The 55,134-nt window shown below is 53.5% G+C and overlaps 1 long non-coding RNA gene across 1 annotated transcript; it reads left to right on the top strand.

The window, feature by feature from the left end:
• Positions 1–3,361: 3,361 nt before the first annotated feature.
• On the top strand, positions 3,362–31,440 carry LOC123479472 (uncharacterized). Its single transcript, XR_006655100.3, has 3 exons — positions 3,362–3,506; positions 4,799–4,924; positions 31,150–31,440. It is a non-coding gene; the product is annotated as an uncharacterized lncRNA (long non-coding RNA).
• The last annotated feature ends 23,694 nt before the right edge of the window (positions 31,441–55,134 follow it).

The following is a 55,134-nucleotide window of genomic DNA, read 5'->3' as shown; positions in this document are numbered from 1 at the left end:
AGCCTGCACCCTCTCAGCCGATTCCTTTCAGGAAGCTGGAGACCAGCCCCTGACCTCAGGGAGCTCACAGTCTGACCAGGCGAGGGGCCACCCTGACTCAGGCAGAGTGAGCGCCAACCACGGGGCTCACTCCAGGGCTGGATCTACCCTGGCTCTGCAGTCGTCAAAGGCCTCAGTCCCCACGTCTGTATGGTGGGTTGATATCTCAAGGCACAGTAGCCATGGTGATGCCCAACTCTCAGGGCGAGGTGGGGAGGCACGCTCTGACCCTGCCTGGAGGTGGGGTTATCAGTGGAACAAGGAGGGCCCAGGAGGGCCCTTTGCCTCCACTGTGGTCACACCAGCACTGGTGCTGCATGTCCCTGTGGTTCATGTCCCTGAAAGGAGTGTGGGAGCTACGGAGGAGACAGGGTGTGTTGAGAGAGACATCTGGGGAGAGCCCAGCTCCTGATGTGGACAGGTGATTAAGGATTGGGGCAGGGACTCCCAGGCCTGTCCAGACCATTTCCTGCTTCCTTCACTACCAGATGTATCTGCTCCAGGGTGGGGCTGCACCCTCTTGGTGACCCATTGGGGCAGGAGGTCTCCCTGTCCTCTAATCCCAGGGCGGGGCTAGGGTGCAGGGTAAGCATGAATTGATAGGGTTTGGCACCCATTTCTTGTGCTGATTTGGACTCAGGGAAGCAAGAGCCCACTTAGCTTGGCCTCCCTGGGCCACAGGGGCCCAGGCTCATCTGCCTGTTCCCGTGCTCAACGGCGGATCTAGGAGGCACTGGACCTGCAGACCCCTCCAGTTGAGGGTGGCCGAATGTGAGAGACCGATACCAGCAATGCCACCTCTCTCTGCTAGATCCCCACCCCACCGGGCCCTGGCAGGCCCTGCACACTAATCTTGTGGGTCCATCCTGCCTGGTAGATGATTTAGCTAGCACGAGAGATTGGGCTAGACTGTGGGACGGACCACCCAGAGGGGTGAGTGGGTGAACTGAGTGGGTTGATGAACGGTTGGGGGGGTGCCCCTGTCAGTGTGTGTAATTGTCCTTTCCCTGGATGGGGTTTTACTGAAGAAGTTGATTCCTCCCGACTCAAATCAGTCTGAAAACCCCGAATGATGGAGATGGTGGATGAACCACCTGTTTTAGACCTAAAGGAAATTCAGTTCAGATCCATTTTGATGGGAAAGACACAGCCCCTGTCCTCATAAAAATCCCAGTATGAGGGGCGACCCAGCCCTGCCCTCAGGGAGCCCCAACTTGATGGGGAAATGCCATGTGCTCCCCATTTCCTCCCTCCCTGGAATGTTGTTTTCGCTCCCCAGCCCCATCCTCAGCTCTGCTGGAGGTTTCCTTCCCTGGGAAGGATTGGGTGGGGGGCATCAGGCCTCCTGGCTGGTCTGCCGCTCCCTCCCTGCTGACTCCACGCCTGCTCACCGTGTTTGCATGAAGCCGTGGGAGCCTGAGTGTGGGGGCTCCAGCAGGGGAGACTGAGTCATGGTGACTCAAGGGTCGACTGGACCCCTCCTCCCTACGGCTGTGGCTGTGTGAGAGGCAACACTAGGGCCCGGGGCAGGAAAAGAAGGGGCGCTCATCGACTCCCCGTCCTGGCTGCGCTCTCTTGTGCAGTGGGGCCGTGTATGCGTGTGGGAGACCATGGGCTGCTCCAAGCACGTCCTCGCACAGAGTGAATCACGGAGCAAGAAGTGGACGTCTGGAAGCCAGATGTGGCCCAGCTGTCCGGGGCAGCGAGCCCAGCCACCCACAGAACAGATGTGACGGCACTTCTGTCTCCCTCTCCCCTCTCTGTCTTACGGCCTCTCAGAAAGCACTTCTGGGGGGTTCTCTTTCCTTACAGTGAGGAGTCCTCTCCCTCCAGGAGGGTGGTTCTGAGGGAGTGAGGACAGGGCCCCCCCACATTTACATGTTCCCACCCTTGCTTAAGCCTGCATGCTCCTGCGTACACTGGCCTCAGAAAAAGAGCTGTGGCTACTTCTCCCCATTAGACTGGAGGGTCTGAGGAAGACAGGAAAGGTGACAGCACCCAAGTGCACAGTGTCACTCAGGCTGGGGCTCCCTCGGACGCGGGCACCCCAAGCTGGGACTCTCTGAGTGCAGAGGCTGAGCAAGCCATGTGTCCCAGCTGGGCTAACGGGCCGGCAAGGGTGCAACGTCAGGCCCTGCTTCCAGCCCCGTCCCGCTCCCCAGGAGCTAGCAGTTCCCTCAACCTCAGCCTGCGGGGTTTGAATCCTGACTCTGCCTCTACAAGCTCTGTGAGCGTGGCCCCAATTCCCTCACCTATCCATCCGATGGAGAGCACGCTCCCAATCTGCGCCCTAGGCTTGTGAAGATGAAATGAAGCCACATGTGCGGCCCACCCCCCATGATCTATGCTAGGGGTTAGGATGGGGGGTGGGGGGCAGGCAGGCGGGGAACCGGCCTGACCAGAAAGACACGGGGAGAGGGGCAGAGAAGAAGGAAAGCAGAGGTGTCCGCTGACCAGGTGGGGGAGAAAGGCTGAGGGGCCGAGTCGCCAGCCAGCACGTCCGAGATGCCGGGAATCTGCTGCCTCCCTGACCACTGAAAGTGAAGTGACCACCGGAGGCGCCACAGGAGACACAGGGACGCCTCAGAGAATGGGGAGGTGGCCGAACAGGACAAGCGAGGGACCGTGGCAGACTTCAGCTCCCAGGACTCTGGAGGAAGCAGCCCTGACCTCAGGGACACCCCTGCCTGACAGGGAGAGGAAGGAGGTCTGCCCTCGGGGACGCCAATCTGGCCTGGAAGTCGTATTGACATCCATCTGAGGGAAGGCCCAGTGTGATGGCAGACTCAGCCTCTGCTCTCAGGGAGCCCCAGCTCGAGTGACACTGTGCACTTGGGTGCTGTCACCTTCCCTGTCTTCCTCAGACCCTCCAGTCCGATGGGGAGACAAGGCCTCTGCCCTCAGACCGTCCTCCCAGCTCCACTGTAAGCCCCGGTGGTCTTCCTGGGGAGACGACAGGGAGCACCCAGGGTTAAATGAGAGTGCTTGAGCCAGCAAGCCACCAAGGCTACCGGCTAAGCATGCTGGCGGCCTGCAGCGGAGCCCGAGGGCCAGGGAGTGGAGCCGCCCTGTGGGTTTGGCCCAGGGCAGTGGAGGCTGGGGTGGTGGATTCAACTGGCCAGACAGAGAACATTCCAACCACTCAATGGAAGGAAACTTTGAGCTCTGCCAGGTGAAGGGCAGTAGCACCTTCCTGCTACTGTACTTCCTGATGACATCACTGTGCCCACCTTACAGACAAGGAATCATTGGCCCAGAGAAGGACCTCACTTGGCTAAGAGCAAGAAGTTACCAGTTGAGCCCACGTGGGTCAGACCGCACAGCTATTGTTCCTGAGGGCTAGCAGGCGAGTGTTGCCCAGTCCCACCCCCGCTCCTGCTGCGCTCCGTGGGGCAGTGGTTTGGTTCTGGACCCAGCCTGCCTGGATCCGAATCCTGGCTCTGTCTCTACCAGCTGTGTGATTGTGGGTAAGTTATACAACCTCTCTGTGCCTCTGTTCCTCTGTGTATTAAATGGCTACAATGAATAGTATTTATTATATTGAAATATAATTGGTATTTGTGAGCTGGTGACTCAGAGTAAGCATAAAGCCTCTTCCTTTTCTCCCACTCCAAGCCCCTCAGTCTAAGAGGAGAGTAGTTGAGAGACAGCACTTGGTAAGATGGGGCTAAGGTCTCTTTGGGGATGGAGTATCCCCCAAAAGGTACACAGGGCCTGCTCGGGGCCCCTCTCTGGGAGTTGGGGAGGAGCGGGCAGCCTTCCTCCCCACTGGTGCCATCCATCACAGGCCTCTAGTTCCCTCCCCACCGCAGACTGTGAGTGTGTGGGCTCCTGGCACATACCAGGTGATAAGGGCTGCCCAGCAGGCAGGACGTGGACTACGTGAGAGGCCAGCGGAGGCGGCTGCTTGGGCCAGCAGCTGCCTGCTCAGCTCAAGGGGCCAAGGCCGAGAGGCTAGGCTGTGGGGTCCATTGTCTGCTTGCTGCCCGTGCCCCTCCCTCTGGCAAACACAGACTCAGCAGCAGCCGGCAACAGGCTCTTGGCAGAAGCTCGGTCCTGCTCCCCCCACGCAGGCACGCCCTGGCCTGCACGTCCTCGCCTGGGCCTCTAGCCACCATGGCGCTACCCACTGCACTGGCCCTTGCTGCTGGCCCCCAGGGGCACTGCTTGGGCCCCTGGGAAGTCCTTGGAGGGTGAGCCAGGGCCTGGGGTCTCATCTTGGGCTTGTCATGGGCTCGGTCCACCAGGTGGGACAGACTGAGAAGAGGGCAGAGGAGCTGGGGCAAAGTGACCTCCTCGATGTGGCCTTGAGAGTTATTGGAAAGTCCATGCTGGATTTGGGGTCAGGAGGTGGACAATAGAACAGGGAGCTGGCGCTGACCAGTGGTATAACCTTGAGCTTCCTCTCTTAAGACTCAGTTTCCTTAGCTGTACCATGCAGGGACTGGAGAAGACCCATCTCCAAGTTCACTATTCAATAATTCATGGCACTGTTGCCCTTCGGGGCTGAGTGCTTAACCCCAGTTGGGACCAATGGACAAGATGGGGCGTGTCCTGATCTGTGCCTCCCTCTCTCCTTCTCCATCAGAGTGGTGTGGGGGCCGGCGTCCCTGCAACCCAATGCCCTTGGGAGTCACTGAGGAGAGGCTGACCGCTCACTTACCCCTCAGAGACCCCAGCCCCAGGCCACCCAGGGCCAGAGCTGTGGCCTCTGATCAACAGGTTAAAAATAACCCCATGGGCTCTTTTCCCTCCACAGGAATGGTATTTGTGTTGGCATCTGTGGCCCCTCCAGCCCTGCCAACTTCCACAGCATGTGACATTGTCAGGGGACTGTAGGTGTGAGAACATCAGCCGAGGGGCTCGTGCTGCTCTCTGACTCCAGGTGAGGAGCATGATGCAGGGGTCAGGGATGGCTGGCAGGGCCACCTGTGGCCACGGGGCTGCCACGGGGCTGGGGGTACGTGATGGGCAGGGTGAAGCCCAGGGCTGTCAGGTGCTGGGCCGGGGCTGCGTGGGGCAGAGCTCAGCTGAGCGGTCGTCTCCAGTCCTCAGGTCCCCAAGTCAGACTTGGAGAATCACAGTGTTGTGGAATCAAGGAATTCTAGACTTAAAAAGAACTCAGAGACACGGGCAGTCCAATCCCTGCCCAGACAGGAGGCAAAGAGCAGCTCACTAGACAATATTTATGGAGCCTGTCCTGGATGCCAGGCTCTTAGCTGGCAGCCACTGAATCAATCTTCCCAGGGGCCCTCCGAGCCCAGCTCTGGTTTTCTCTTCTTTAAACAGAAGAAACAAAGACTCAGAGCAATTAGGTAATTTTGTCCAAGGTAGCTTAAACTCACCCCTGCATGAGTCCCCGACCCAGGCCCAGAATCGGGACTTTGCCCCGGTCTGATTCTGCGGAGCTGGGAGCAGAGTCTCAGAGGGATCACTGCTGGTTGGAGGCCATGCTTAGAGCTTAGAGTTGCAGGCCGTTTTGCTCCTGACTCTGTCGCAGCTCCCTCCACATCAGAGCTCATCCTGTGGGCAGCTGGATCTCCCTCCCAGCGCCTGGAGTCGTGGCAACTTTAATGTAAACTCATTTTTTTCTTGTTTGCTGTCCCCAAGGAGACATGGCAGCCCCCAGTTCCCCGCATGAAGTCCCTTCTCACCCTTCACAGCGGTCCGGCTCCTAACATAACCACCTGCTTTTTCGGAGGAGTTTTAGGAAGGACGCCCCTGTGCATTAGCTCATCTAACCACCGGCAATAGCACTGCGGTCAACCCCGAGTCTTCCCCTGCCTTCCCCAGGCAGGGCAGGCCTTTCCCCTTTCCCCCTGCCTCTCAGGCCTGTGTTTGCCCTCCACGTGACCTCCGCTGCCCTATCTGACCTCTTGCCAGCCTCTTGTGACCAAATGTGCACCTGCCAGAGGCCTGGCCTGGCTACAGTGGGACAGCAGGCTATGCCCTGGCCACTCCCACCCACCAGGTCTCCCTACAGAGCTCATCCCCTGCCTGTGCCCTCAGGGGCCTGATAGGGTGGAAGGTGTGGCTCTCCCAGGGCGTTTTTGTTACTTGACCTTTAGCGTCTCCAAGGACCGGGGCTGCTGTTCTGGGGTGAGGAGCCCAGAGCTCTTTCCCTCAACTCGCACCAGCCGGCGGCAGCATCTGGTTCCTTACATGCAGGGCAGGGTTTCAACATCAGCAACAATGCACAGGGGTGTCTCCTGAGCGCTGGCCCGGGGCCACTCCCTGGGAGAAGCGTGTCACAAGGCTGGTCTCCCTGAGTTCTCGTGACAACTGGTGAGATGGTTTCCATTGTTATCCATTCCTCCCTCTCAGGTGAGGCGTCTCAAGCACAGAGAGGCTGGGGGAGGTATTGGTATAGCGCCATGCTGTTGTTGTTGGTTTTTAAAATTACTTTACATTTGCCTAGAGTAGTGAGTTAGTAAAGGCCCATTACCGAAGCGCAGACAGGAAAACCAAGAGTCAGACGTGGACAGTGGGTCAGGTCAGCCGTCCTGCTCTCTCCACCCTCCGCAGCCTGGCTGGCTGTCACCTGAAGCATTTTCCCAGGGTGTTTTCTTCCTTCCGGATATCTCTCATCTCACACACTTACCTCATTCTTCCCTCTCTTCCTCCCTCCCTGCCCTTTTTCTTTCCTTTTTCATCCATCCCCAGCTCCTCCTGGAGCTTAGTCTTTCCAACAGGGCCCCTCCTAGCCTTGCAGGGCATGCGGAAGGAAGGCTTCTCCAGGGGATGTCTTCTCGTCCAGGCACCCTCTATGTCCCATTGGGCCCCACCCAACCACATATGGGATTTGAGGGCTTATATCAGAGTTAAATTTGGTTTACACAAGATAGACATGTGTTTTTTGCCCATGTACTTGAAGTCTGGAGGTAAATCCCTGGGCTGGTTTGACAGCTACATGCTGTCAGGGACCCAGTCTCCTTCTTTCTTATTGATCTGCTGGGTGTAGTTTTCATTTCCAAGGCCGCGTCATTGCTCAAGTTGGCTGCTGGAGCTCCAGCCAGCAGGAAAGAGGAAAAAGAGCTAAAGAAGGACATGCTCCTTCCTTTTAAGGAAACTTCCTGGAAATTACACACATTGCTTATATCCCATTGGTGAATGCAGTCAGCCTGCCACACTTAGCTGCAAGGGAAGCTGGGCAAGAGTCTTTCTGTGATGGCATCTGACTGCAAACGGGGAAGAAGGGACAATGGATGTTGGGAGATCATGTCTACCACAAGGTCCTTGTGCCCTTTAGTTTGCAGTTGGCATAGCATAGATGGGGCCTTTCCAACTTCTTTCTTCAAGCACCTTGGTTCTGTCCCTTCCCTGAAGCCTCCGTTCTTCCCTGATACTGATCTGTTAATGGCAGCAGCACAATGCCAAGAAGGGCTGCCATTGGCTGTTATCTGCCCACTGCAGCTCTAGGCCACTGCACTCATTCATTCTCACGGCAGCACACAGGGCAGCTAGTCTTGGTCTCATTTTATGGTTGAGGAGATTGAGGCCCAGAGAAGTTGAGTAACTTTCCTAAGAGCATCCAATGGGTTGTGAGTCCAGTTCCTTTGTGTTCCTTTTTTTCCTGTTGAGCTTCCCTGTAGGAGTGGATGCCCTGGGTCCTCTTAGGGTCTGACAGGAGGATCTAGAATAGTCTGGGTCCCTGGAGTGTCCTGTCTAGGACGAGAGGGCAAGCAGGGGTGTGACCTCACTCCACAGGTATCTCCTCAGCACTTACTCAGTGCTTGGTCAGTGAACGCGTATGAACAGGGTCCACTGACAGGCTGGGGATTTCTGCTGGCGCCAGTAGCTGGCCACTGTAGCCACATCCTCAGATGCCACTTTACCCAGCATGAGCATCCTGGACCCAGCAGGGAGGAAAGGCAGCGATAGGCCACCTCCACCACTTCCCCTTTCGCCCTTCTGCTCACCCAGGTTGGGGAGGGGCAGGAGGGACTGAGTCCCTACCCCAGCTGGGCTGCTTGGGGGAAGGGGGATAGGGTGTGCGACCAGCTCTGAGGGGAAGGGACCAGACTCTGGGCTTTTCAGGCAGACCAGGGTCATACAGGCCATCCACTTGCCTTTGGGATGACCAGTCCTTGCTTGCTGCTGACCCCTAAAGGTGAGATCATTGCTTTGGCATTGGGGTCTTGGGGGAGGTGCTCTGCACGTAAGTGTGGTCACAGCTGTGACATGCCGTTAGTAATTTTACTGTAATATGTGCTCCCCATCTCTAGCCAAGAGGAAAGGCTCATGAGCTGTGAGTCACAGCTGGCAGTAGACAGTGGGAAAGGTCACGTGCAGGCGGCTGCCATGGCGGTGTGCTGGGGAAGGCCCGGAGACCCAGACATGACCTCTGCTCTCCGGGAGTTCCTGCCGGAAACAGGTGGTGAATAGGAAGAAAGATGTGAGACTTGAAGCCCCTGCTCCCTGCCCATCTCCACCAGGAAGTCTTCCTTGATTAACTGCTGTGGAATTGCCCTGGGGTTGACCTTGAGTTCCCAGCTCCGGCGAGAAGTGTTTCTTTTCATTTTACATCCTGCCAACTCTGAGTACTGAGCACCTATGCGCTGTGTTAGGAGCAAGGGTATGGACAGGAATGTGGCATTTTCATTCAAGTTCATTCATTTGTCCATTCATTCATTCATTCATTCATTCAGCAAACGTGCCGAGTGCTCAGAACACACACTGGTGGACTCTGAGGGCTCAGTCTTGTCTCACAGAGCCTGGAGGAGGAGGCACTGAAAGTAAATGGTCACATAAATATGAAAGAATTACAAACCAGGCCCAGGAAAGACAGGACTTTAGGATGGTGGGGGGGTGGTAAGGGGGCTTCCCAAGGCTGGGCCATTCCTGATGGGCACTGACCCCCCTGGCAGCCTCTCTCCCACCGACACAGGTTCTGTAGGGAGATGGCTGGCCTGCACAGTGGCAGGGTGCCCGCCAATGGGGTCCGCGCCAAGCATGATGTGATGTGTGCTGATCGCTTTCCACTCCTCGCTGAAGACCGGCGTCTGCTGCCCCTACGGCGCAGGGAGCCCAGGGTAACTCTCCCATCACGTCTGGGGTGTTCAGGGGAGACAGTGGGGAGAGGGTTCCTACTGTGTCGCAGGCAGGGGGGCAAGTCTAAAAGAACCACCCTCCCTACACTGAGTACATGGGGCTCCTGGGCTCTGTCCAAGGTGTCAGCCCCCTCTGCGTCCCACTTGTACCCCTGCAAAGGACAGGAGGTGGCCTGTGGGCCCTGTTGCTCCTCTCAGCCTCCATGCTTTGGACCTCTCCCTCCGACATGTTGGAGACAAGTTGTCTTGCCCTCTTTGGCCTTCTGCCTCTTTAGGCCCCAGTTCCAGGAGCGAGCAACTGAGGGATCTTGGGATGACAGGGGTTCAGGGACAAAGATACTTCCATCCCCCCAGAAATAACCAGTGCAGATGCTGTGCTCCATCTCCCTTTTCCTCCTCTGGGGTCCCACTTCCCGAGACAGGGGCTGCGTGGGGTGGGAGGAGGTCCAAAGCAGCTATTATATTTAAATGTAGACTCTTGGGCCCCACTCACTGAGACCCCGATTCTTGAAGTCTGAAAGGATCTGAGGGCTCTGCATTTTAAAAAGTCCCTCAGTGTTTGTGACATGAATGGCTGAGGGTCCCTATCCACTTTGGAGGGAAGAGCTCAGATTCCGGAGCAGGAAGTCTTGAGTCCTGACCTCAGCTCCTCTGACTTTCTGGGTGGCTTTAGACACTTACTCTGGAAACCTTGGTGTTCTCATCTGTGCAGGGTGGGCCCACCTTGAAGATTAAATGGACAAGTGCAGGTAAAGCGCCAGCATCAGGCCTGGCACAAAGAAGGTGCCCAATAAACAGTGCTCATTTTGGTTATTTACCCAGGCTGTCTTGATACAGCTGGCTTATACAGTCTCCAGGCAGGGTTGGGGCCCCTTGTCCCTCCCACCACTTGGGGATCCTGGTTGGATGAGGGAGCAGTTGCAGAGGTTGGGAATAATGGATGTGCAAGGAGGAGCTTCCTAGAGGCTGCTGCTGCTGTCAATGGGAAGGGTGAGAATACCCCTCCTCACCACTCCAGCTCATAGGGAGTTTCGTCTTAGAAATAATAACCTAAACCAAACAGCACTATGTGCCAAGCACTCTTCTGAGTCCATTAACTAACGCAATTCTCATGAGGCAATGTTATTTCGTTTTACAGGTGGGAAAACTGAGGCACAGAGGGGTTAAGAAAGCTACCAAGGTTACACAGCCAATGATTGGCAGGGCTGGGGCTTGAATTAAGGCAGCATGGGTCTGAACCACCCCCTCTGTCTGGTATGGGGCCGCTGGGGAGAGTGACTGGCTTGCCTTTTCCTTCACCCCCTCTCTGGGGTGTTCTGGGGTGTGGTTGACTGCATGGGGCTCTTGGGCTCTGGCTCTGTCTCTTGGGAGAGACAGGCCCCATTGTACCTCTTGGGGTCTCCCAGACTCCATCAGCCCTGCCCACCCTCCCCTGTGCACCTCTGCTCCTCTGTGGTTGCCCCCACCACCCCGCTCCTCCTTCCCCTACTCCCAGGTCCATGTACACTTTCTCCAGCTGTGAGCATCTGGACCCTCCGGGAGCTGTCGCTGGGCTCTGCCTGTCCCAGGCTGCCTGGCTCAGAGCCCAGAATCAGCAGGAGAAGAGGAGCTTCCTTCTGAGCTCCAGCCTGACCCCACAGTCCAAGACCAGTGGCCTCTGTCCACTGCTTCCTCAATCCTTGGGGGCTGGGGGCACTGGCCCCCATTGAGCTGCTGTTTATGACCCGATAAATCACCCATTGTCCCTGCCCTTGGCCTTAATGAGGGCCAGAGCCTGCTACAACACCTCAGTTTACCACACCACCTGTTTCTTGTTAGTGGAAACAATGTGGCTGGTGAGCAAGAGACCAGACTGGGGTGCTGCGGGGTGGGCTCAGGGACTCTTTGTCTTCCTGGAAAATGACTTACCACCCACCCCGGCCTCTACCTTGCTTCTCTTCCCTCAAAGGGGAGTCTAGTGGCCCCAAAGGGCACAATTTTCTGTCCCACAGTAGCCAGCCTCTGCTGCAGGCTGGATTGGGGTACAATGGTGACTCAGGGGGGATGCAGTCTTCCCGGAGATGTGGGAGGCCAGGTGTCAGTATTAGCAAAGGCATCTGAGTACGGGAATGGGCTGAGGTGAGAACGGAAAAGGGAAGCCGGTGGTCGGTGAGGTCACTCCTGAGTAACCCAGGTATTCTCTTACTGATCCACGGGTTTATCGAGCACGTCCCAAGGGCCCAGCGCTGACTAGGCACCGAGACACACGAGGATGCAGTTTTGGGGAACCTAGAGGGAGGTCAAGGCTCTTCCTGGAGAAGGTGTGGACCTACTTTCGTTCAAGAAATTAGCCCATTGCAGCTGCAGCTCTTTCTCGAGGTCAAGTTCTGAGGCCAGAACCCTGGTGAGTGTGAGAGCTAGTGTCAGAGAGGGATTAAGTTGAGGAGAGGAATCAGGAAGCGTTAGGGATTGTTGGTAAAACGGGTGAACGGGAAACGCCGAGTTGGGGAATGAGGGGCAGTGCCAGCGGGGGCGGAAGCAGGGCTGGGGAGCCGTCTGGGGAGTGTGTGGCCGAGTGGACCCCGCTCTGGCTTAAGCGGAAAGCCCCTTCGTTCATTTCGCCCTCCAATATGTGAGTGTGCACACGGCCAGTGCCCGCTTCTGCACCGGGGCAGGTGCTGATGGCAGTGTGCACTCCTTCTGAGTCCAGGAGCAGCCTCACGCTTTTTCTCACACACTGGTCCAGGCCATCACTACTAACTGCTCGGAGCTGACAGAGGAAATGAAAATGTATTTACCACCCTGGACTGGGATCTGAGGGACTGAGGAAATGCTGGAGGAAAACTCATCCCAAGGGAAGAGAGTTGAGAGACAATCTTGGCCGAGTGACAGGGCTTTACTGTCCAAGGGCAAGGGCAGTTGTAAGCTGGGCTGAGACTGTCACTGGGCTTGCTCGGGTCCAGCTTTCTGGTAGACTCATATCTGGGAGCGGGGGAGGGGGGAGAGAGAGCGAGCGAGCTGGGAGTAGAATACAAAGCACTGTGCATCAGGGCTCCATTGCAGAGCACAGAGGAGCCAATCCACTCTTGTGAGTTGAAAGGAAGGAATTTATCACAGAGTATGAACTATTGGGAGGGCCAAAGATGTAGGCTTGAGGTTGAGCTTTCAGAAACATCTCTCAAAGCCACATGGCAGAACGGGGCCACCAAGGAAACAGCTTCCTTGGTAATCATGAGGGCGCCCGCTCCGGGCCCCATGCGGTACCGGTACTGGCATTGGGAAGCTGCCCCTGCTGCCCGCCACGCACTGCAGCTGCTGCGACCAACCGCACTAGTAGAGGGATCGCTGGGCCTCACCTCTTGACCACCTGCGTCAGCACTGCAGCAAAACAGCAACAGCAGCAGCAACAAGTGGCACCCTTCCCCCTCCCCCCTTTTCCCAGAAAGCAGCAGGAGCTGCAGAAGCAGTCTTGCAGATCTCATGCAAGGGCACCTGACTGATGAAATCTGACGCTAAATCTTGAATCCTAATAGCGAAGGTTACTGGAAAAAGTAGTTTCAAAAATTTCCGTGTGTCTGCAGTCTAGGAAGGCACCTAGCAAAGGGTGGAATGAATAGATGTTAAAAGCCAGTCCACTGTACATTCGCTCCTAAACTTCTATAAGATGCCAGGCACAAGCAGCTCTGTTTGTGAGCTCGACTCCTTCTTTGGTGTCTAAGAAACTTCTATAACTCACGGCTTTCAATTAACAATTAAACTTGGTGAGCAAGCACAGAAAAGGAAACATGTCTGCGTGCAACCGGCCCTTCTTCGACGGTGTGGTTTAGATGTCTCTGATTTATTTTCCACAATTAGCAGTTGGCCTTCTCCCAACTTCTCTCCTGGTTCTCTTTGTAGGGCCTGCAGCTGGCTGGGCACAGGCACCCAGCTGAATTTTCTGGGGGCACATATTCCTCTGCAGGGATCACCCGAGTGTTCAGGCCTCTTGGTTACTGGGCTGCATGAAGCTAATTAATTATTTAGCAAAATTTCCAGGGGGAAGGCGTCCAGGTCAGCCTGCACGGTGAAGAGAAAAGGCTCAGAGAATGCTGGTGCCTTTATAAGCCTTTGCTGTGCTCTTCAGCTTCAGGCAAATCATTCTAACACCTGGGCCTCAGTTTCCTCGTCTGTTAAATGGGTGTGAACAATTGGGTTAGGGGGTTCCTGAGTCCCTTGCATTTGGACTTTGATGCTCTGGCCTGCTCCCCTCTCCACCCTACTCTGGACTCTCCTACCACCCTGTCGAGGCCACAATGGGTGGGTTAATCACTGACCAGCAGCCATCCCAAAGAGCTGCTGCCCCATCACTTTCAGCCTTAGTCTGGCACCAAGGACAGCGTAGATCTACAGGCCAGCGGAGCTGTTTGGCCACTTTAACCTAGGACCCCTCTGAGCCAGCCTCTGTGCCTCCCCCTGCAGGGGCTCCCAGCACAGTGAGGTTGGCGCGCACTGGAAGCTTGGCAGCTGTGAGTGCTACAGCCACCAAATGTTACGGAGCACCTGCTCTGAGCCAGGTCTTGGGCTGGACAGGGGGATGACAAAGATGAATAGGCAATTGTTCCTTGTGGTACTTAGAGGCGTGTGTGTGGGCTCTGATGTCTGTCTGCCAGATTTAACCCCTGGTCTGACGCTCCCTCGGGCACTGTTCTTAGCACCTCTATGCCTTGGTTTGTCCATCTGTAAAATGGGCGTGCTAACGGTACCTCCAATGCGGGGTTGCAGTGAGGATTAAATGAGCCAGTGAACATACATCGTTTAGAGCCTGGGGGCGGTCATTACGACTTTCATTTTATGAACACTAGCTCTGTCAGGAACTGCCAGGGTATTTGGCGTAAACTAAATCCCTTATAGGGAAGACGAGAGGTCATTTCTGGTTTGGCTGAAGGAAGAAGCTTCATGGAAGAGTGGCTTCCACAGTTTGGTCTTGAAAAATGAAGGTAAATGTCACAGGTAGCAATGGGGGAGAGCATTCCGGGAGGAGGGAACAGCATGAGCAAAGGCCTGGAGGCAGGAAGGCAAACAATGTATTGAGAAAAGTCTGAAAATCCCAGAGAGACTAAAGCACAGGGGGGTGAGACTGGAAAGTGGGCTTACGCCTGATAAACTGCTAGACCACAGAATGTGGCCTTTATCCTGTAGGCAAACGGGGTCACAGGTGGTTGCTGAGTGAGGGACTCCCGCAGGGAGATGAAGTTGCTGTATGTAAATGAGAGGGCAGGGTTAGTTTCCCTAGATGAGAATAGTAACAATAAGAATGGTAATAAGAAGCCTTTCACTTTGCAGATTATTTAGTCCACTGGGTGCTGGACTGCATAGGCAGACACACCTGTAGTTTCATCGCCCCGAGAGTGAACTGAGCAGGGATTATCACCTCCAGTCTACAGAAAGCAGGATGAGACTCATCCAAGGTCACCAGCAGGGTGATGGCAGAGCCAGGAGGTAGGTAAGCCCCCATCCTGTGGCCTCCCAGGGGAACTGGACCATCTTCTCATGCCCTACCCTTATGTCCTCTTCAGGTGGCTTCTGCCTCATCTTTAGGGCTTGGCAGGCCCTTAGGTGTGTGTGTGCTGTGTGGGGAAGGTGAGGGTGTCTGTCCAAGGATGCCCCACCCCACCCCCTGCCTCATTCCCATGTCAGGCCAGGCCTGGGTCTGCCGTACTTCTGGCCCACTGCCAGGGGCCAGCCCACCTAGTAGGTGGGCATCTAACTTCTGACTGGTACTGAGAGTAGCCATGACTTGCATGGAGGGTGACCGGGCCACTGCCAGGAGGTGTGTGGGGGCGCAAAGCTCCAGGGTCCAGGAGCTGCACCCATAGCTCTGCCCTAACAGTAAGCCCTTTGCCTCTCTGCAAGCCTCCAGCTGAGTGGCAGCCAAGGAGAATGGGGAGAAGCCTCCATCTGCTTTTCCTCTCCTGCTGGCTCCTCATGTCTCCTCTGGTTTCTGCCCCAGGGAATCTGGCTGCTGATGTCTGAGTCTTAGCTCTTTCCTCTGTTGGGATCCTGACTGGCTGACATTCACTTCCCTTCCACTTCAGAGGCTTCCTCCTCTGTCGTTCATTTCCCAGGTCCCAGAACTTCCAGGCAGGGCCTGGGGGTGAGGAAGGAAATGATAGAGCCCCTGGATTCCTGCCCTCTGCCCCCTGCTGCCCACACCAGAACAGGATTGTCTGCCTCCTAGGGGACCCAGCCTCAGGCTTGCCTCTTGGTGCTGCCTCTGTTGGTACTGTCTTGATGGGAGTCCAGGAGCCCTGGGGGGTGACAGCGAGCCCACTGAAAGAGGCGCATCATAACACTGGCCTGAGAGCTGCTCCAGCAGGGGTAAGGTTTGGCACACCAGTGGAAGCAGTCAGGGTCTTCCTGGGGTGGGGTCTCCGCCTGCAGCTGAGCCTGGAAGGGTGTGGGGTTTGGCTAGGGGAGGGGACTATCCAGGGGATTCTTCCCAGAGGGTGGGGAGCTGACCTTGGGGAGCTGACCTTAGGGAGCTGTAGGAAGCAATGTGCTTAGAGGGAAGAGCAGAGGGCTGTGTGCATGCTTGCCCTGGCAGCCCCAGAAGACGTGTGAGTGCATCACGGCCCTAAAGGTGGGTGGCTATGGGTTATGGGCTGTTGATTTGTTCATTCACTCACTCATTCACTCTTTCATTCACAATTATCCAACACCTCCTCTGTGCTGGGTGCTGTGCTTGGGGCTGAAGGCTTGATGACGTGTAGGGCAGATGTGTTCCTTTCCTCCTGAGTTCCTGGTTCAGCTGGAAGGGATGAAGAGCAAAGCAGCTACCCAACACGTTGTGCTCAGTGCTGGGAGAGAGGAGATGCAGGGGCCCTGAGAGCAGAGTAGGGGCTTGGCTTCAGACCCAGGGTGGGTTACAGGAAGGCTTTGGAGGGGAGGTGCAGCGGAGCCCTTTGGGATGATGAGCGCCTGGAAGGAGATGAGAGCATCCCAGAACTGGGGGTTGGGTGGGTGAATGATCCCTCCAGAGAATGATGAGTGTGGTGTGAGGGGGACAGTGGAGGTGGGGCATGGTGGTGGCAGGGGCCAGATCCCAAAGTTGTACTACATTGAAGGAATTGTCTGGGGGGAGCGGGGGAACCTCCGAAAGGTTTTAAGCGAGGGCTGGATGGAAGTCGCCTGAGGGAAGTTCTGTACCAGGTTCAGCTCCGGGCCCTGGACACAGCGCTGTGAAGCAGGATGGCGGCCTTCTTGCTCTCGCCCCACAGGCCCAGCGGGGTGTGTGGTCCAAATCCCGTTAAATGAGGCACCGCAGGGCCCTGGCCAGATGCCCATCTTCTTGCCCATTGGTCCCTCCCTCTGGCTGGGGTACAGCCAGTGTGACAATGGACCAACTCTCCTGGCACCCTCGGGAAGAGGTGAGGGGCTGCACTCTGGGCGGAGGCTGCCAGGTTCCAGCGGGGAACTCTCTTGGAGGGGGCAGGGAAGAGCCAACACTCAGAGAAACCATCAGATTAATTCAATAATACCAGCATTCCCCCAATTGCCAGGTGATTCATTTGGCCTTAAAGGGTAAAACATGTGAGGTTTCCATTGACTGGGAATGGGAATTGTTGGGAGAGAGATAGTTTGCCCCAGATTAAGCCCTGGCTGACAGAACCCCGGGGATGGGGGTGGAAATGAATGTCACGGTCGAGGCGACAGCTGGGCATGGGCTAGATTTCCAAGGCAGCGTGCTTTGGGAAGATTGGGGATTTGTGGGACTTGGGCTTTTGGGGCTATACCCCATGTCTGAGCTCCTCCACAGGCAACCTGTGTGGGCTGGGGCCTGGGATGCCAGTGATTCGGGAAGCTTCCTTCTCCCCCACTTCCTCACACAACCGGTCCTCCCAAGGGGAGAGGGGAATGGGAGGGCAGAGGAGGGCTGTTTGGCCAGGCCCCCAGTTCAGCCAGGCCTGGGAACCCTGCCCAAGGCGCCTGAGACAATGCCGGGAACGAAGGCCGGCCTGGCCAGAGGCGGGCCTGGGGAGAGGCGTGAGCTGTGCCCACCCCACTCACAGTTCTGGCCCCCGCACAGGCCCACAGCGCCCTCCCTTTCACTTTTGGGCTCCTTGCCCTGTTCCAGGCTTCTGGTCACCCACCCCTTGGCACTTCAAGCCATGCTGTCCTCCCAGAAAGCCTCCCTCCTACCCAGCCCCATCCTGACCCCTGAGGGACGAGTGTGTGTGAGTGTGGGTATATCTGCGTATCTGAGTGTGCTGTGTGAGTGTGTGTATATGAGCGTGTGAGTGCGAATGGCATATGAGTGAGTGTGTATGTGTATGAGTGTTGGAGTGTGTGTATACAAGTACTGGAGGGTGTCTGTGGGTGGGTGTGTATACTTGTGCGTGAGTGTAACTGCAGTGAATGTGTGCTTATGAGTATGTGAATGTATATGAGTGTGTGTGTGAATGTGAGTGTGAATGTGCATGTGTGTGTGTGTGAGTGAGTGGTGGGGACGTGATGAGGACTCAGAGCTGTGCCCACTCCCCCCGCCCCACCTCTCCCCCAGCTATCCTGACGGGGCAGTGGGTGCCCTGACCTCTCAGCCAGGGACGCATGCAGGGCATTTCTTAGGACAGCCCCCATTTAAACGGTTTACCCCTGCCCTACTAGTGCTGTTTATTTTTCTGACCCCCACACACTCTTATTCAGGATGGAAAATGCAGTTGCCTCCCTGGGAGCCTCCTTAACTTAGGGCTGGAGGAGGGCCCGCAGTCTCTCCACCTGGCTGGCCAGAGTGGGCTGGGCAGCTGGGGAGGGGCGATTGCAGGTTCTGAGGGAAACAGACCCCATTGCTGGGGCTCTAGGTTGTGGGGACAGGCTTCCTTGTCCCCAGTCCCAGGCCTAGCCTGGCTATACCTGGAGAGGACGGTGGGAGGGAGCTCCGGCCCACAGGAGAACTAGGATTTAGTTATTAAACCAAGTGGCAAGTTTAGTCGGCTTTTCAGGCCAACTTTTCTTCCCTTCTCCCTTTCTTCTCAAGGTAATAGAAATACAGGGAAGGGCTCCCTTTCCTTGCTGGCCAGCTGGGGGAGGTGAGGCCCTGCCATTGGCCCAGGCCCCTGTCATCAAAGGCACACCCCCTGGGCCTGGGCCAGCGCCACCCCCCCACCAGGGGGAGCAGTTTCATCAGCCGCTCTCCGTGCAGCTCCAGCGTCTCTGGGAGAGGCCTCTGACCTGCTCCCAGAGAGGACCTGCTCATCCCAAAGGAGCAGTGTCATTCCTGATGCGGCCTCCTGACCTTTGACTGTCCCTAACCCCTGCCGGGCCTTGAAACCACAGGAGCAGCAGGGATCAGTTGGCCTGGGTTTGAATTCTCCTTCCGTCATTTCCAGCTGTGTGACACCCTCTGGGCCTCAGCTTCCCCATCTGTAACTGGGGGTGACAATAGTGCGTCCTCACAGGTTGGTTCTGGGGATTCAGTGAGTTAATATGTATAAGGGCCTAGTGATTTTTCTTGCTTTATATGAGTGTTGGAAAACTAAATACATCACTTCCCTGTGATGGCCAGTTAAGGAACAGGTGGTTGGGTGGGTCGCCAACCCACTAACCTCCAGCTTCATGTCTCAGCACTTACTCCTCCCTGGTCATAGCTCCTACGCTGCATGGGCCCAAGGAGTCTCTGACTTGAAGTCCCACCCCCACCATTTCACCCTGACCCAAGCTCTTCCTTTCCTGGGTCAGAACATGGAGCCCATGGGGTTTAGGAGAAAGTCTCTCTAACCCTGACCCGTCTCCTCACTGTTCTTCGGCCACAGCAACATCCCCAGAAGGTGGCCTGCAAGAGGAAGAGGTGCCCATATGGCAGGTCTCTCCCTGGCACCTTCTAGGTCTTTGGAAAGAGGAGGTGGCAGCTTTGCCTGCTGGAGACGTAGGTTTTGGTTCGAGGATGGAAAAGATTCACTCATGGAAACTCACCTGCCTTCCTATGACAGCGATCCTGATTCCTTACCGACCATTCATGCTGGGCTGGGGCAGTGTGCAGGGCTACCCTCTGCCTTGCAAGGGCGGTGGAGGGATTCCCTGTCCTCCCAGACCCGCTCCCCCAGCCCCTCCCTCCCTGCCAGGCTCAGATCCCGCTCCCTCACCACCTCGCTCTGGCTGCGCTCCCTGTGGCTCCGGGCCTGGGGCCTGTCTGAAGCCTGGCTTCTTGGTGCTTGCAGTCCATCATCTCAGCTCTGCTCTCAACCACATTGTGAGCACCCACTCTGTGCTCTCCTGTGCCTGGCACTGGTGGGCAGAGATGGAATAGGGCCCGGTGCTCCTGATCACCAGGGAGCTCCCCGCCCAGAGCACATCCCTCAAAGGGAGGCCTAAGGGCCATGGAATTCCTTCCACTGTCCCCTTCCCTGTTTTCCGTCCTGAGCCCCTGTGTTGTAGCAGGTGTGTGCTAGGCCCGATCATAAACGAAGGCTTACCCTGCTGGGAGGTTCATTCAGAGGGAACCCTGCTGCGGACCCAGGACGGGTTTCCTTTTCCTTGAGCCTCACAGCCCTGCTCCCCAGGGACTCCCGGAGGCAGAGTCTGAGTCTGCACCATCAGACTGTGGGCTCCCTGAGGAGAGGACCTGAGCTGTCTCCCTCTTCGTCCTGCACCGATGGGTTCACTGATTTTTTAATTCAGTCACTCAGAGGGTGCCTACTATGTGCCGGGCTCTTCTCTACCGGCCCGCAATACAGATGCTGTCTAAACCTGTTCCCAGCAGATAGAAAGAAGCCGGTTTAGAGTTCCAGGCAGAGGCGGCAGGATGTGCAAAGCCAGGAACCTGAGGGCTATTGCAGGCAGGCCCTGGGATGATGTAGGAAGGGGCTTTGCGGTTGCAATGACGTATGGGAAAGTCTGCCCCAGGAACCTTGGAGAAAGGAGGTTTTGAGAATGGTTGGAGATTTCACTACCGTAGTAGGAGATAAAACTCAGAAGAGTGCCAAGTGTCCTTGCCCAAAGGACACAGGAAAATCTGCAGAATCTCTGACCCGCCACTGGGGCAGGGGGGAGGTGGGAGAGGCTGAGCGGCTCCTCTTCAGTTCCGGCCTGTCAGGGGGCTGGTCAGCCCCCTTCCACAGACTCCTCCCTCCCCTGCGCCCTCAAACTCCCTGCCCTGTGGGGAATGCATCCGGAGGCCCTGGACGTCATCAGGTTCTCCCTGCCGTCTAATCTTGCCTCTCCCACTGTGTTCTTGCCTGTCCTTGGTGGAGATGGACCCCAGGGGGCCTGCAGTCTCTCTTTCCCATCTCACAAGGCCCTGGCAGAGGTCCTCTTCATCCCTTACCTGCCCCAGGTACTGTCATGGGTCACGGGAGCTGTGTCCAGGGCATGGGGCTAGTTCCTGGGAGACAGCTTCACCCTCAGGCCCAGGCCATCCTCCACCTTGATCCCTAGGGTGGACCGAGGTTTTAGATCACACTGAGAGGGTGGGGGGTGGGGAGAAGCCCACACTCTGTTCCTCTTTCTCACCGTGACCTTTAACCTTTTTTCCTATCTTTGTCTCTTTCTCTCCCCATCTCTCTTTCCACCTCTTCCCCCCCACAACCCCTTCTTTCCTTCGTCCTGTCTCCATCTCCCTCCTTCCCTGTCTCCTTTTGTCTCTGCCTCTCTTTGTCCTGCCAGGTCAAAGTCCCTGTCCCCACATCCCAGTCTCTTTCTGATGGTTCCTGGCAGCGTCAGACGATGAGAAGGGAAAATTGTGGGGCTTCAGGCTCATCTGTGCCCAGCAGTGTGCGGGTAGCCTGGCAAGGGGTGTGGTGCATGGCCACCCTCTCCGGAGTCAGATCTGGGGAACAAGGTCTCAGGTCAGCAGCCTGGCTTCCATCCCAGGCTTTTGGAGGAATTCATAATAAAGGGCCAGGCACCGAAGCCCCGAGCACTTTCGAGAAGAAAGGCGATATGACTGCTTTTCTAGGCTGAAAACCTTGCCCGTCCAGTCGAGGGAGGGAAGAACATAGAATAATTGAACACTGTCTCCCCTGCAAAGGCTCCACCTCCCAACTGTTGGTGGGACTGAGGACATTGTTTTGGTGTGGGGAGGGGTAGGGCTTAGAGGCAGGAAAGAAAGGAGGAGGCTGACCAGCCTCTTCCCTGGCAGACCTGTACATCGAGCTGGGCTGGGACGTGCCCGGGGCCTCCTTATGAGCATCTGACGGAGGCAGGAGACGGAACGTGCTGAGTTTGCAGAGGAAATTAAGTTCCTGGACAAGAGACAAGCCAAGACAATGGAAACAGATTTCTAGAGGGTCCTGGGGGTGGTGTGGGGGGCCAGAAAAGCAGGCTGAGGGGAGATTTCCCCGAATGGAAGGCAATGCATTTTAGGAAAAACATGACGCTGAGCTGGCCAGGTGCTCATGCCCCTGGAAGTCTGGTGGGCCTGGGCCCCTGGTGAGCTCTGCTCAGACAGGGTGGACACATTAATGGGGCCTTGCAGTCTGTACCCTGCAGACCACGCCCAAGACCCAGGACTCACAGAGAGAAGTGTCTTCCTCCTCCCTCAAAGGGGCGACTGAGCCCCAGATGCTTCCATTTGAGAATAGTAGTGGGGCAGGCAATGTTAGAAACTTCCCTGGTGAAAAGCTAAGTACGGGTGACTGAGGGTACTCCTTCTCTCTGTCTCTGTCCCTTTCTTCTTTCTCTCATCCTCCTGTCTCTCAGACCCTGACTCTCCTGTCGGACCCTCCTGCCTGCTCTGCCTCCGTTTCTCTCCAGCCGCCCATCTTGGCCTCTTTGTGCTGTCTGATATAGGGAGAAGTCCCTCTCTCCATAAACACTTCCACCCACCACCCACTGGGCACTGAGTGAAGCCTGTGTGTGTGTGTGTGTGTGTGTGTGTGAGAGAGAGAGAGAGAGAGAGAGAGAGAGAGAAGAGGCTGCTGGTCGAATCAGGGCGGGGCTGCTGTGAAGCGTCTGGATCAGTGTGCAGGGGTGAGAACTGGGGCAGGGCTGTTGTCCCTCTGGGTGGAGGGCAGACTCACGGTTCCAGCAGAGGCAGCCCCATCCCTACCCCAGGCCGCCACTCATTCTAGGAAAACTACAAGAGCCAGCCCCACAGCGGCCAGCGCACACAAAGCTCATTGTTCCACTCCGTAGGCCTTTGCCTCTGTCCCTGTCAACTTTGTTGCCAGTTCCTGGTGGCAAGCTGACAGGCTCACTTTCTGAGCCCTGGACTGCACACCTGGCTCAGTGGGGGTTCTTTCCCTGCTTACCAGTTGACCCCAGTTAGGCGGCCGAAATAGGGGCTACTCTGGGGCAGGGACACACATGCTGGGCCTGCCGACCCTCAGGAATGGCACACGCACCGCCCCCTGCGAGTTGCCCGTCCTGCACACCTTGCCCTATTCCAGGATCTGGCCAGGCTGGTCTACGTTGCATCTCCACCCCAGCTTGTTCTTTCCCATGAGACGTGTGCGCAGCTCACCCTTCTTTCATTCTATTTCTTAGGCTTCAATTCCTGGCTACAGCTCACTTCCTCTGAGAAGCCTTCTTTGATTGCTCCCTTCCTATCTCAGACAGCTCACTCCCCCTGGGCCCTGCCAAATTGCTGGGCCCATAGCAGACACACTGCATGGTTGATACCCAAGTTTCCTGGCTGAGCGCTGTTCCAGGGAACGGCTGGAGGCAAGAGGAAGGCACCAGCACTGGCCTCCATCCACCACCTGCTGCTATGCACTCCCTGTGCATTACCCACTTCATTCACACAGCAGCCCTTTCAGGTAGAGTTTATTATTCCCATTTGACAGATGAGAAAACTGAGGCTCTGAGAGATTAACCAACTTGCCTGAAATCATACAACACCCTGCGAACTAAGACACTCTCACAATGATATGGGAATGGCAAGAACTTCCAGGGTGGAGGGACATGTGCCCACCTCCCCATGAAGGAGATGGTGTGTCAGCTCCCAGCTGTGCTGGGATAGAAAGTCCAAGTGTTGCTACCAAAGTTTGGGGTGGAGGCAGGAGGCTGGATAAAGTGACCCTTTGAGTGCTGGCCTGGGTTTAGTCTGCTCCCTTTGCCTTTCCTGTGAAGACCTCCCAGCACCCCCTGTGGAGGGCTCATCCTCCCTTGCTCTCTCAGGCCCTGCCCACTTCACCCCAGGCCCTGCCTCTGGCTCCCTTTCTCTGGGTGAGATGCCACTGGAGGCCTGGCTCAGAGCAGCCTGCTCATTTCCTTCTCCAGCTGGGCCCCCACCCTGCTTCCCTGCTCCCTTTCCCGGACCACCTGGGCTATGATTCACCCAGGATCTGGGAAGAGCCTGGATTTAGACTTCCTATTCCTGTGACTGCACACAGAGCCCACCCGCCCTTGCCCCACCCGGCCTCTGCACTTCTCCTCTCTTACCTTCGGGGCACAAACCACATGCAAAGCTAACAGACAAAAAGATGAACTAATGTAACAGGAGTCCAAGCAAAGCATGGGGGGAGCCTGGGGAGAAACAATGAACGAGGTGGGGGCTAACTGTCCTGCAGAGGAGGCGTGGCGTTGACGGGCTCTGACAGGAGAAAAGGGCATTTGGGTGCTGATCTGGGGGAAGGGAGCACTCCTGGGCCGCTCCCCAGATTCCAGACTTCATCACGGACTGTGACTCCGGGGCAGGACCCGCAAGCTCTGAAGCGGTGCTTCTCAGACTGCCTTGGGTGAGGACCGGTGTTTGATTTTAAATTCCAATTTGTCATAGACCAACAATATTATACAAATATAATACACAGGAATTAGTAGAAACATGAAATCTGACATACAAAGTACAAGCTCCATGTTTTGTTGTTCGATTCAACAGATGTAAAATCACTCTGTCAAACTGCTGTGAAGATGCTGAATGCCTGTGCTTGGTCCGGTCTCGGTCCCAAGCCGGCAGCAAGCAATGTGGAAGGGCCTGGGGGACGGTTACTGTTGACTGTCCCCGCTCCAGAACAGCTTTCAAACTGCAGATGACCTGTTTGTTGGGAGGGAAATTAATTCAGTAGGTTGGCAAGAGCGTTTTAAAAACACCCCCAATGTCCCCTTCTTCCTGGGCCCCATATAATCAGGCCCCAAATGGTGTGCTGGGCCCAGGGCAGCCCTCAGACACAGAACAGGGGGGCCCTGCCCTCAAGAAGGGAGCAGCTGCACCAGGGGTCGGAGCTATACTAAGGGCTCAAGGAATGGAATGCATGATGTAAAGGGATACGTGACAGGAGCTGAGCCTGGGGCCCAGCCAAAGGCTCCTCCCCCAGGCTGGGCCAGGAGAGGACCTCCATGGTAGGGACCACGTGATCCCGTCCAGGGTCCCTGCTTAGCTGTCACCCCCTCTTTCAGGGACCTGTTGGTACCCTGCTCCCACTTGAAGGATGCACTATAATTTATTAAGCCAATTCTCTTGGAATAAACCTCTGGGTTCTTCTACTTTTCAAAAGAATTGTAAACAATTATAAACAATGTGGCAATGCACATCGTGGTACCCCTCCCTTACCACGTCTGAGCTGATGATTCCCAGAGGCCCTATCATTCCACCTCTTGCTTCTCATGTCTTTGTCCACACATGGTCCGCGTTCCTTCTGTCCCTCTCAGCTCCCAGACACTGCGCCTCATGTCATGGGGCTGAACAGGAGCCAGAGGTTTGGAAAATGTGACCTTCCTCCTCAGGGCACATACCCTTCTTTCTCATAAAGAATTATTAGGTTTTTTCAGCCGGGCTTTCCAAACACGCAGCTGTATCAGAAGAATCCTCTGACTGCAAATAACAGGAAACCCAGCTGCAAATGCTGTAGACAATGCAGGAAGTGTTTATTTCATAAGAAAAGAACTCCTGAAGTAGGATGGCTCCAGGACAGTTAGATGAGTGGCTCCGCCACATCATCGAGCATCCAGGCTCTTTCTGCCTTTCCGTTTTGCTCTCCTCAGGTGCTACAGCTCCCCTCATGGCTACAAGATGCTTGCTGAAGCTCCAGACATCACATCCGAACATGATATATCTGTTGGTTGAAGAGGGGCCATCACTTTCTGTGGGTCTATTCTTAAGATCAAGAAAACTTCCCTCTGGAGTGCAAACTTACCCTTGGCTCTCACGGGCCAAGGTTAGTAGGGCACATGCGCATTCCTCTGTTAACCCTTGGTAGGGAGAATGAGGCTTCCCTGGTCGACAAGTCATGAAGCTATGTGAAGGGTTGGGTTGGATTTCAAAGGAGAAAAGGGGAATGGGAACAGAGGCTGAGTGGACAACCCACGGTGTCTGTTGTGCAGGCTGGTGGAGAAAGTCTCCCCAACAGTGAGGACTCAGTTTTTCTTCTTCTCAACCAGCTGGGCCTGCGGCTCCTGCCCTGGAGACTTAGTCTGACTCTGATTCCACTGGAAGTCATTTGTCGAGGGAATGAAATATGGCGTCGCCCTTGAGGGTGTTTGTTGTAATGCAGGAGAGAGAGAGCAGAGCCAGGGTACAGAGCCATAGGAAGAAGGCGGCATCCGCTGAAACTGGAGACAGGAACTGCTCTAGCCCTTCTCTCTAAAGGAAGGAGTTAATGAAGATTCCCTTTTCATGCTGGAATTGATGCAGGAGACTGACTGAGTTGACCTTTCGACTGGGCTTCTCCTAGTGCTGGGACCAACTCTGTGTTAGGGATGGGGAGACCAAGGTGCAGGAGGCACAGAGGTAAGGGGGCACCTTACCTAAGCTGGGGTCACCTCTGTCCTCTCCCCTGAGTCACAGAGGGTCAGGAAGGGAAGAGGAGGGCTGTGAGTCAGGAGTCTACCTGGGGATAAAGAAAAACACAGGAAGTGACTCAAGGCTATAGGGCAGATAGGTGGCCTGAGGTGCCCCAGGATAGACCCTGGGGGAGTTGGCTGAGGGTCCCCTCCCCAGAGGCTGTTGGCTATTTCTGCTAACCGTGTTTCCCACAAACCCCTCCCCTCCTCACCACAGCAGGCCACCTGCCCACTCACCCACAAACCCAGCCGCCAACTGTTGCAATTCCTGACTCTGGTCCACCCCCTGCATCCGGGAGGGCTCATCACCTCTGACCCCAGAAGGTGGGTCAACCACTTTCTATGCCTCTCCCCAGTCTGTCTCCTTCTGCCCACACACCCAGAAGGGAAAGATACTAGAGTCACAAGAAGTTGGTGTCTTCTGAGCAAAGTAGATGCTTCTGTGTCCCTGTGTATGACTGGGCTGTCCTCAGGGTCAAGGACATGGACTCAGGTGGAGTGATGGGCATAAAAGTAGAGGGACCACAAGCCTTGTGAACTGCTTGGTCTTCCGCTGTCAGAGGGGCCTTGTGCCATCCACTGGAGTTCAGGTTTGAGGCCAGGGCCCCAACTAAAATGGTATTTTGTCTCCCTTTACCACTGTTCTTATACTTTAAGCTTCCTTAGGGACACATCTGGGAGGAGGGGCTGGGTCAAGGTCATAATTAAAGCACGTTATGTTAAATTTTATTTTACAGACATGGATTATATTCCATGTAAGTTGAGCAACTTGTTTTTTCACTTGTTATCTTAGACCTCTTTCCATAATAGTATAGAGAGCTTTCTTCATCTTTTTAATTGCTGCATAGTATTCCACTCTATGGATGTACAGTAGTTCATTTAACCAATTCCCTATGAAATGAACCTCTGGGTTGTTCCCCACAGTTTTTACAAAAATTAACTATGCTGCAATGAACATCTTTGTTCATTAACCTTTGGGCACTAGTATAAATGCTTTTGTAGAAGAAAATTCTCGAATTTAAACTGCTAGGTCAAAGAGTATGAACATTTACATTGCAGTTGAGAAGGCCTCGTTGCTCTCCGGAAGCAGCGGTTTTCTTTCCATCAGCCTTGTTCAAGACGACCTGCGCAGCCATACCTTCTCAACATCAAAAGTTATGGACCTTCTTCATCTCTGCCAATCTGATAAGGGAAAAATTAGCTCTTGCTTTCATTTGCATTTAAAGTTGTGAGATGGAACATTTTGTATATTTTTAACAGCCAGTTGTAACTGTGAGTGACTTGTTTATTCCCTTTGCCTGTATTTCCCCATTAGAGTGCTGTCTTTTCCTTCTTGTTTTTTTTTAAACATGTCATGTTTTTAATTTGGAAGATGAGCATTCTGTCATGTGTGTTGCGGGCATTTTTTCTTTACTTTGTCCTTTGAGTTTGCTTATGAAGTTTTGCAAAAAATTTCTAGGCAGACGTATTTACTAATCTTCTTAAATTGTTACGGTCCTGTTTTGTTTCATGGCTAGAGAAGCCTTTGCTACCGACCTCAGGTTCATAAAAACATTTGCACGTATTTCCTTCTGGAAAATTTATGGCTTTATTTTTCAAGTGCTTTATTCAATTTTCTTTAAGTTGTTGATGCCGTTGGAATTTATTTCAGGTAGGGAATGCATATTTATTTACTTTGTTCCAAGTATCTGGCTAGTGTCTCAATTTATTAAATTGAATACTCATGTTTATTTGGGTCGATGTGAAATTTCTGCATACTTTACCACTGACTTGTCTGCGTGTACTAGTTCCACACTATTTTAATTATTGTAGCTGTATAATAGTTTAAAAAGTGTTTTATGGGGCCCCTCCTCCCTTGCTGGTTTACTTTTTTCCCCCTCCAGGAGTTCTGTGGCTACTCTTTTATATTTATTCCCCTATGAACTTATAATCATTTTATCAAGCTATCTCCCCCCAATTCCACTGCATTTATAGATTCAGTGTGGGGGCATGGACGCGTTGACGATATTATTGACTTTTTATCCAAGAGCAAGGTCAGGGTCTATGTTTAAGCCCCTCGTTTGGGTTTTGTAGCTCTTCCCATGTGGACCTGCACCATTTCATCCCGTTTCAAGTTATGATTTTGTTACTTTCGTGGGGAGGACCCTATTTCTCGTGTTTGGGTAATCCTGCTTTTAAAAATAGCCACCTTGCTAAGTTCTCTGATTACTAATAAAAGTTCTCTGGCTGGCTCTCCTGGAATATCCATGTACAGAGTAATATCATCTAATGATAATAGTTCTGCTTCTGCTTTGGCTTTACAATATTTATACCTCTGATTTTATTCTTCATCCAATTGCATTGTGAAGTACTTCCGGAACAGTGTTAAGTGCTGGTGGTGATAGTTTGTGGTGGCAGCTGACAACGTTTTTAATATGGGACTGTGTCTAGAGTCTCCCATCAAACGTGAAGGAGTAACACTAATCTCTTTATTTTATATGAAGATAGTGGGTTACGTTGTGTTTCCCAGTATTTGGCCTTCTTGCTCTTCTGGAGAGAACCACACTTAGTCTTCATGTGTTCTGATTTTATTAATACAGTCCTAATAAATACACTCGTCCTTAGCTCAGAGCTTCCTCCTTAGCTGATGAGTCCTCCCTTGGAAACAGAGGCAGGTAGGCAGGTGGAAGTGCGGGATGGGAGGAGGGTTGTGGCCTCAGGGAAGAGCTGAAGCTCAGGATGTGGGATCTAGCTCCTTGTCTCCAAGGGATCCACCCCCACGGAGAAGGAAACAGCTGAGCAGGGGTGAGGAGGGCCAGGGAAGGGAGGAGGTTAGTGAGGACTAAGGAGGAGGGGGCAGGAGGCCTTGGAAGGAAATCAGAGAATCTGTTTGTTCTGGAGGATTTCCTGCCCCTCTGTCATCCTCAGGGCCACCTTGAGCCCTAGTCTTTTGGGGAAAAGGTGGTTCTGAACCTTGGGATTTCTCAGGTACGATGGATATTCCTATGTTAGGGGAGGTGAGGCAGGCCAGAGGAGTCCTCTGGAGCTAGCAGATCAAGGAAGATGTCTAGCCTGATTTGGACTTCACGCAGTAGCTTCTGAGAGCCGTGACCACGTCCTTCTCCACCCACCTCCTTCTCCACCCACCTCCTGCAGGCTCCTGAGGGCTCTTCTTCATCCTAAACACCTGACTTGCCCCACCTTCTTCCCCTATCCTGATATAGTAGTGGGGTCCCTCTGGCCATGACCCTTTATTAGGAACCTGACCTTCATTAGCACCGTTGGGTGATGGTTGCTGTGCCCAGGGCTTACTGGACAGAGGAAGGGAAGGAGACTTTCTGGTGTGGACCAGACAGGCATCGAGGTGACCAAGGGCTCCTTGCAGATGATGGCCTGAAGCCAGATAGCTAGAAAGAGACAATAGGGCCCTTCAGATGTCTTCTCTGAGCTGGCTGCCCTCTGCTTACCACAGCTGTCAGCTCCAGGAGCACAGAAGGAACAAGCCCTTCACCCAGAATCCCTCCATCCTCTAGGCCCATAATCTCCCTCTGGCTCTTAACGAACCTGGCCATTTAAGAGGAAAGGAGGTGAGTTTGTGGCTCCGTTTATATTACCCAAATGAGTATAGACACACCCCTACTCTTTCCTCGTGAGAGAAGACCAAGAGCATACAGACAGGTGTGGGGGCAAACTGAGTTCCAGGCAGACTGAGGAAGAGCCTGGTCGGTCATTGTCAGGAGGCCGGCAGGAGTGCATGGTGGGCGACCTGCCTGGAGGCAGAGGACTGATGCGATGCCCTTGGGATGCTGATGACACCGAGGACTGCCGCTTTCTGAGTCTTTTCCTGCTACTGCTGGTGCATCCTACTAGGGTCAGCTGGAGCTAACCTCATTTCCTAGCCTGGGAAGCTGGAGTAGAGTGGGGAGGTTGGTTAGCAGGAAGTGGCTCGATCACACTGGAGCTCAGGGCAGAGATTCAGCTTCTGGCAGGACAGTAGGAGCAAGGCCGATCCCAGCCTTGGGGGAACCCGGACCCTGGGTAGACACTGGAAGCAGGGGCTTGGAAAGAAAGAGGCAAGATAGGCCCTGGAGTTTGGACCTGGGCTTGCAGAATACGAAGGGGTACATGGCAGACTGAGGTGCATTTGGGGCATTTGAGTTAGCACCTAGCAGCCACAGTGCAAAAGGGTTTTCCTTAGAATCATCTTGCAAAATCATGATGTATTCTTCTCTGATGTCACTTTCTGTGGAAAAGTAAGTTTCACTGGTGGGAACTGTTCAGTATCCTGGCATGTACTCAGCAGGAGCCGCCAGTGAAACCTACTTTTGAGTACTCATTTTCAGTCTTCTCAATTTCTGCACCAGGGCCACGCCTTCCGGGGGAGCTGCTGGTAAACGTGTCTCAGATGTGTGGTGAGAGATGGAGCCAAGATGGCAAGATGACTGTTTCTTGGAATAACAATGCAACTTCCTTGGACAGCCTTCTCCCTGGGGCAGATAACACCAGGTGTTAGCAGTTTAGAGACCAGAAGAGCTCTCCCTCCCTGTCCCAAGGCCAGAGACCCTCAGGGTTGGAGGGACCCTTTCCACACTGTGCTTCAGGGGCCTTAGGGGTTCTTTGGAGCCTCCTGAGGCTGAGCCGAAAGGGCTTGAGCACCACTCCGCTCCTCTCCCAGCCCCCAGCTACAACCAAAGAGGGCCTCTGCTTTGATTTGCTCGTTGTGCATATGGGGCTGCTGAGTAAGGGTCCTTTATATGAGTACACTGAGCTCTGAATCTTACAATACTTGGGCAAGGCCCTGGAATGGCCCAGAGGGCCCTGCACTGTGGCGCCTGGACCTGGGCCGTGGGATGCTGTGCTGCACTGAGGTTCAGAGGCAGGGATCTGTTTCCTGGCTGGCTGTCACCTGGGGGTCCCCAGCTCCTGCAGGTCCCTCTCTCTGTCCATTGCACGTAGCACCCTGCGTCTCAGAACCAGCAATGATGCCGCGTTCCTTTTTCACACTTGGGCTTTCTCTGACTTCCCTTCTGTAATACCTCCCCTGTCTTCCTCTTTTGCCACGTCTTTCTTCTACTTTCGGCCAGACAATATTTTCTGCGTTTAAAGGCTTAGGCAGTTAGATTGGATCTACCCAGATGACCCAGGAAAATCTCTCTATTTTAAGGTTTATAACCTTCGTCACATCTGCCACGTCTCTTTTGCCAGACACCATAATGTATTCCCAAGTCCCAGGCATTAGGGTGTAGACATCTTCGAAGGGGCGTTATTTGTCCTATCACGGTGTTTAAGCTTGCAGTCTTTTCTCCAGGCGTACTACCTTTGTAAAGGAATAGTTGTAAGTGTGTGCAGTGTTGGTTGCTGGCAACTCAATACCATTTTCCTCCCCTGGTCCATGCTTTCCTCCAACCAGCAGGGGCTGGAAGCCAGGGAACTGCAGTTCTCAGAATGCCCAGCAGACATAATCCCCAGCAGACAAGGAGAGGCCCTTCCACGAGATCTGATCTGGCAGGTGGAAGAGAAGCATCAATCACAGCATCGTCCTCCGGCAGCTGTGGGTAGACGTGTGGGCTTCAGCAGAGAGAAGATGTGGGAGCAGCCTCCAGGCATTTTCTCTGCTTTGGTGCTGGAGGCTCAGGTGTCCCGCAGTTACAGCAACTTCCCTACGTCCTGAAAGCTAGCAATGAACCTGACAGTCTTCCACAATAAAACTTCCACAGCTTTGTGTATACCTAACTCCTTGTACTAAGTCCCTGTCTGCTTGAAATGACTGGAGTGGCTTCTGTGGTTCTAGCTGACTGGTTCGGGGGTCTTGTTGACCATAACAATGTATTTATTTATTCAAATCCTCACCCGAGGGTATGTTTTATTGACTTTTAAATGAAGATTTTATTTATTTACTTTAAGAGGGAGAGGGAGGGAGGGAGAAAGAGAGGTAGAGAAATATCAACGTGTAAGAGAAATATCGACAGGTTGCCTCTCGCACACTCCCAGCTGGGGACCAGGCCCACAACCCAGGCACGTGCTCTGACTGGGAATTGAACTGGTGACCTCTTGGTTTGCAGGCCAGGGCTTGACGCACTGAGCTACACCAGCCAGGACTGTTATTGATTTTTCAAGAGAGAGGAAAGAAGAGAGAGGGAGGGAAGGAGAGAGAGAGAGAAACATCAGTGTCAGAAAGAAACATCCATCAGTTGCCTCCCCTACATACCCAAATTGGAAATCTGGAAATCGAACCTGCTACCTCCTGGTGCACGGGACCATGCTCCAACCAACCGAGCCACCCAGTCAGGGAGACTGTAACAATTTATAACTTGTTTGTTTCCACTTAATAATAGATCACCAAGATAAGTCTGTCCACAGGTTATTCAGTATTCTTAAAGCATTCAATAAACTGTGCGTTTCCATGGCTGCGTGCTAGCCCAATATACGGATGTATCATAATTTATTTAGCCAGCCCCCTGTTGTTAGACTTTTAGGCTGTTTCCTGTTTTTCACTTTTTTAAGCCACGCTGTCAAGAGCATCTTTGGCCATGAATCTTTGTGCACAGCTAACACTATTTACTTGGAATATAACAAGTGCAATTTTAGTGACAGGCATTAACTTCTGGAAAGCTTTTACGAACATTTCCAGATAAGTCATCTGTGTTTTGTTCTCCTGGCCCCCAGGACACTGCACTCCTCTGGTTTCCTTAAACCTCTCTGGCTCTGCTCCTCTGTCTCCTCAGCTGGTTTCTTTCCACCCCTGACCTCTGGACAGTGGAGAGCCCTGGGACTCAGTCCACCCGTGTCTTCTTTTTTATCTACACTTATTCCCTTGGTAAATTAATTCCCTCTCACCGATTTAAATACTGTTCACATGCTGATGACCCCTTCATTTATATCTTAGACCCAAGCCCTTCCTCCGAACTCCAGACTTGTATACTCGAATGGCCTGTGCAACACCTCTACCTGGATATTTGATGGGAGTATCGAAATCAGTATGTCCCAAAGTGAATGTTGACTTTGCCTCCCAAACCTGCCTTCCCCACAGTCTCCCCCATCTCTTCCTCCAAGGTGCTCAGACCAAAATGCCTGGTAGTCAGCCTGACACCTGTGTTTTTCTCGTACCCTTTGTCCAATGCGTGAGCAAATCCTATCGACTCTAACTTCACAACACATCCATGATCCAACCACTTCTCACCAGCTCCGCCATTACCACCTGGTCTCAACATCAGTTGGGTCACCTCAACCTCAATGGCTTCCTAACTATAACATTCTCTGCCCCTCCCCGCCCCATTCTTAGTCTATTCTCAACAGTGGCCAGAGTGTTCCTGTTAAACCATGAGCTAGACAATATTGCTTCTCTACTCAGAGCCCTCCAGGGACTTCCGTCTCCCTCAATAAAAGCCGATATCCTTATAGGGGTCTGCAAAACCTTAACCAACTTCCTCCATTGCCCCTCTGAGCTCCGCTCCCCACTCCCTGCTTATCTAATCCATTCCAGCAACGGGAGCCTTTTTGCTGTTTCTCAAACTTTCCAGGCAAGCGTCTACCTTGAGTCATTGTACCACATGTCCCCTCTGCTTAGACACCTTGTCTGATGTCCACGTGACAGGCTCCCTCACCTCCTCAGGTCAAATGTCTTTGCAGTGACGCCTTCTCCGCTCCCCACAACCCGTGTGAAATGAAACCCCCAGCCACCCCGACACTCCCTTTTTCTCCTTTACTTTTCTCCAATGCTCGTAACATTATCTATTGAATATATAAATATAAAATTCATTTATTTTGTTTATTTTATGTCTCTTCCCATTCGAGGGTGGGGAACTTTGTTCATCTGTTTGGTTCACTGACGTATCCCTTAAGAGTACTGGGAGCACCAGGCACTGGATTAGTACTTTTTCTAAGTATATTTTATTGATGATGCTATTACAGTTGTCCCATTTTTTCTCCCCTTTATTCCCCTTTGCCCTGTACCCCCCTCCCCGCCAGCATCCTTTCCCCTTAGTTCATGTCCAGGGTCATACATATAAGTTCTTTGGCTTCTCCATTTCTTAAACTATTTTTAACCTCCCCCTGTCTATTTTGTACCTACCACTTATGCTACTTACTCCCTGTACCTTTTCCCTCTATTCTCCCTCCTCCCCCTCCCCACTGATAACCTCCACGTGGTGAATTAGCCCCCCACCCAGGTCATACACTCAGCCAGGGACAGGGTGGGGACCCCATCCCAGGCAGCCAGAGTATGGGGCTGAGTCCCTCTGTCCCCTTGGGTGAGAGTTATATGGCCTAAATATCTTCTATGTGCTTGGGACCCTCCCACAAACCTGCCATTCTAGAAACTGGAGAAGAATAAAATGTGGATAAAAATACCAAAGGAACAAGAATATTGAAAACAACAGGCTCCCTTCCACACTGCCTGTTCCAGGTCGGTCTTGGGTGTGCACTGTTTCCAAACTTGTTCCCTCTGACACTGAACTTGTCCTCTCCGTCTCATCCTTCTGAAAACCTTCCCCTGTCCCCAAAGAAACTAAGCTTTCTTTAGCAGAATTACATTACAGCCTGGGACCTGCTTGCTTGGGCTGCCGGATGTGGGGCGGGCGTTTTGCCGGTGAGGTTGGGGCAATAGAGACAGATGGCAACTGGAGAGAGATTTGATTACCTGCTTCTTCCCAAAGCCAGTCCTCCCTGTAACCGTGTTAGGGCCCATTATTGATAGGCTTCCTCCCGGTTGCTCCTTAAATTTGGTTTATCTGTGGCTTGTTGTAGCCATTGGAGCTCGGAAATGTATCAGCTGGGGCCCGGTTCGGAAGTCTAGGGAGGCGGGAGGAGGGAGGTGGCCTGAGATGGGCACTGTGGGAACAAATTGGTGGCAAGTCAGCCAGGGCCAAGTCAGTTCAGGGCAAGGGGAGTCAAGTGAGACAAAGGAGAGAAAATGGGGCTGGAAGGTGGGGTGTAGGGGCCTCAATGCCAGCTGAGTAGGCTGGTTTAGATGTGATCAGTAATAGGGGGCTATAATAGGCTCTTGAGTGAGGGAAGTGGTAGGTAAATATGGTTTTGGAGAATAGGAGCAGGGGAATGTGGCAGAAATCAGGCAAGACCAGGACAGTTGGTACCCTTACCTGCCCTTTGAAGAGTGTGGAGGATGGAACCAGGCAGGGGCTGGGACTCACCGGGTTCAGACAGAGGCAAAGGGAAGTAGGGCAAACACAACAGCCACTGCGCCAGACCCCTGCCTGTGTAAACTCTCACTCAGTCCCTGCAGCAGACCCGTAAGGCACCTGGTGTATCAACGTGGAAGGGCAGTCTGATGAGGATGAGTCGCCGCTGGGCTTACCCAACAGAGTGCAGGTCCCCGGGGCCTTTCTGATGCAATGACACAATCTCCCCATTGAACCACGCGGCCTTCCCGGGCTCAAGAGTCAGAGGCAAGAAATACCCATTCCTTCCTGTTACTCCTGGCACTTGGAACTCAGAACCACAACGGCAAGAGTCACTGAACACCACCTATTACACACATCCTTTCCCGCTGTGGTCAAAGCTGATGATCCTCATTTGACAAGTGAGGAAGTGAAACTCAGAGAGGTCGATGGTTTGCCGAGTGCGTGCGTAGGGCCGGACGAGGGTTTCAGAGCAAGCCTGCCCGGTTCCCCTCACCACACCGCACCCCATCCTCAGACTCTGGCTCCTATATTCCTGGACCCCACTTACTCTAAGCCCTCTGGGATTAGCAAGGAGGGGAATTGGCAGAGTAGCTCAGAACAAGCTGTTCAGCATGGAAACTTTTCCTGAGCGTCCCCAGGCCTGCTTCCTCTCATTTCTTTTAAATCCCAAGAGCTCCATCTCTCCAGGCCTGAGGCCCAGAGCCGGGGGAGAGGGACAGTGAGCAGGGCTGGGGAGGGTCTGGGGCTCATGGGCACATAGGCTGGGGGGACGAAGCTGCAGCTCTGGGCTTCCCATCCCTGGTTGAGTTAGGAGAGGAAAGGGGGCCCTGGCGGGCAGGGAGCCTGTCTCTGCAGGAGCAGAGTCTCAGAGGAGAACCAAGAGTAACTGGGCCGCAGCCCAGCCCTAATCCCTCTGCACACACTCCCTTCCCTAAGGATTTTCCCTCAGAATAATCTGTTTAATTTTCCCAGCTCAGAGACAATAAATGGAGGACTTGGGGTGGGGTGAGAATGGGTGATGGGGGAGGCCCAGGGAGCATGCCTTGGGAAAAGACAAGCAAATGGGAAGACAAGTCTCTGACATGCCCCTTCCCCCAAGAAGCAGCCAGGAATACTGGCCTTCTGACTAGAGGACCAGCAGGGCCCCGGGCTGGCCGTGCGATCAAAACACTTGGGCTGACTCTCTCGGCTAGTTTATTTTATTGTCTGCATGTTCTCAGAATAGGAGACCCTGCAGACGGACACTGCACGGGCCTGGCAGGAAATCTTGTATCAGTGAGTGTAATTATTGTGGTGCGGTGGTCACGGTGGGTGAGTGTGATGACGCTGGCTGTGCGGTGGTGACAGGGGTGGTCGCGGTCATGGAAACCTCGAAGTCACGATGGGAGTGGGGTGGAGGTTTTGCACTGACACACCTAGGTCCCCTCCTAGCCCCAGCTCTTGCTAGTAGTCACTCATGTGAGCCTGAGTCTCATGCTCCTCATCTGAAAAATGGGAATAACGAGAGCTTGTGGTGGAGTTCCGGGCTTCCTAGGGTAGACACCGACTCCCTCAGTGCTGCTGCATCTTTGGGGTTCTTCGGTTCCTCCATCTGCCCCGGCTCCCCCGCTTTTGTCCACAAACTTCCTCTAGTCGTTCTCACCGGCTCTTCCCGTAATCACTGTTCAATTCCTTCCTTCAGAGCCCCACACACTCTAAAAAAGACGTTTGCACACATTGCCTCTGCTTCCTGGCCTCCCACTCGCTCCTTAACCCCTTTTTCAGTAGGCCTTGGGTTCCCGAAACTCTACGGAAACTGCTCTCCAAGTCAGCAGAGGCCTCCCCCACATCTCAGCCTCAGCCTCTTGGGAGAAATTGGCCCCATGATCCCCAAGGTTTCAAGAGAGTCTCTTCTTTTTCTTTCTTTGTTTGTTTTTTTTAATCTTCACCCAAGAACATTTTTAAATTGCTTTTAGAGGGAGAGGATGGATGAGAGAGAGAGACATCTGTTGCTTCCTGTATGCACCCCGACTGGGGGTCGAACCCACAACCTAGGTATGTGCCTTGATCAGGAATCGAACCCACAACCTTTGGTGGACGGGACAACACTCCAACCAGCTGAGCCACACCAGCCAGGGCGAGAGCCTCTTTCTAGGGCCTTTACGACCTGCATGTTCCACCTCCCCACCACTTCATTCTGCCTCCTTCTGCCCCAAAGGTCAGGGCTCCGATGCATCCTCTTCTCTCTGTGCGCTCTCCGTCAGAGTATTTAGCCCCCCTGGTTCTGAGTGCAGTCTGCACAACAGCTCCCAAATCCACTTCCCTGGTTTATCAGGACGACCAGCTAGAACCCACTTCTGGCCACTGACTGACTTCCCCTGCTGGACTCCCTCCAGCATGCTCAGCACGGGCTGTCCGTTGCTGAGCTCATTCTGCTCTCCCAGATCTATGTGCTTTCTCCCCTCCCTGTCACCCCAGACTCCTCATCCCTTCATTCAAATTCCCACCCCTTCACCAATCCTGTCAATTTTCCCAGGTCATGGTTCTTTTAAAGTGAACAGAGAATTTTATTTTATTTTCAAAACACAAAACCAGCTCATCATTTAACTTTGCTCCTTTTAAATTTATTATCCTGATTAACCCTCTTCGGTATTAGAGCCAGTAAATTATATAAATCTTGGGTCTTTTCTTTTAACCCGGAAAAATAAACTCAGTTATGACAATCCATAACATGTTCATCTGTGTTGTGTAAACTGTTGGCTTTAAAAGAAAACACCTTTTTAACACGGTGCCAATGTCTCGGGAACTTCATACACTCCACTTGCTTGCTTTCAGAAACAGCAGCTAGGTGACGTGGATTCACCTTCCCGCTGCAGGCAACAAGAAACGCTATATATTAAAGCAAATGAAAACAAAACAAAAAGGCTATTTGAAGATCTGGGTGCAGATAAGAGAAATAAGGTAGTGAGGAATTATTGGGCTAGGTATGGAGAGGACGGGGAGTGGAGAGGTGAACCTGGCTTTGAAAATGCTCTCCTTTGGGAAAGGAGGCAGCAACTGAGCGGCTGGGAGGTTGATTGGAAAAGATGGGTAAGAGACAAGGCCTGCCAAGAGGAATGTTTGGTGAACCCTCTTGCTTTGGGTTGGGACCCCAAATTGCTGCACATGATAAACCAGAAGAAGACAGGTTCTCCCAAGGGCCGCAGACCAGCTTTGACTCATCTCAATCCCCGAAATTGGACTAAGGTGATTCTCTGTCGCTAACGCCATCAGGCTCTTGTAAATCCACTCTGGAGGAAGTTGTCATCCTGGTGTTAGATGTTTCTACAAATAATTTGGCAACTATGATGTTCAGGGCGCTGACACACACACACACCCAGCAAAGAACAATGTCCCCTCAAAACCTCAGAACTACACAACGAAACCCAGACACATATGTGACAAGACAATATGAACAGACATATAAGACACATGAACAGATATATGAACAGATACATCCTCTCTAGATGTTGGAGTTATGCACGCAGATTTAAAAAAAAATTTCAATGCAATGCTTAGCATGGCCAAGGAGATAAAAGACATGATTTAAAAATTTGGCAGAGAACTGGAACTATTTTTTTTTCTAAATGAAAATTCTAGAACTAAAAAATATAATATCTCATACTAAGAATTCAAAGGATAGGTTTAACAGCATATTGCACAAAGGTGAACAAAAAAATTAGCTAATTTGAAGTAAGATGAAAAAAAATATCCAGAACAAAGCATGGAAGAGCAAAAGGATGGAAACTACAAGATATAAAATAGAAGAAACAGTGAACAGGTTTAAGAGAATGGGGCAGAAGCAAATATATAAAGGGATAATGGCTGAAAACTCTCAAAAGCTGATGAAAGACATCAATCTATATGTTCTGTAAACCCTAAGAATCTAAATCAGGGTAAATAAAAGGAATCTACATCTAGGCCCATCCCAATAAAACCATAGAGTACATCTTTCTATTAGAGTAAAACTAAAAGTCGAAAATCAAAGACAAGGGGGAAGTCTTCAAAATAAAGAACAGATTACCTTCAAGGGGGCAACAAGTAGATACACAGATGATTTCTTAACGAAAACAATGGGAGCCAGAAGACATGCAATTCTTCAGAGGGGTGAGAGAAAATAATGGCCAATTTATTTAATACCTAGAAAAAAATTATTAAAGGATGAAGATGAAATAAGCACATTTTCACACTGAGAAAACCGAGGAAATTAATCACCAGCAGACCCACATTAATAGAATATCTTTTCAGGCAGAAGGACAGAATCCCAAAGGGAAGTTCAGAGATGCAGGAAGGAATGAAGACCAATGAAATGGTAAACATGTAGATAGATATAAAATAATATTGGCTGTAGAAAAAGAATAATATTACAGTGTTGCATGGAAGTTAATGTGCTTGGATTCTTATCTATAATGGGGGGAAGAGAGTAGAAGAATCAACTACTATAGAATTTGCTAAGAATTCATGCTGTAATCTCTGAGTAGCTACTAAAAAATTGCGAAAGAGTGCGGGTCATTTCCAAATTAATAGAGAAGGATAATTAAATAAGATAATTCTAACTGGAGGTGAGGGAAAGAGAAAGACAGAAACATAGAGGAGGTAATACATATAGAAAGCACTTGTAGTGTGATGCTAGATATAAACCCAAATATAAAAATAATTTTCTTATATGTAAAATGACTACATTTTCTCATTAACAGGCCAAGATTTTCAGCTTTTCAGACTTATTTGATTAAGAACCAAAGTTCCACTCTACACTGTTTACACAGATGTACCTGAAATAGAGAGACAAAGAAAAATAAAGATAAAAGGTGACAAAGATATACGCCAGTGTAGCTACATTAGAATAAAACTGGATTTGAAAGCATCACCCAGTGTGAAGACAGATACTTCATAATGATGTAACGTTTACTTCACGAGGAAGATACGGTAAGTCTACATGTGGATGCACCTGATCATTTGGCATAAAATGCATAAAGCAAAATTGACAAAACCTCATTATTGTACCTCGGATTCCTTCTCTGCCCTCCTGGGGTCACAGAGGCTGGGCATTTAACTGCCAGACCTCTCTCAGCAATATCTTATCTGGTTCACGTATGGTGTCAATTTTGGATGGGAAGCCAGCTGGGCTAACTCACTCCACTGGTATGTAAAGGATGCGTGTTGTGAATACTACCGATGCCTTGCCCCATTTTACAGGTGCTCACTGTTTTCCCACACGGCTCTCTGGTAGCTTCCAACTGCAAGCTCCCGAGACTGTACCTCAGGCCTTTTTCTGGCTACAGAGCTGGCTCCTGCAAGGGGGGCATTCCAAAAGTGCCAGAGAGTTAATATTCCCAGGGGTCCATTCATGCATACCCCTACTCTATTGCTTTTCAAGGATTAACTCAGAGGGATTTGTTCTCTATGTCCCCCAGAAATCTCCAGCAAGACTGATCTCCAGTTGTCCTCAGGGGTAACTGGCTTCATATAATACACTAAAAAAAAATCCTCACCCAAGGATATGTTTATGGATTTGAGAAAGAGAGGGAGAGAGAGAGACAAACGTTCATGTGAGAAAGAAACATCGACTGGTTGCCTCCCATAGGTGCCCTGCCAGAAGATCAAATCCACAACCTAGGTATGTGCCCTGCCTGGGAATTGAACCTGCAATCCTTTGGTGTACGGGACGACGCTCCAACCAGCTGAGCCATCCAGCCAGGGCTAATAAACTTTTTTGGCTACCTTCTCTTTCCTGCATGATTTTCCCACTCCTCTACTATTATTCCTTGCAATTTTCTTCCAAATAAATTATATTCAACCCCTTTTCTTAGGGTCTACTCCCAGGGGAAGTCAAACAGAAAATACCCTTTGTTTTAATGTTAAGAACATCACCACTCCCCACAAGGTGGCTTGGTTCTGCAGTGGCCTCCTTTCCCTCATCCCATCCCCTTGACTCAGACATCACCCATGGCCTCATGTGTTTCACCCGGACTGTTCTGATAGTGGTTTCCTGCCCCCATGATTTCCTCCCATTGCTCCTCCACAGGCAGCTGCAGTAACCTTCCGATTAGGCACACCTTCTACTCTGATATTGTCAGTGGCTTCCAACTGTCCACTATTAAAAATAAAGTCTCAATACTTAGCTTGACATGCAAAGTCCTCTGTGATCTAGCCTCAACTCACCTTTCAGTCACTACCCCTTCTCCAGTGCTTTCTTCCCAGAGCCTGTGCTCATTTCTCAGCTACCTTCACTCCTGGGCATCAGTCCTCATGCTCCACCATTGCTCGTTGTGTTTCCCTCAATCACCTGCAGAAGTTCTAAGTCCATGAGTCATCCTTCAAGGCTCAGCTCAAACAAAACCTCTGTGAAGCCTTCCTGATGCCTCCCATTAGTTGTTGACTCTCCCTTAGTGTCGCAAACCTGGTAACCGCTAGTGGATTTTGAGAACAGATGACACTGAAATCCTCAAGAATGAGAACTCCTGGGTCCCCCTCACTGGATTGCCTATAAGACAAATTTGCTGTGTAACCTTGGGCCAGTTCCTTATCCTCCCTGGATCTTAGCTGCTACAACTGCACAGTAAACACTGTTGACCAGAATCAGTGTTTCTCCAAGGAAGGAAGGAATGCAATTCTTCATTGTGCGGACTGCCTTATGCATTGTGGGACATTTAGCACCCTTAGCCCCAGCACCCAGTGCCAGAGCACCTCTAATCATTGTTGCAATGAAAGAGACTGTAACACGTTTTCAAACACTCTAGGAACCTCTGCCCCAGACTGGGTGATTCCTTAGGATCTTACAGCTTAGAGACTTTGAATTCTTTGGTGGGTATGTAGGGATTCTGGTGGCCCAGAACCATACACAGGCCTGGCCAGTGGGGCAATGATGGGGAAAAAGCTGGGACCAAACTGGAGGCAATGCCTAGTCTATGTCCTGGCATGTGAGGACAGAGCTAGTGCCTGCCCCGCGTCCCAGCTTTCAAAGGGGCACAGAGCCCCAGCTGGCTCTGGCCAGCCTCCTGGTCTGAGGATTTTCCGTTTGCCTGATGTGCAGGAGTCCAGATGGCAGGTGATGGTCTTGGTGAGGAGTGGGCCACCCATAGTAGGACTCAGTGGCTGGGGGGCCACCTGAGGTTGGTAGGGCAAGGGCTGGGGCTTGGTCAGCATCATGGACTATCAATGGAGCTAGAATGACAAGTTTTAAAAAGTGAGTTTTCTTATTCAGGCCATCAGAGGAGGTTGGGTGGGCTGAGTGGGGGCAGCTGTGACTTGGGGAGCAGGAGAGGGCTCGAGACAGAATGCCAGGCATGTGGGCAGTGGTTATGGGCAGCAGAATGGTTGTGATGGTGTTCTTGCTGGGGGAGGCAGCCGACACACCCGGTTGTAGACTGGACGGTAGGGTGGGGTGGGTGGCGCTGGGGATGAGAAAGGTGGCTGTTATTAAGAGGGAAAAGATGGCAAGAATGGGTGAGACAACTGTGAGCAGCCCCTCCTTAGAGGTGGTTTGTGGCTGAAGCCCTATGCACCCCAGGATGTTGCCCAATTTGAGAGCTCAGGGTGAGTTTTCAGGAGCTTCTGGGAATTGCATTATTGCTTGATTAACTGAGTCAGCCATTCAACAGCATCCCCGGGCCTGGAATGAGACCACCCCAGGCTTGTATGTGTTCTGGAACCATAGCTCATCTGGTGTAAGGTGTCAGAGCTTTGGTGACTGATAAAGAAGGAACTTGGAAGGAGAAGAATTTGTCAATATTTATCCAACCGGGTCCAGGGGAGGCTGCTCTGTGCTGAGATGAGACAACTGGCCTCCAGCAAGTGACGTAGGCGGTGTAGAGGGCGAGGGAGGAGGAGGGCTGGGCAGGACCGTGCCAGGTACTGTCACTTGATCTCATGCACTCAACCACCCTGTGAGTTAGAGGCTATGACTTCCCCCATTTTGCAGACACACAGAGGCCTGCTCTTGAGTTCAGAAGGGCAGCTTGAACAGCTCTGAGGACCTCCAAGTGCCCTTGCTGTGATGTCTGCGCCTCAGGTGGTGGCTGCCGGAGTGGGAGGCAGCCTCTGTGCCCACTGAGGTCCTTCTGAAAGACCACACACCAGTTTGCTGTAAGCCTGGCTATATGGCCGGCCTCTTGAAATCCGCTCACCCTTGGAATCTGCTCACCCGATGAAACCAAATTTTGAACTCTGTGCACCAAGGACCAAGTCTTGGTGACTCCACCAAGCACCTAATGCATTAGCTAATGCGTTCTGAGGGCTGTTCCGTGCCCAGCACCGCTCTCAGCAACGCAGACCTGGCAACTCACTGAGTCCTCACACCAACCTGGGGTGGGAGGACACCATTGTTAGCCCCGTTTTACAGATAGGGAAATAGCTGCATGGAGAGGCTGAGTAACTTGCTGACAGTCTCTTGCAAATCAGGATTCAAATCTAGGCATGTCTGGTGAGGGGCTGCCTGAAGCGGATTGTCACCCACCCCCCAGAGTTAAGGACAGGTGGATTTTGGCCTCCAAAGCCTACAGTCAATTTCTGGTCACACCGCCATTAGCTGTGTGACCTGAAACACATCACTTGCTCTCTCCGAATCCCCATCTTCTCCCTGTTTGAATGAAAGGGTTGAACCTCATGATCCCGAGATTGCTTCCAGCTCTGACATTTCAAGAGGCTTCATCAGGCTAAAATAAGCAGCAAGAGGCACGCTGTGGTTGGAAAAGGGCAGCCTGGGACGTGCGTGCGTGGATGCTGGGAGGCTCTCTGTGGTGAGGGGGCGTTGAGGGCTAATTACGAGTGCCTGAGCTCAGCTGGGGGCCACTTTCTCCGCTGCATGCCCACAGCTGGCTGTGAGTCATGGACAGGTCATTGGCCACAGCGGGGCTGCTGGAGACAGGCAGGCCCCGGGCATGGACAGGAGACAAGTCCAACCTAGTTCCAGCCTTAGGGGCCACAGAATGCTGCGTGCTCTTCCAAGTCCCTGTCCAGTCCCCAGGAAGGTGTCCCATCTCTGTTTTCTGGGGCAGAACACCCCTTTCTATCTCAGCTCTGCCCCTCCTGGCCCCTGGGCCACTCACCTCACACTCAGTGGGCACCTCCTCTGTGCCAGGAGTTGGATAGAGGCAGGTTAAGACACAGTCCTGTTTTCAGGAAGCTCACAAAGGTGGGGAGGCTGAGGGTTCCAGAGCCAGGTCACCTGCCTGCCCACCCCTCAGCCTCTGCAGACCAGGTCATTGCTAAGTGAGGCCAGGTGCCAACTCCTCCTTCCCACCCTCAACCCTGAAGAGGAAGCTGTCAGAGAGGCAATGACCTCAGGACAGACTTAGGCTTAGGGGGTTAACTCCTGAGAAAGTGGCCCAACGAGGGATCGAGGGATCGGGAAAGTTTGGGAAAGCTGGAAGTTGTGGGAGGGCAGCTGGGGCTAAATTGTTCCCAAGACACCTCTCGTATTGCCGGATGGATTAGAAATGTGTTTTCCTGTATGTCTCTCTCTCTTTCCTCCCTCCCTCTGTCCCTTTCTTCCTCCTTTCCTTTACTCATCGCTCATTGGTTCCTTCCTTCATTCAAATAACAGCACCTCTGAGAAGTACATTCTTCTCTTGGCTCTGCTTAAACTCATCCGAGAAGCTCAGTCTTCTGGGGAGGCCCAATCCATACTGTGAACCTCTGACTTTTAAAATCTAACTGTTGATTTAAAATACGACTTTCTAAACTGACCTGCTGATTGTTCTTCTGCCCCTGAAGAACCATTTAATCTTCCTCTATATGGCAGCTCTCGGAGTGTTCCAGGCACACTCACACCCCCCCCCCTTTCCCTTCCCTTCCCTTCCCTTCCCTTTTCCTTCCTTCCTTCTTCCTCTCTGTAGACATTTATTGAGCTTCTGTGATGTTCTAGGCACCAGGAGGACAATATTAAGCAGCAGCAATACTGCCCGCACCTCACAGCGCTCACCTTAGGGAGATACTACCAACAGAGAGCAGAACAACTGCATAGAACACTGTAAGCTGTCTCTGGTAAGCATTAACCCGAGGCCAGAGCATGCCAAAGTGAGACAATCCAAAGGAGGTCAGAAAAGGCTTCGCCGAGGAAGTGGTGCTTTAGCTGATGGGAAGGACGTGCAGAGCTTAACTGATTGAGGAGAAGCGGGAAACTAGCCAGCGCGGGGTACGGCGCACCCAGAGGCCACGGATGGAGAGTGGCACCCCCAGGAGGCTGGGCCTTTTGTTCCTGGGACCAAACATCCTCCTATAAGGGGGTTTCTCCCCACCGTGTCAGTCTCTTTTGTCCTTCGGAGGGAGAGTCCCAGGTCTGGACTCAGTGCTCCTGGAGAGGCTGACTGGCCTGCTCCACGCCTGGGGGCACCCCTCTCTTCGTCTGGCTGCTGTCTGTCTGCACACTTCCGTGCTCCTGGGGGCACAAGTCGCCTGCCAGGAATGCTCACCCCAGAGCTTGCATGTGACTTCCCAGCGTGTGTCTGACCTGTTGAGTGTTGAGTCCTTGTGTTGGCTGTGTAAATGTCATTTTCCAGGAGTGGCCTGCCTGTTCACGGCAGCCTGGCGGTGTCTGTTCTGAGTCTGGATTCTGCTGTGGCTGCAATGCCCAAGGCTCCCTGGGCAAGGAGCCTGCACATCCCGTCTGCATATGCTGGACAAGGACAAGGTGCCAGCAGGCCAGGTCTCATGGCACATGGCGGAGGGGAGGAGGAGGGCAAGGGGCCTGAGAGCCTGGGAGGGGGCTATACAGGGACACCTGCCCTGGGCCTCTAGAAAGAGGTGCCTAGGGCCTGAGGCCTAAGCTGTGCAGGGGTCATGCTGTTCTGTGATCTCCGAACCCCATCCTTGGCCTCTCCCCAGCACCTTGTCACAGACAGAGAGGTGAGGCTGGCTCCACGTGTGTTTGTGTGTGCTGTGCACACGTCTGTGTGTGTGGAGTGTGTGAGCCTCTGTGGGTGGTCCTGCCAGACCTTGCTGTTGGCTGGCGCCCACCTTTCACCCAGATTAACCTCTTCATTCAGGAGTGGCACAGTCACCAGAGCCCTAGAGGAGGCTTGCTTTGCCTAACAGCCACACCAGGCGGCCCCATCTGCTCTCCTGTCCTCCTACCTGCCCGGAGGGTCCTCACGCACCATCCCAGCCCCTCAGGGAGCGGGCCAGGCAGCCAGGCAGGCCCCCTCCTCAGTTCTTGACTTCTGCCCACAGGCTACCGGTGGCACCCCCATCAGGTGCTCCTCCTCTCATTACTTTTCCTGTCACCCCCTTCTCATCCTTTCAGATTCAGCTTAGATGTGGACTCCTCCAGGAAGCCCTCCCTGATCCTCCTCTGTGCTCTCACAGCCTGCAGGATCTACGAGGGCAGGGCCCATGTGGGATTTCTTACAGGATTTCTTTCCAGAGGCTAAAATTCAATACATCTTTTAAATGAATGAAACAATAACCTGAGTGGGCTTCACACTTCCCATCTGTCCAGTAAAAATACCATCTGACAAACAGGATTCTGAAGAGGCTTTGGGAGAGGATGTAAGAGAATTTCCTCTCTCTGCGACAGACACACAGCAGATACCCCCTGCCCTTTAATGTTTATGGATACACGTTCTGTTCTGTTTAAAACTACTGCACATTTTTGGAGTCCTTTTGGCTGCAAAGTATGACTGGCTCATTGTAGCTCAGGTCTCCACTCGAATGTCACCTCCTCACACAGACTTTCCTCGACAACCCCATCTAAACTAGCCCCACCCACCCCGACACTCTCCACTCCAATAGTTGTCTTATCATAAACCAAGCTTTATTCTTCACTTGTTGATCAGCTATCTTTCCCTCTGCAGACTGTGAGCGCCATGAGGGCAGAGCCCTAGGCTGACTTTTCTGTTCCTGGGGCCCCAGCATCCAGAGCTGTGCCTGGCACATAGCAACTATCCGGGCGTTTCCAGGGCCAAGGCTGCGACTTCTCTAGGGGACAAACACCGGAGCGTGTCTGTGTCTGGGACAGAGGACGGCGAGGTAGCCCTCCCCCTCTCCCATTGCAACCGTAGGGAAGGTGATGGCTGTGGGCGGACTCACCCACATTCCCCGAGGGAAATTGGGAGTGATAGTCTCTCCAGGACTGTGCAGGTGCAGGCCACCTGAGGGCACACGAGAGGGGGCAGCACTTTCAGCCCTGTAACCCCAGGAGGCTGGGGCAGAACTCAAGCTTTCTCAGTACTCCTGAGCACAGTCCATCAGCTGGCCAGGATGGACTGGGGCACTTCTGCTGTCCCCCACTTTGGAGGGACCCCCGTGCTGCTCTAAGCCCAGGCCTGCCTGCCATTGGTTCCATTTCCCCCATGTGTCGCCTCCTCCTCTCCTCACTCCTGCCTCCCTGCACCCAGTGTGTGATGGGTCCCCCACTCTCTGTGGGCACCAAACCCTCACACCTCCAACTTCAGTGGCACTGCGAGGTTCCCTGTCTCCTGGTGCTGGGCCCCTAAGGCTCTGCCCCTTCAGGGCTTCTGTCAGCCCTCACCTCCACTCCAGCCGTTGTCCTAAGTAAGCATAGGGAGAGGGGATCCAGAGAAAAGCTGCCAGCGGCTCCCACCTATCCCTGCTGAGGGGCATTCTAGCTCTCTCCCCGTCTCCTCTGCCCCCGGCTAAGTGCTGGAGAAGCCTACTTGATTCTGGTTCAGGTAGGGGGGAGGGCAGAGAGGGTTTGCATGGACCCAGCTTTGGACCCAGGCCCCTGCTCAGTCTCAGTAGGGCTACCCAGCGCTGAAAGGACTCCCTCTACCAGATCAAGCCCCCCACCCTGTTACCCTTAGCCCCGCTCCCTAGACTTGGGTTGCCTACAATCACTGCCTCATCCTCAGACCTGTCAGCACCCCCAGTTCTAGAGCCCTCAACCCTGGCAGGGCCCCCAAATGTTTGCACAGGGAAGGATTTCAGGGCTCTGAGGTTTGTGAAGTATGCTCTGCAGGGTGCCCTGGAGCTGATCTGTGTGCATGGGTGTGCACACACATGAATGTGTGTGTGTGTGTGTGTATAATGAGCTACATGCTGGAGCTCTGGGCCCCTACTCGTATTTTGGCCACAAAACCTCAAACTTTTTCTATGTTACCAGGGGGGACTTCACATAAGTTACTATCTAAACAAAAGGAGCCATTACTTTTTGAAAAGGTTTGAAAACCATGGGGAAACTGAGGTTCAGGGGAGCGAATAGCTTCTCAAGGTCATGGCGGGGTCCATGGCCGCGCTGGTATCATACCACGCCACCTGGCTCATAGGCTGGTGTTTTTGCCAAGACCAGGCTGAAATGTCCCTCTCAGGAGGTGGCAGGTGTGGGCAGACTGCCAGGGTGGCCCCATCCAGAGAAGCAGGTTAAGGTCACAGCCTCCCCTCCCTCGGTTCCCCTGTGAAGTGCCTGAGAGAATGTTGCATTGGAAAGGTCACTCAGTTTTTAACTGAAGGCTTGAGGTTTTGGAGTGGGAAGGGCAGGATGAGGGAGGAAGAGTGGGGGGCCAGGGATTCATCCTCTGGGTCACTCATACTCCCTCCCCCAATGAAAGCACCAAATGCCCTCCAGCGAGCTTTTGCATTCCCCTGTGGTCACTCTGACAGTTCTCCACGGGAAGAAAGGCTCCATGTGTACTCCCACCGCAGCCCCCGTCCCGCTGGGAGCAGCCCCCCCCCCCCACCCCATGCACCTACTTCCAAGCAGAGAGAGCTGGTGTCCAGGTATGGATGGGGCTGGGATGGATGAGACTCTGAGGTGATGACTTCTGGGGTGGAAAGGCTGTGAAGAAGATGGTTGGTATTTCTGTCTCAGGGATCCTGTGGACAACCCCCCACCCCACTGGCAACAGTAAAAGTGGCACAGTAGGGGGCTGTGTGGCACTCACTGTCTCCCATAGTGTCCAGCTGGACACCTGGGAAAATGCTACTGAATGAATGGATGTGTCCATCCGCTTCCAACCCCTCTGCAGATACCCCCTCCCCCCTCCCCATACCACTGTCCTTTAGAGGCTACAAGGACTGAGTTATTCTTAGTGGCTTTCATTCATCAAAGCATGACAAACTGTCCCGGGAGGAATGCCTGGGCACCAAGAAGAGCCAGAGAAGCGGGGTGGGGTGCAAAGGCCCCATGTGAGGGGAAGACACAACCCTGCCCTCAAAGCTCCCTGTGACAGAGGATAGTACCCTTACACCCTACTTCCCCAGGGCTCAGTGAGCTCTCAGTCTGAAGGGAGAATTCCAATATCCTGCCCTCAAATAACCTCTGGCCTCATGGCAGAAAACCAGCTGTCATCCTGTTGGAGAAGATATGGCACAAACCCAAGGGAGAGATTGAAACTCAAGATGAAAAAAGGGGGTGCCAGAGGGGTATCCAGAAGCATGTGCAGCCGTCACCCTAAATGGGGAGCCTAAAGAGGGGCTCCCACAAATACCCACCTTGGCACTGCTTACTGAGAAACATGCAAAGATTCCAAAGTGGCGGGAATGTCGAAGTCTGAGGTCCTAGCAGCTGAGGAAAAGGGCACAGGCACAGGCACAGACCGAGCGGGCTGCTCTAAATCAGGGGATTTAAACCCAAATGCCTTTGGGGACTAGTCTGGCCTCACTGACCTTTCCAACAGGGAGGGCAACCGGAAAGCCTGCACTGTCTGCAGACTCTCACATTCAATATAAAAACCACATATTCATTGCAGGCCAAACCTCACTAAAGATTAAACTCGGCCAAGGCCACGAGTTTGCAACCCCCTGGATATGAGGAAAGAATTCCTGAGAGAGGGGAGGTCTGAGCCTGGTTTGGAGAAAGAAGCTGACAGCCAAGTGGCTCCCACTTAGTCCCAGCCACCGGGTTTGGCTTCTGTGCCTGGGGGCCCCCTCGAACCCTTTCTGTGATGGCAGACTCGAGCCTTTCTTCACGAGCTCCCTTGTGATGAACAGGCCACAGCTGGTCGGCTGCCCAGGGCTTCAGGTCTCTGATGGGAGGATATCACCTTTCTTTGCAGGAAAGTAACTCCCCTGCCAGGGGAGGGAGTCTTTGGGGCGGTCATAAAGCCACCGTTGAAACCGCTGATCCGGAAGTTTGGGCTGGGTGGCCTTCCCCGAGAACCTTTACTTTTCTGTGCCTCATATGCAAAATGGAAATGCCGCTGCGCTCCTGCCCTAACCACTCCCTGACAGTTAACTTTCCAATAGGCCTCGGTGTTCCTGTCAACAAATTGGGTCCCTGCTCCCTTTCCACTCTCCCAGATCCTCTAGCAGAATTCTTGAGAGCTAACTGCAGGCTTATAGGAGGGTAGGGGCGCCTGCCACAACTTCAGGCCGGGGTGGGGGGGGGCTGGCTCCCTGAGTCCTGCATGTCCCCAATCACCCACCCTAAATGCGGGTCTCATAGCTCTCTCCGGGGACCAAGGGGCAGTCTGGGAGGGCAGCAGGAGGCGGTGGCGGGCGAAGCCGCCGCGAGCGCTCCTGAGACTGGGGGACTGTTCCGGGACTCGGGAGGGGCGGCCTAATTACGGCGTGCTGGCCCCTTGCCGCGGAGCGCCGGGGTGAGAGTGGCGGTGGGTAATTAGAGCCTATTAGCCGTGCCCCTGCAATCCTGTAATTTCTCCCCGCGCTCCGGGTGTGTTGTAGGAGGTGAAGCGTTGCGGGCTCGGCTCCCAGTCAGACTCTGGAAAGTCCTGGGAACGTAGGGGGCGGCAGAGGCTGCGGAGAAGGGACTGCTGTCACGGGGGGCGCATCAGCGCCTTCCAGGGCCGCGGAGTCACCTGTCCCGGGGCTCCCCGCGCTGCTCCCCGCTTCCGCGGACACAGGGGGCGTGCTCAGAAGGGGCGTGGCCTGTGCCCCCTCGCTCCTCCAGGGGGCGCTCCCGGTCCCAGTGGATATTCCCCAGGCCTTGAGTGCCCTGCACCCAGCCTTTTGGCCTGCTCCCTTGTGCGCAGGTGGACTGTACAAGAGATGTAGATGTAATGCTCGAAACCGAGCTCCGCTCCCCGAATCCCGTTAGAGCTGGGCAACAGATCTAGGACTGAGTTAGAAAAAAGAAATCAAAGACACCCGAAGAGAGTGGGACGCTTGTTCTAAAAGGGTCCTGAAATCAATTCTGGAGGAACAGGGAGGAGCCATCAGGGACGGAGGCTGGGAGGGGAGTTTATTTATTAGCCAGATTAGCCAGCATTAGTGGGGGAGCGGTGGTGGCCGGCGGCGGCGGGGACATAGCTGGCATAGCTGGCATAGCGGCGGGGCCTCCCGCGGCGCGGGGTTCTGGCGGCTTCAAAGGGGCTTAAAGAGGCCGGTGGTGGCACTGCCACGGCCCCGAGGGGGGAGGGCGTGGGCGCGGGCGGCGGGGGAGAAGGCTGCCATTGTGCGCGGAGGGATTAGGGATCTGGCCTGAAAGGAATTTTAAACTGCAGCGAGCTGGCGCCCCAGGGCTCTCGTCCCGTTCCGCCACTGCTGTCCTGAGCATGAACATGCTGACATGTTTACCTGCATTTCCCTACCTGGGGTGTCCTCTCCCCTTCCTCAGACTGGAGACGTCTGGGGTTGTCAGGTTTGTCAAATAAAAACACAGGATGTCCGGTTAAATTTGAATTTCAAATAAGCAGTGAATACATTTTTAGTATAAGTATATCCCAAATGTTGTGTAGGATATACTTATACTAAAATATTATTAGTTGTTTATTTGAAATTCAAATTCTTGTATTTTTCCCCCAGCAGCCTTGGAGTCCCCAAAATGTCCAACCCGTGTCTGCAACACATTGAGGGCTTCTTAAAAATTCATTTGGGCTGTATCTGCACCCTCAAGACTAATTTTCTGAAGGTGGATACAGTGTTTCACCCTTCACATGTCTCTCTCAGACTAGGAGCTTCCTGAGCACCCGGCTGAGTCTCAGATTAGAGTTTGGAAGTCAATGTCTGGGGGTTCCCTGGGGCCGGATCAGTGTGCTTCTGGGAGGGCAAGTCTGTCTCCTCTCCTCCCTGCAGCCAAGTGGCGGCCCCTCCCCCATTGTGTAGCTTCCGGCCTAATAGGGGGCGCTAGGGGCCCAGAGGACTGACCTACAGATGGATGGGTCCTGTTACTCAGGACTCTGGGCTGCAACTTCTCTGGGGTTGATACACCTGGGGACTTGGGGGATGGGATCCTCACCCTGTGTGGATACTGACCTAGTCCTGGCCCTAGATCTGGCGATGGAGAGCAGGCAGGCCCCAGCCAGAGCTGCGGCCAGCCTGCAGGAGAAACTCCAAGTCTGATTACCCTCAGTTTCTGCCAGGAAGGGACAGTGTGGCCCTTGGTGCAAAAGGACGCTGCTCACCTCCTCTCTCCCCATAACTATGGCAGCCAAGTCCCCAATCTCCATCAGCCTTGTTGAACCCCACCGCCCAGCCTGTGCTTGGGCTGGTCTCTCTGCCTGAGCTCCCTTTCTTCCGGTCCTAGAGGGCTGAGAGAAGCATCACTGTTTCTCCATGCTCTGGCCCGCAGCAGGTATGGCCCAGTAGGCTTCTGTGTCTGGGGGTCCTCTGGTATTAAAAGCCATCCATCTACTTCCTCCTTCCTCACCACCCTGAGCCACAGGGGCCAGAGATGGCACAAAGGCAGGGGTGAAGAAGATGGGAAGGTGGGGGGAGTGGAGGGAGAGGGGCAGCAAAGAACCCTCTGCCACCATCTCCTCCTCTGCCCTCTGTAGCCCCTTCCCAAACCCCCTTGGAGCCTCTGAACTCCTTTCCCTTGAAGCTGAGGGAAGTCTGGGAGGAGCCCTTTCCCACGGTCACAGCCTCAACAACCCCACCCCCCCTGACCCCTGCTCCTTTGGCCACAGCCACCTCAGCCTCTGCAGAGAGCAGGCCTGGCCCACCCCATCCCTGCAGGATTCCCTCCTTGGGCTGGGGTGCCTACTTCTGCAGCCAGTGGCATCATCACCCCACTCCTCAGGCCGCCCAGTCATCAGGTCAGCAATTAGCTACTTCCTCTCCGCTGCATGAGGCCACTGAACGTCATAGCCCCTCCCCCGCTGGCTGGCGGAGGGGGGGGATTGCTGGGGGGTGCCCCCACACTTTGTAGTTAGTGCCAAGTCTTGGCACTCACCCCACCATAAACTACTGAGTTCTGGGTTAATGAACCTCCCATCTAGGGAGCTGGGTGCTCCAGAGGGCGGGAGAAGCCTCCCCCTCTCCATGTCACCCCATCCCTTAGGGTAAGGGCACTCCCGCTGCCTGGGTGGGGCGATGCGAGCTCAAGGGCACATAAGCAGCACAAGCTGACAGGGCCTGAGACTCAGGTGTCTTTGTCCACAGTCACAGGCGGTTTTCAGCAGGTTCTCACCTGGGCCCAGGAATCTGTGAGATGAGGATGGTGGCGGTTACCTGGTAAGGGTGGAGAGATGGGAGGCCACTCTACAGACGCCCAGGGAAGCAGGGGGGCAGGCTCTTCATGAACGCTCACAGGGGCTCACACCGTGCTGAGGCACGCTTCCAGGCACGCCTGACAGTGTGTGTGCCCTCACGTGTCGCTGGTGGGCGAGCCCACCCAGAGGTACGCCTGCAGGCCCAGACACCCCTCTTCCCAGTGTGCACGCAAACCCACCGACACACTCAGAGAGGCAATAAGCTTGCTGCCGCACCAAAAACAAAAGCAGTAAACCACAGAGAGGTCCAGGGGGTGGAACGAGAGGAGAGAATGCCCCAAACGTATCTCCTGCCCCTACCCTCTGAGCCTTGCTGGCCAGGGGGTCTTCCTGGGGAAGACTGCATGGGGAGGGTGCGTTTTGGGGGGGAGGTGGGCTCCAGCGCTGGTCTTGAGTATGGAGGAGTGGGGAGGCTGCAGATTTTCAGAGAAAATAAAAACATTCCAACAATTATAAATAGATGTGTAATCTTAGGCAGATTATTTAACTCCTTAGGGCCTGAGGAAAGCATCTGTCAAGCAGGGGTGATTTAAATGTGTCTGAAGTTTAAATGAGATAACCAACTCACAGCAGCCCTGCCTCCCCCCCCCCCCCCCGCCCCCACCGCCAGCCATGACATTACTAGTGAGGACACCCTCCCAGTGTCCTGTTGCTGGATGACGGGTTTGCCTGAAAGAGTTGTCCTGGAGAGGTAGGGAGCCCTCATGATCCCGGCCTCACCTGGCTTGGTGCTCCCCTATGTCTCCATTTCCTGGGGTTCAACCCCAGCCCAGACGTGCGAGTGATTGGGTGCTACTTTGGATTGGCCTAGGGGTGGGGCCTGGGAGGGGCTGTCTCTCTGCCCCACCCCTAGCTGGCTGACACAACAGTTAGCTGAGTGCTGGCTTCCAATCCCAGAGGGGCTGAGTCAGCCAGCATCACCCAGACGGGGCAAATGGGGTGCAGAGGAAGGGAGGCTGGGTGGAGGGGCCTTCTAGGAACATTCCTGGAAGAAGGACCTGGGGACAGGCGCTGCCACCGGAGAGCCACAGCCTTGACCTTCCAGTCTACGCCTAGCTCAGCCAAACGCCTTGTTCTTGCTTCTCACAGCTCCCCTTCCGGACTCACGAGGCAAGGCCTGGGTTGCTCACCCACCGGCCTCAAGCGCCTCTTCAGCCCCAAGAAGAAGTCAGGCCTGCTGACGCCATGCTGCCTTGTCACCCTCCTCGGCCTGTCTGGCAGGTTGTCTGAGCCACGACACAGGGGCACATACACACACTGTCATGCATGTGTGCCATGCCACATAAGCACAACGAACACGGACACATCCTTACAATCCACGCACACACTCAGTGCTCCCTCACAGTGGCACACGGCCACAGGGACGCTCAGGTGCAGCCACACACAAACACACGGCCATAATCGCTGCTGCTGCCTGCATTGTGTCCCCTTAAAGACATGTGGAAGTCCTAACCCTCCCTACCTGGGAATGTGGCCTCAGCTGGAAAGAGGGTCTTTAGAGATGTAATCAAGTTAAAATGGGATCTTACTGGGTTAGAGTGGGCCCCAAATCCAATGACTGGTGTCCTGTAGGAAGAGAGAGATTTGTAAACACCGTTATGGAGACACACAGAGAAGGCCATGTGACGACAGAGACACTGAAGTGGGAACATCTACAAGCCAAGGGACACCAGGGATTGCCGGCAGCCACCAGAACCGAGGAGAGAGGCCTGGAACAGACTGTCCCTCAGAGCCTCCACAAGGAGCCACATTTGCTGACACCTTGATTTCCAGCTTCCGGCCTCCAGAACTGTGAGAGAATAAACTTCTGTTGTTTCAGTCCCACCCAGTTAAGGTGATTTGTTACAGCAGCCACAGGAAATGAATGTAAACACACACACACACACACAC

This window comes from Desmodus rotundus, chromosome 11, assembly GCF_022682495.2.
Source record: "Desmodus rotundus isolate HL8 chromosome 11, HLdesRot8A.1, whole genome shotgun sequence".
Classification (NCBI taxonomy): Eukaryota; Metazoa; Chordata; class Mammalia; order Chiroptera; family Phyllostomidae; genus Desmodus; species Desmodus rotundus.
Note: the sequence above shows the minus strand (reverse complement) of the source record. Positions and strands in the feature narration are given on the sequence as shown.